Source organism: Arachis stenosperma, chromosome 1 (assembly GCF_014773155.1).
Source record: "Arachis stenosperma cultivar V10309 chromosome 1, arast.V10309.gnm1.PFL2, whole genome shotgun sequence".
NCBI lineage: Eukaryota > Viridiplantae > Streptophyta > Magnoliopsida > Fabales > Fabaceae > Arachis > Arachis stenosperma.
Window position 1 is genome coordinate 2,593,984 of NC_080377.1, and position 52,790 is coordinate 2,646,773.

The following is a 52,790-nucleotide window of genomic DNA, read 5'->3' on the forward strand; positions in this document are numbered from 1 at the left end:
CACGAAATGGACCAGCCACGAATTGGACCAACTTTAGGCTGACACACACGAAGTGGAGATCTTAATGACAGCGACTACGAAATGGCCCACTCTTGGACTAGCGCACACAAAATGGAGATGGTGCAGTAATGACAGCAAGTTCCAGTAGTGGCAATTTTCGTACGAGCATGCAGTGGAAGGTTTGAGAAGCAATGGCTTGGAGGGTTGTGGATGCATTAATATATAAGGGGTAAAAGGAAGAGGACCAATTCGGATGGTAAGAAAATAGGAAAGAAGAAGTGTGGTGTGTTTTTTTTTTTTCTGGTGTGGTAAAAAAAAATTATATTGAGGTGAAAAATTTTTATTATTTATTAAAATGAGTAGTAGTGAAATCAATGTAAAAAAAAATCTTAATAAGTTGGATGAATTTTTTATTTTTGCGTATTTACATTTGAAGGTTAGTTTTTTATTAATAAAAAATAATTGTTATACTTGAAAAAAGTATAAATTTAGGGTGTTATGTAAATGTTTTTTTGTTGAACAGTACTTTTGTTAGTGAAAAATTTATTTTTATTTTATCTTTGATATTTTATTTTGAATAATTGTGTTTCGATCCTTTTCTATTTCAGCTGGCTCTAATCCTATAATCCAAGCCATTATTGCCGAAGACGTGGCCAGATTTTCGCTATTGATTAACTCAAGGTAGTATGGCGAAAGCTATGAGCAGTATATTATTGTTTCTATCTTGTGCTATTCCCATCAATAATGTGCCCGTGTACTTAGCATACAAGTGTGTTCCGTCAACTAAAACCAGTGGCTTGCAGTGCTTGAATACTTCAGCACACGAAGGGAATGACCAGAATACTTGATGAAACATGACACTGTCACGGTCAAACGTATTTCCCACGTAGTATGGTCGGGTTTGTAGATCGACAATTGTACCTAACACGATTACGCTTAGTTATCAAAACAGAGTAACGAACACAAACAAGGTCAAAAACCGAATAATTTGATTGAAAATTTTTTTAAGAAAAGATACAATTATTAATTTTTTGTTTGTCAATTACATTTCTATTAAAATTAATAGTATCAAAAAATATTTCAAATTTAATATTATGAAGTAAAAATAAAAAAAAATTATATAAGGACTGATTTGATTAATTTTAAAATTTTAAGAATAAAATTGACTTACGTCTGGACTTTCAAAGACTATTTTGGTTATAAATAACTATTTTACATATCAAATAACATGTCGCCTACGTGTCCCTGACTTGACACGTCAACCAATCAACTTGTAACACGTGACACTTAACATGACACTTCATCATCCAACTGATTGTAGAACTAATTTGACTTATATTTTATCTTTCAGTGACTAATATGACTAAAAAAATAATTTGAGAACTAATTTGAAAAATGAGTGATCTTTTAGGACGAATTTGATTATTAACCCGAATAATAATATTAGCAAGATTTCTGATTTCATTGATAAAATTACCAGCAAATGCTGCAAATCGTCTGTTACATCTAGCGCCCAAGCACTATTTGCAGATGCAACAAGCTGCATCACAGTAAAATATATCAACTTAAAACATGATTTCTGGCTTTGAGCAATTATCATACATGTAAAGAAAGATGAAAACATGAAAAGCCAAACATCCACGAGAAATTAAGAAAACCCATTCGATAACTACCGTTATAACTAAGATTCATTTAATATCTTGTTTTGTAAAATTTTTACATGCACAACACTAACCTCATCTTCAGTCTTTTCCAATCAGGCCAACTAATAACGGATCACATCCAAAACTAAACTACTTAAAAACCAACAATAAGATAAATATGTAGATTTGTTCAACTCCGATAACAAATAACAAATATCTAGATCTTTTTAAAAGTAATATCTATATAAATGGTGACCAGCCAAAACTAAGAATTCCAAAATATTTTACTCCTCAAAAAGCCAGCCAAAACTAAGAATTCCAAAATATTTTACTCCTCAAAAAGCCACAAGTATTGCCTCACAGCATCTACTTTAAGTGACAATTTAAAAAACAAGATGACTGCAACGTATGCATTTTCAAAAGCCTCATGAAATTAAAGGAATTAGCACAATATACAATAGATTCCTCATATGCTATCAACCTATAAGTTGAATTGTTGCGCGAATGACCTTCTTAACTCTTCAATACTGAAAAAAAAAAGTTAAAATAAGTAAAAGAAAAAAAGGAAAAAAAAAGAATACAAATTAAACAATAAAATAATAAATTACTAACAATGAAGATGAAGAGTTTGAAGATGAAGATTTTGAAGATTTTGAAGATGAAGATTTTGAAGATGCCACAAAGTTAAGAACTTCAGTCGCGGTGCGTATGCTTGGTGGGAAAACATCATAATGCACCAGAAACAGCTTATGAATCTCAAAAGGACAGTTGACCTGCAAAAAATCATAAAAATAAATATATTAAAAAAATCAATCATACAACATATGAACAAAAATATCAGCCACCCATATAAACTATATGTTAGAATGCAAAATACAAATTAAAAATGATTTCAATGTACGACTTTTTTGGTGAGCATATAGTATCATAAATAAATATTTCCCATTTTAATTACCTGTCCGTTTCCACCGAAATCAGCATGGTGGATACAATTCCTATAAAATCTTATTAAATTATGTTTCTGACTATACTTTTGAGGCGTCACCGTACGATCTTGCTGTTCATGGAAATAGATGTATGTTCAACTAGCTATTCTAACTAATTCATAAGAATACTCGTTTTTTAAATGGAATATTCTGTTATCTTAAACGTTATCCTCACGGTAGGGACTTAATTGAAAAAAAAATTAACGTATAGGGACCTAATTAAAAGGAAAAAAGGGATAAGAACTTAATTGAAAATTTCGCGAAACTATAGAGACCAACAGAGTAATTAAACTTTAACAGAACATAGGATCATTCAGAATGCACTAAAGAGAGACGCACCACTTTTGTCATACACTGACTGTGTTTCTGAACGGTGTCTTGGCTAAAAGTTTTACCACAGTCAATGCATGATAACTGCAGAATATGAATGAATGAACAGTAAATGAAAAAGAAAGAAGTAAATGTGAAATTGTATTACTTTATGTCCGTTGATCCTTCTTCTGCTCTAATATGGTTTACTCTTTTGTGTAGGAGTGGAAGCTAGGGGGATTCATGTTTGGTATGCAATTGCATTGGTGATTGGTGCAAAATTTGTTCCTTTACATAAACCACGGAAGGTGCCAGGTATTAACTCTCTTTCTCAGTTAAAAAAGATTCTGGATATAGCTTCTGGTTGATTAACATACACAGACATAGCTTCTGGTTTCAGTCACCCTGCATATTTTATGCTGTCTCATTTTGTCTCTTGTTATGCCATAAGACAAAACTACAAGGCTTTTTTTTTTAATTCTATTTAAGGGGTTAAGTTTAGTGAAAATGGCACTTGGTAGACTAAATTCATCATATAGTTAGAGGCAAAATCTATTTATAGTTTAAGATTGTTCATTTTCAATGAATTATCCTTTTGAATAATTTTGCGAACCAATTTAATTTTTTAAGAGTATGAGTTAATTAATATTTTTTCCTTAGAATTGTTAAAGTTAAAATCTTTTATAACTAGAAATGCGGGCCTTACAAAAAAGCTTATAAGACCCAACGTTATTTGTATCTCCCTTTTTCTAACTCTTACTATAACTCTAAGATGGTGCACCATGACAAACTAAAGCACTTGTTTGGTGGCTGTGTGGTGCAGCCAAAGGAATGTGACTTGATTGAGAATTTTGGATCCAAAGGCAAAGGCAAATAAGTGTAGCCTTCGCCAAAGGCATCAAATTTGTCTGATGAAGATATAGATGCTGACTTTGAGATCATTCCGTGGACTAGATTTACTTATATTGTTTTATTTAAATTGAGAAAGTATTTGTTCTAGTGACTAGTTTATTTTCTATTTTTGCATCATTAGCTATGTTTAAGAATTGACATTTGGTTGTTATTAGTGTATTTGTGAAGACATGTTTTTGAATTTTAATTTTCTAAGCTTATTTTTTGTAATTTTATATTTATATTTAATTGTGACGTAGTCAACCAGTTCAACGAGTAACCCATCGGTTGAACAAGTGAACCAGTGACCTAGTCGTATGACCAGGTCGATTACCGGTTTGGTTATTCTAACTATCGTACAGATACATAGAATTTAGGTACATTGACTTGTAACCTTTTTTGTTGAACTTCTGCATGCATTTTGCTTTCCCTCATTCCCCTTGTACATCAATATTTTTGCCATTTATACTCAATTTTTCTAGAATTTCAATCTCTTCTATGTTAGTGTTTATTCGAGTCCTTGTTTTGGGCTGTGGGCTCCTACTCTTATTATAATTCTCTCTCTCTCTTTAGCTGAACGTTCTCTCTTGGATTTTTTCTTCTCTGGAGCTCCAATTAAGATTCCGAGACTGCTATTTGTTATTGGTGAGTATTCTTTCAATTTAATCGATTTAGTTTTTTAGATTAGTTAAATCTTTTTTAAACGGTGAGTGTCCGAATTATTTGTCATTTTGAGTTTGGTTCTAACAATTGTTCTTTGTTGCTGATTTTTGTTGGTTTTTAAAGGTGTTGGTTGCTGATTAATATGGCTTTAGGTCAGTATGTATTAAAATTTATTGTTTATTTTCATTAATCACTAATTGGAATTGAAAATAATAAATTAATATAAGTTAAATTAATATATAAACTAAAAGAATTTAATTTACGAACTATTGCATGTCTAGAATAGAGACAAATCTGCATATATATCAAAAGAAGAAAGATTAGATACATAAAACACAACTAAGACATAATACTTATCAATTAAATTAATCTTGTGTTACTTGAAAAAAAGTTAAGTTACAAACTTTAAAATTGCTTGTGTCTTAATTGTTGTAATATTCTTTATTCTTTTGATGTCACGTGTTTTAACTTATGTAGGATTGAGATCCCTGCTTAAAGCACGTGAACAAGGTCCATTCTTTTACCATTATGAGGGTGTGCAAGATGGGGATGGAAATATCAGGGCAAGAAGTGGTTTTTCAGATAGATATGAACCCTCCCCTCTTCCACATAGCGTGAGTGTTCGGCAATATTCTGGAGACTACGACTTAACTAAACTGACAAATTGGTACAACAGACAAGTCCTATTTAATTATTACGACGGTAATCTCTTTTTACGAATGCATTATTTGCATCTGTCAAAGAAAAGAGTGGTATCCGACAGTTTTGAATATGATTTGTCATCTTGGTTAATGCACAAAAAGGATACAGCTCCTTATTCAGACGCTAATACATGGTGGGCCGCCATAAGAAGAGAGTTTATCCTTATTTTTAAACCCGTTTTTGAGGGTTTAAAGATAATGCATTTAAGGGAAGAGTATCACGGAAATTTAGATCCAGAAAGTTGCATTAAAATTATATGTAAGAATGGAAATGTGACACGTGGAATTCTCACCAACATGGAGGAGAAAGTTGGATCTAAATCTACTCTTCGAGAGACAGATGCCCAACACTTGGGGGAAATCATCAAGAAAGTTATCACATTCCCATTTATAGGGACTTCTGAATCTGAATCATCTGAGAAAGTTTGTGAGTTGTGTTTATGGCAACTCGAGGCTTATTCGTGGTATTTTTCTTTCCTTTTACTTTTTGTTTTTTGTTTTTGTTTAAATGATGAGAAGTATTCTTAAGTTAAAATAACTTTAATTTAGGGAGACGGACCTAATGATCAAGTGGAGTCTTGATCCAGTCCTTTTTTGGGATACGAGGAGAAGGATACAAGACTCCACTTGATCATTAGGTCCGTCTCCCTAAATTAAAGTTATTTTAACTTAAGAATACTTCTCATCATTTAAACAAAAACAAAAAACAAAAAGTAAAAGGAAAGAAAAATACCACGAATAAGCCTCGAGTTGCCATAAACACAACTCACAAACTTTCTCAGATGATTCAGATTCAGAAGTCCCTATAAATGGGAATGTGATAACTTTCTTGATGATTTCCCCCAAGTGTTGGGCATCTGTCTCTCGAAGAGTAGATTTAGATCCAACTTTCTCCTCCATGTTGGTGAGAATTCCACGTGTCACATTTCCATTCTTACATATAATTTTAATGCAACTTTCTGAATCTAAATTTCCGTGATACTCTTCCCTTAAATGCATTATCTTTAAACCCTCAAAAACGGGTTTAAAAATAAGGATAAACTCTCTTCTTATGGCGGCCCACCATGTATTAGCGTCTGAATAAGGAGCTGTATCCTTTTTGTGCATTAGCCAAGATGACAAATCATATTCAAAACTGTCGGATACCACTCTTTTCTTTGACAGATGCAAATAATGCATTCGTAAAAAGAGATTACCGTCGTAATAATTAAATAGGACTTGTCTGTTGTACCAATTTGTCAGTTTAGTTAAGTCGTAGTCTCCAGAATATTGCCGAACACTCACGCTATGTGGAAGAGGGGAGGGTTCATATCTATCTGAAAAACCACTTCTTGCCCTGATATTTCCATCCCCATCTTGCACACCCTCATAATGGTAAAAGAATGGACCTTGTTCACGTGCTTTAAGCAGGGATCTCAATCCTACATAAGTTAAAACACGTGACATCAAAAGAATAAAGAATATTACAACAATTAAGACACAAGCAATTTTAAAGTTTGTAACTTAACTTTTTTTCAAGTAACACAAGATTAATTTAATTGATAAGTATTATGTCTTAGTTGTGTTTTATGTATCTAATCTTTCTTCTTTTGATATATATGCAGATTTGTCTCTATTCTAGACATGCAATAGTTCGTAAATTAAATTCTTTTAGTTTATATATTAATTTAACTTATATTAATTTATTATTTTCAATTCCAATTAGTGATTAATGAAAATAAACAATAAATTTTAATACATACTTACCTAAAGCCATATTAATTAGCAACCAACACCTTTAAAAACCAACAAAAATCAGCAACAAAGAACAATTGTTAGAACCAAACTCAAAATGACAAATAATTCGGACACTCACCGTTTAAAAAAGATTTAACTAATCTAAAAAACTAAATCGATTAAATTGAAAGAATACTCACCAATAACAAATAGCAGTCTCGGAATCTTAATTGGAGCTCCAGGGAAGAAAAAATCCAAGAGAGAACGTTCAGCTAAAGAGAGAGAGAGAATTATAATAAGAGTAGGAGCCCACAGCCCAAAACAAGGACTCGAATAAACACTAACATAGAAGAGATTGAAATTCTAGAAAAATTGAGTATAAATGGCAAAAATATTGATGTACAAGGGGAATGAGGGAAAGCAAAATGCATGCAGAAGTTCAACAAAAAAGGTTACAAGTCAATGTACCTAAATTCTATGTATCTGTACGATAGTTAGAATAACCAAACCGGTAATCGACCCGGTCATACGACTAGGTCACTGGTTCACTTGTTCAACCGATGGGTTACTCGTTGAACTGGTTGACTACGTCACAATTAAATATAAATATAAAATTACAAAAAATAAGCTTAGAAAATTAAAATTCAAAAACATGTCTTCACAAATACACTAATAACAACCAAATGTCAATTCTTAAACATAGCTAATGATGCAAAAATAGAAAATAAACTAGTCACTAGAACAAATACTTTCTCAATTTAAATAAAACAATATAAGTAAATCTAGTCCACGGAATGATCTCAAAGTCAGCATCTATATCTTCATCAGACAAATTTGATGCCTTTGGCGAAGGCTACACTTATTTGCCTTTGCCTTTGGATCCAAAATTCTCAATCAAGTCACATTCCTTTGGCTGCACCACACAGCCCCCAAACAAGTGCTTTAGTTTGTCATGGTGCACCATCTTAGAGTTATAGTAAGAGTTAGAAAAAGGGAGATACAAATAACGTTGGGTCTTATAAGCTTTTTTGTAAGGCCCGCATTTCTAGTTATAAAAGATTTTAACTTTAACAATTCTAAGGAAAAAATATTAATTAACTCATACTCTTAAAAAATTAAATTGGTTCGCAAAATTATTCAAAAGGATAATTCATTGAAAATGAACAATCTTAAACTATAAATAGATTTTGCTTCTAACTATATGATGAATTTAGTCTACCAAGTGCCATTTTCACTAAACTTAACCCCTTAAATAGAATTAAAAAAAAAAGCCTTGTAGTTTTGTCTTATGGCATAACAAGAGACAAAATGAGACAGCATAAAATATGCAGGGTGACTGAAACCAGAAGCTATGTCTGTGTATGTTAATCAACCAGAAGCTATATCCAGAATCTTTTTTAACTGAGAAAGAGAGTTAATACCTAGCACCTTCCGTGGTTTATGTAAAGGAACAAATTTTGCACCAATCACCAATGCAATTGCATACCAAACATGAATCCCCCTAGCTTCCACTCCTACACAAAAGAGTAAACCATATTAGAGCAGAAGAAGGATCAACGGACATAAAGTAATACAATTTCACATTTACTTCTTTCTTTTTCATTTACTGTTCATTCATTCATATTCTGCAGTTATCATGCATTGACTGTGGTAAAACTTTTAGCCAAGACACCGTTCAGAAACACAGTCAGTGTATGACAAAAGTGGTGCGTCTCTCTTTAGTGCATTCTGAATGATCCTATGTTCTGTTAAAGTTTAATTACTCTGTTGGTCTCTATAGTTTCGCGAAATTTTCAATTAAGTTCTTATCCCTTTTTTCCTTTTAATTAGGTCCCTATACGTTAATTTTTTTTTCAATTAAGTCCCTACCGTGAGGATAACGTTTAAGATAACAGAATATTCCATTTAAAAAACGAGTATTCTTATGAATTAGTTAGAATAGCTAGTTGAACATACATCTATTTTTTTAAAATACCAAAAGAACCCCTGATATTTTATCCCAAAGAAAAAAAAACCCTATCCAGCCCTAACTTGCTCTCTGAAGGTCGTGTGCACTGCGCTTTTTCTCCATCGGTCCGTAGTCTTCATCCATAGTCGTCGTCGTCCGTGGCGGAGGCTTGGTGGTCGTCCGTCTGTCGCATCCTTCTCCCTGCGCTGCTCTGTTCTGTGTTGCTCTGTTTTGTGGTCTTCTGTTTTGTGGTCTTCTGCGTTGTTTGCCCGTCGAAGCCCTCACTGTGCCTTGCCTCGCCTCACCGTGTCGCGCCTCACCGCGCTGCCTCGATTTGTCAAAACAGATGACATTAAAATTATTTTTTTAAAATTTTTTGGATGTTGATGAAATGTGTTTATGCATATGTCAATTTTTTCGAAGATGATTAAAATTGGTTTGCTCTAATTTTAGTGTTTGATATTCATATAGATTTTTTGTTTTGAAGTAACACTTTTTAGGATAATTCTTGCTTAGATCCTATCGTTCGTTTTTTACTTAAAGTGATTGGATCAAACCTAGTTGTTGTAGTAGTAATTATGACTTGTGAAGTTCGATTGGTGCAAATGCAATAAGGTTTAGTGATTAATTTTGAATACTGCACGTATACTCTTAAGTATTAATGTAAAGTTTATTATGCTATCATTACTCATTAGATTATATTATATCAAATGTATGTGTGATTGCCGAGACATGGATTCCAACAGTAAAACCTTCTTGATGAGTTGATATATAATTTGGTTATACTTAATTTACTTGGATAGTAACTACATTAAAATGTTTTGCAGGCACGAGCAAAACATGACATGACAAATACTGTTGTTGCTGGGTGTGTTACTGGAGGTTCAATATCAGCAAAAGGTAACCTTATTTGCATTCATTTATGCCATTGAAGCCGCACTAGATACGTAAACAAGACAGACTTGGATGCCTTGAAGTTCCAGTTTGCTTTTTATACTTTACCTTAAGAATTTAGAATATTTAGTTTCTTGACATTTTTGGTGCTTGGAAGAATGTGTTTATACACGAGAAGTGGCAACTGAAGCCTAAGGATTTTGCAGTCTTAGGTGGTAAGGTCCTAAACCTTTAGATAACCATTGAACAAAATTGTGGCTAGCCATTGATTTGAAGTCCTATCTCTAGTCTTATGCTTTTGTTTGGGAGATTGATAAACTTAGAAAGGTATTGATTTCAAGCTTTGCTCTACCTCTGACATAATCTGTAGTTGTGAACGTGTAAATTACCTTAAAAATTTAATACTAGAGTATGTTTGGTTGGAGGATAAAAATGGGTTGGAAATTTCCAGGATGATCTGAAGAACTATAATTACTTTGATCCTAAATGTGGCATGAATACACTGTTTTCAATTAAGATTTAAATGTTTCTTATTTAATTCAAAAATCTGTTCTCTACCTTTGTTTCAGAATGCTTTGGTGTTGCTTTGTGATTGTAGGTGGTCCAAAAGCAGCATGTGCTGGTTGTGCTGGTTTTGCGGCATTCTCAGTCATTATAGACAAATTCTTAGACAAGCATGAGTTAAATGTCTGATAATTAATTAGTAATTCTAATTGTTGCTACTACGGTAAATAATACTATTCTTATGTATGGACAGTCCAGGAACGAGACCTTCACCTAACCCTCAGAAGGTTGGCTCGTTGTTAACAAGCAAATGCGAAGGAAAAGGCTTCAATCTCACATTTCGATGTCACTGCTGAATGAATGTGGTTGCTTGAAAGGAAAATTTCACATATGGAAGAGATAGGATTCACTCACAGGAAGAAAGCGGCGAACTCCAGAGAGAGGGGAGGCGCCCTCAACCTCTTAATCAAGCCGGAAGTGAGGGGCCAGAAAGCATCGATTTCCAGGTCTATCTATTATACGTTATTTCACCGATGCAAGTGCCGAGTTGTTTCGAGTCTCAGAATCCGATCCTCGCTCAGCTCCAGCTGAAAATGTCTGATATGTAGTCCCATTTTCCGGTAGAAATGATGGGTTGAGTCGGTAAACTGTCATGTAAAGAAAGGAGAGACTCTCCAGTTGACAGAAGAGCGATTGCAAGAGATAGGGGAAAAAAGATAGATAGCGCGCATATTGACTTATAGCTGTCTATTTACTTCTGCTGCTGCCCGTTACTAAGGAAGGGAAGATAATGGATTAAGTCAGGACACGATCGATTGAGACAGAAGGGAGGGTTGCGAAGCAAGAGGATTGCATTAATCAAGCAATGTATACAGATAGAGATGAGCATTTGTGCATTGATACCAATACAAAAAGGGGATTCGCTAAGCTAGCAGCTTTAAAGTAATGACATCCTGTTGATTCCTAGCTGACTAATAAAAGTTCTAAAACTAGTCCCTTCGTACTCTATTTTCTATTCCCCATTCCTACGAATGCTGAATCGCTTAGATGTGTTCGCCCTGCCCATGTGTAGAAGAAATATATTATGTCCGATTTGCTGACTACCTTGCTATAGACATCGCGAGAAGTAACGACAAAGCAGGAGATCCTAAACAAACAAGATACAAACCAACAAACATACCTGATAGGGCAGCAGCTAAGAGCAAAAGTCATAGGGACAGCGGCGCTTCACTGGGTCCATATGACTATCATCAAAATACAGATGAAGATGCGTAGTCAACGGATCCCTAGTCTTAGAACTAGGAGTTTCACAGTGAGATAGACGTCTAAGATAAAGTGCAAGCCAGCAAGCATTCCTACTATAACATAGCCTCAGAGTCCACCAAAAGAAGATTTATAGAATCTAGGGGCACTAAGACTAGTGATAACGGGAACCCCAGACCTGTAACATAAATCCTACACTCGCTAAAAAGGAGGAGTCCAGAAAGTCTATTAGAATCCCTCGGGAACAAATCAGACTTCACAATCACTTAGGCGCTTATAGGCTTAGCAAGGACAAAGCAACTAAAGCCTTAGGGAAAGAAAAGAGATCTGTTATTGTCAGCCCTCTATCCTCTATATTAGGCTAAGGCGGCTATCAAGTAATCCTAATAGAATCTGCCCTTGAATTTTCGCGTTTGGTTTGCAACCGGCCAACCGTTGGAATTCCTGTCTTATTGGCCGCTCTTCGCGCTTTGCCATCAACTTCACCCAATTTTGCATTCATTAAGCATAGCATGGATTTTTCATAGTGATAATCTTTTGCTCATTTGCTAAAGGGCACACACAAAATTGTAGTATTTTATTTTACATCGATTATTGCTTATTTGTATACAATATCAATTGGTGGATGCATTCCTCCAATTCCAAACTAGATGAAAGTATGCTCTTAAGTATTAATGTAAAGTTTATTATCAAATGTGTGTGTGATTGATAAAGACACAAATTATATTCTATAAATCCACACAAATGTAAAATGTTACATTATCATAATGCATACTTGAAGGATGAAAACTGAATTTTATATATGCTTATTACTACTATTTCTATTTCATTTTATCCATTCTTTTTTTTAAGTTCTTAAGATAAGGTATTTTGAAAGTCAAAAAAAAAAGGAGAAAGTATTTTTGGTACAATTTGTATATAAATAAGCAAAAGAATGATAGTGACAAAATAAAAGGGATTATAGAAATATTTTTCATGTCTTAGAATCATTGAATAGGAATTATAAGAATATCTTTCATTGAATATTTATAGTTTCACTGAATTTTCAATTAAGTCCCTATATTTTTTTTTTTTCAATTAGGTCCCTAAGGGTATAAAAATAATTTTACAATTCACTAACATTTTTTTGACGTTTAACGTTAATAGGGACTAAATTAAAAAAAAATTAACGTATAGGGACCCAATTAAAAGGAAAAAAAGTATAAGGACCTAATTGAAAATTTCGCAAAACTATAGGGTCCAACAGAGTAATTAAACCTTATGTTAACTAATGAACTATGAGTATGGCAATCTGATATTCTCTGGCTCCTTGATTTATTTGCAGGAAAAGTATGGTCCAAAGGAGCAAGTCAAGAATGGTGCACCTGCAAAGCCTAACAAGGATGGCAACAAGCAAAAGCCTGTTGATATCAATGTCGGTTTGTCCGAATGCCCTCCATGGTTTTGTAGGTATATATACACCATTTCAGTACTTTCTAATATTATTGGAGTTGCTCATAGGCGCTTGTTTCACATTATAAAAGTGAAACTTACTGAATATTCTTCCTAGTATTTGTTAAAACTTAAAACACCTTATTCTTTGGTACCAAGATTTTCTAAAATAACTTAACTTGAAAACAGTACACAGGGGCGAAGCTAGGTGGTGGGAAAGGGGGGCGATGGCCCCCCTAATTTTAATTTTTTACATGTAAATTATATGTAAATTTTAGTTTAGCCCCCCCTTAAAATTTTATTTTAGTCTTAGTTTATTGGATAAATATTTTTGGCCCCCCTCTAATATTTTATCTAGCTCCGCCCCTGACAGTACATCTATTTCTACAGTTCTACATGTTACTTATTTTAATCAATATTTCCAACTGGCTAACTATTGCACATAATGAAATAATGAATTATAACAATTTGCTTTTCTTTCTCTCCTGGCTATTTGAATTGTTGTATTTTGCTTTGTCATGAATTGTGTAACTCTTTTTCGTTCCTATTCAAGGTTCTGAAAACCGGGCCGGTCATCAAACTATTCTAGTGACTAATTTATTAGTCCAACCGGTCAACTGTGGTTCAACCAAAATAACCGTTTTATAATTAAATAATAAATAAAATATAAATAAACACACTAAGATTAACAAAAATTAACTATATTTAACTAAGATTAACAAAATTTTCAAACATAATTTTAACAAGATCAGCACAATAATTAACGTGCTTTAACAAAAATTAACAGTGTTTCAAACCAATTTTAACAAGTTCAACACATCAAGGTCAATAAAATGAATCTATCTAGTAGGGGCTTAGTTCTATTAAAGATTAAGGCGAAGGAATAAACTCTGGGCCCCGAGGTAAGATATAGAGTGTGCAGCGACTGCCTTCTCCCCGTCCCCCCCTTCGTCGGGGGGTGCTTGTGTGGGGGGTGTGCCACCTGAACCTGAAATCGGGCTTGAAGCTCTCGCCTTACCAACGAGCCGACAGCTGATGGCTGTTGGCCAAAAAACTTGAGCGCCCCTACGCGAGCCTTATTGAAAAGGTCCCTTACTATAGAACAAAGCAAGGGATTGAGCTGCGCAAAAGCCTAAACTCCTTACTCTAACATCACCCCTATAGAAAAAAAAAGACACTGAATGAGCACTGTCAACTCTCTAATTGCTTAATAACCTCCTTTCCTTCCCAACACCTTCAAAGTAATCTCTAGCTCATCCCACAATAAGTTATATCAATTAGAAATTATCAACCCACATTCATTTTGTATGCAAAAACAGTTTTAACATGGAAAGCTTCATTGCAAGAATGCAAGAATTCAAGTCGGTGTGCAGGTCCTCGGACAGCAAATCAATACAAACATTCAAGAAAAAGAAAGACAACACAGCAACAACACAACAAAGAATCAAAGGAACATTTAAAAACACAGCAACAACACAACACCTATAAGAACATTTAAAACAAAGCAACAAAGAAAGAAATATCTAAGAATCAACATTGCTGAGAACAATAACTTGAACGTGTATGCTCAAAGAATCAAAGGCTAAGCTTCACTGGGAAAGTGAAGAACACCCAACTGAAGGAAACTTCAATCACAGCTTAAACAAAAATTCACAATCCCTTTAAATTGAAGCAGCAAGCAACTTGAGAACTAAAACAAGGTTAACAAGGTTAAGCAGTGAACTAAATCAGCGTAATTTTAACAAAGATTAACCGAACTAAATCAACTAATTATTGAATGATTCAATCCAAAACAAGAAAACAGTATAATACAGCACAGGAGTAAAGCTAATCAATGATTCAAATTTCAATCTGAGTAGCACTAACAATCCAAAAAAATCAATGTTCTAGGAGAATCTCAAAAAAATCATTGAATCAAAGTTCTGGGCAAAGATCGAACGAAAATTTTTTAAAAAATGAAGTCATTGCCTTCGTGAGTTCGAGGAAGACGCACCAATTGTTGAACGAGGAAGAAGCGCAGAGCCGCAGACGACCGGACGAAGACACAGTGGTGTATAAGCACAACGGACGGCAGCGTTAAGTGAGACCCTTGCGGCGGTGGGGGAGTAACCTAGGGTTTGTGTTTTGGGGGTGGGGGGCTGTATACCTGTATCTGAATGAGGAGGAGGAGAAGTGGGGAACCTGCGCGACGGAGGCTTCCACGTTCGCACGGTGGCTGCGCAATGGAAGAGAAGGTTGCGATGGCTGCGGCGCTATGGAGCCATGGAGGGGAAGTGAGGGAGCAGGCATTGGCTGTTCGAAGTTCCGACGGCGGCGGTAGCAGGCGGGGGCTGGACGGACGACCTGGAGATCGATGAGGGAGCCCTGGACTGAGTGTGAGAGAGGCACTGAGGCAGAGGCGCGTTCTGGATCTAGATTCGGTTCTGGAGTCTAGACAATGGAGTCTGGTCAGGGCTAGTTAGTGTGCAGCACAGTGAAATGACGACGTTTGGTTCCTTATTAAAAAAATCGGCCGGTCACGGTTTGGTACGACCGACCGGTCCCAACCGGTTTTTAAAACATTGGCAAAACCCTTGAAAAAGAAAAATATTTAGTTTGTGAATGGCGGGCGCTTGGTATAGAAAAACGTTGTGCACTAATACTAGGGGTGTTCACGGTGCAGTTTGGTTCGGTTTTTTAGAAAAAAGTCATCCAATCTAATTGTTTTATTAAACTGCGGTCAGTTTGGTTCGGTTTGGTTTGGTTCGGTTTGTTCGGTTTTTCAAATAATATATGTTAGATGTGTTTTGAATTTAGCAACTATGTGCAACTTTTCCCACTTCTTCATGAACATACTTCAATTAAAACAGTATATACAGTATCATTTCACCAAATTTCTATAACACTCAAAAACACAAATCTACTGCTTCCAGCTAGCAGGAAAAGAGTCTTTATTAAGAATATATGCACTTCTCTTTTCTACAGCATTATACAAGTTCAAAGTTCAAACAAAACTCAACAGTGAGCCAATTGCTAACTCACCAATATGAATCTAACTTCAGCATCTAAATTAGTCTCAATAAATTCTCACCAAAGCTATTTTGCAGTTTTTCATTCAAACAGCATGTGAACTTCTAAGTAACACAGATGGCCAGTAAAAAAGCATATTGATAGTTTATCTATGGAGAAAATTTGAGAACCACAAACCTATTGGCACATAGGTAAGACGCCTTATGTTCTTTTTGCATTTTGAAATCTTAGACATAGGTAAGGAAATTTTGAACATAAAACAAGCCATTTAACTTACAGCACACTCCAAACAGCTTTCTTTCCCAGTGAACACCTCTCTTTCATTGTCCTTCTCACATTTTCTGCTTCAAAAATCGGAAGCAAAAACACAACAACAAATACATTGAACATTGAACAATGAACGGTGAACAGCAATCAGAAGCAATTTTAGTAAATCAACAACAAATAAATTAAACAATGAACAATAATCAGAAGCAATTTCAGTAAATCAACAACAAATAAAAATGAGCAACAATCAGCAAATAATATACACTGAAACAGAAATTGAACAACAATGAACAATAATCAACAACAATGAATCAATGATTATTGAACAGAAATTGAATACCTAACTCGGAGGCTCCATATCTGACTTGATTCGGTGGCTGGGTGCTGTCCGCGAGGCCAGAAACGATGCTGTGGGTGGCTGGGTGATGCTGTCTCCGCGAAGCCAAAAACGGTGCTGTGGGTGGTGCTGTCTGCGACGGTGATGCTGGCTGCTAGGTGGTTCTGGGTGGTGCTGTCCGCGACGGTGGTGCTGGCTGGTGCTGTCCGCGAGGAGGTGCTGGGAGGAAGGGATCGGCGGCGCTGGGAGGAAGGGTTCGGCGGCACTGGGAGGTGGTGGGAGGAAGGGTTCGGCGGCACTGGGAGGTCGTGGGAGGAAGTGGGTTGGCGCGGGCTGGGAGTGGGAGGTGCTGGGAGTGGGTTTCGAGAGTAGAGTGCAGACTGCAGAGTGAGTGTTGCGGCTAGGTTTAGGTCACGTTTGGGTGGGGGTTTGGGAAGGGTTGGTTTTGTTAGGCTTTTGTGAACGGGTTCGGAACGGTTCGGTTAAGGTTTTCAGCGTCAGAACTAAAAATCAAACGGAACTGCAATAAAAATAATAAAATATGATTTTTTCGATTTTTTGGTTTTTAATTTTTTGGTTTTTGATTTGTTCGGTTTTCAGTTTTTTCAATTCAATTGGTCGAATTTGTTCGATTCGGATCTATTTTAAACATCCCTAATTAATAAAATCGATTTTTAATTTATTAATTTAACCATAAATTATGAATTGAATGGATAGAATCGATTCAACTTAAATAATTATATAAAATTTTATTTTTTTTATAAAAATATTTTTTATTTTATTTTTATATTAAACTAACTATTATTTTTTTAAATTTTAATAATTAACTGATTATTTTATATCTATTATATTATGTATTATATGTAATTATTAAAAAAATAATATTAATAAATATCATATAATTATAAAAAATTATATTATAATTAATAAAAATATTTGTTATTTTTTAGTAGGTGTTTAACAAAATTTATATTTATAATACTAATTATTCATAATTAAAAAATATAATTAATTTAAAAATAAATGACTATTATAAAATCTTAGTATCGTAATAAAATTTTAGCACAACCAAAAAACAATAAACAATTTAGTGGTTTTCAATAAAAAAATCTCAATAAATAATAAAATTAAAGTTTCAATAACCAAAAAAAATTCCATAAACAAAAATTTCAACACAGTAAATAATAAAATCAGTTTAACAATAAAATTAGTTTAACAACTATTACAATAAAATGTTTATACTCAATCTTCAATTATGAATAATAAAATAATTTTCATGCAAATAATTTCACTAAACTCTCTTTATAAAGAAATTACAGAGGTTGACTTATCGCAAAAAAAGTGACAAATGGCGAAAAGGCTGATGATGGCGATGAAAACTAATCTTGCTGAAGGCGGTGATGGAGACCGTACTGCAAGTTAACAGAGACCGAGCTGGAGCCTGGAGGCAGCGACGAAGATCCAGATGGAGGCTACACAATTCTTCTTGGGATTCTACCTCTACTTCTCCTCGCGACAAAGACAGCAACGATTCTGTCTCTGGCGCGATGATTTTGCCTCTAATAATTTTCTTCAAGTGTGCGACGACGACATTCTCCCCGGACACACAATGACGATTCTTAGTTGACTCGTGATACTTGCGAGTGAGAGGGAGAAACAGTAAGAGGAGGTAGCGATTAGAGAGGAGGTGCGTGGCGATGAGAGGGGAAGAGGGTGACGGATGGCGGTGAGAAGAGAGGTGAAGAAAATTTGTGAAATTTTGGGATTGAATTTTGAAAGTGAAAATGAGAAGAGTGATGACACAATCACAAAGAAAAAGGTTATGATTTCAAAACTAATATATATCAAGGACATTTTAGTCATTTTCTATATACAAATATATATGGGTACATATGAATAACAACATCTCTCTCCATTCTCGTTTATTTCACAAGTCCCCGTCCCCATAGGGAGAAAATCCTTCCTATATCACTATCCACTCTACCAAAAAAAATTGCCAAGCCTACTCTCTACCTAGCAATTAAAGCATCATATATTAGATAAATACATATACCAATAGCAAAAAAATTATTTCTTAAAAAATATTTCAATTCAATTTGTATTTAAAAATTAAAATAAGTTAAATAACAAGTTTCACCTTTTTTAAAAAGAAAATTATTATAATAAAACTATTTTTTTTGACAACTTATATTATGTGATACAATTCTACGAATTTACAAATATTTTTCTTAAGATCAATAATTCATATGAGTTTTTATAAAGAGTAAAGTATCGTTTTTATTCCTAACGTAAGAGATAATTTTGAGACTTATTCCAAACGTTAAGGACAAAAACGATACTTTACTCTTTTATAAATAAATTTAAATTACTTGTTTATATCTTTATTATTCCTAGTAGATAACATATATAAAAGATTTTATATTAAAATATATGTTTATAATTTTTATCCAATGAAAATAAAAAATATACATAAGAAAATTTACAACCAATTATGATTTATGTTTCACAAATTTAACCATGTATATACTCACCTCAATCAACTTGCACACTCATAAAATATGCAATTCTTTTAAGTCATGTTTTCTTCACTATTTTAGGCTATCAACACTTACATTGTTAAGAGACTAAGAAAATTTCCAATAACTAAGCAAGCTTTCTAATTACATCTTAAATTTGTTTCACAGTTTTCATTTATTTCGAAGAATGATATATAATAACGTGAAAAGCACATACTTTATAGTATCTAATTAAATATGCAAAATAATAACAAATATAGACAAATTCTTTGGTGCATTTTTTAGAAGAAATATGGTGTTATTTTAATGGTCTATCATAAACATTTAATTGTACACTCTTTTTATTATTTATAGTTACAAATTAACAGATAAAAATATATTATTTAAAAAAATACAATTTATTTTTTGTTACTTTTTTATTAGGTTTTCTAATTGAAATCACGTAATTAGGACCGTTAATGTTATAAAAAGTTAAAATCAAATACTGGACTTGTTAATTTTTTTTCTTACACTAGAGAGGATTCGTTCACGGCACAACGGTACCCTCCATTCTTTAATCCACATCACTTACCATTCTTCACAAACTTCCATTAAATATTAATATCACCGTGCACTACTTACAGTTGCACCCGTTATATCTATCTCCATTATTATAGAGAGTAAGTTATGTGTAAATAATCACAAACTCTCGCTCCCACCGATCCACATCATAATCTCTTTCTTATTATTTATTTAATCTATAATGTTAGGAAACATAAAAAAAAACAGTCAGAACTTATTTTATTTAATATTTATTAATTATCGCAATAATTAATAAAGACTAAACAAGGTAAGTTATGGATATTTTTGGTTTATTTTCTTTTGTTACCAAACATCTCTATTATCTAATAACAGTCATGCTACACATCTATGTAATTTTGTATCTAAGTCCATTCAAGTTGTCCTAACACAAAAAAAACTAATACTATTAAATGAAACGTGAAATACAAGCGCCCAACACACACGAAACGACCGCTCTTACCCAACGCTTTTTCTCTTCTTCTTCTATTCTCTCCCGCGCTTCTTCTTCTTCTTCTTCTTACGCTCGTTTACGCACGAACCGTCTTCTTCTTCTTCGCGTTCCTCCTCCTCCTCCTCATTCTCCTCCTTCTTTTTCGCGTTCCTTCTTCTTCACGTATTTTCTCCTTATCGTCATTCTTTTGTTGTTGTTGCTGTTGTATTTTTTGTCTTTTCCTCATTCTCTCTGGTGAAAAAGCAATAGAAGGCGAGGAAGAAGAGTTTTGAAGTGTGCAGAACAGAAATGAACCAAACATGTCATTATGATGAAACAATTGTATAGTACTGAGTGAACGAAACATAATACAATATATAAAATCAAATTCAAACAGCTTTTTGCATAATGAACCGAACCACGTACTCATGGTGGAACAATTGTATAGTACTGACTGAACGAAATATAATACATTATATAAAATCAAATTCAAACAACTTTCTGCATAATGAACCGAACACAGTACTCATGGTGAAACAATTGTATAGTAGTGAGTAAACGAAACGTAACCCATTATATAAATTCAAATTCAAACAGCTTTCTGCATAATGAACCAAAAACGTCATTATGGTGAAACAATTCTATTGTACTGAGTGAACAAAACATAATCCATTATATAAAATCAAATTCAAACAGTTTTCTGTATGATGAACTGAAACAGTACTGACGGTGAAACAATTGTGTAGTACTCAGTGAACGAAACATAATCCATTATACAAAATCAAATTCGAAACACCTCTGTCTACAATTTAGATATTATCAATTCAATTCATATTCATATTCATATTCAGAACACCTCCGTCCATTCAATTCAATTCAAATAAAATTAGCAATTGCATTCCATTGTATTCGATTCAAAATTGAATAATCCAAATCTCATCAAATTGATTCGTTTCGAAAGAATAATCCAAATTGCTCTCATTCAACTAATTTGAAGTTGATTCATTCATTGCTTCAATTCAGAAGTCCAGATCGAAGAAGAAAATGAAGAAGAAGAAGAACGATGAAGCTTATTACGTTGAAGTCAATCCAGATCCATAACGAAGAACGCGAGTAGAGAAGAAGAAGAACAAGAAAGAAAATACGAGCAGAGGAGAACGACGAAGCCTATAACACGAGGAAGAAGAAGAAGAAGAAGAAGAAGAAGAAGAAGAAGAAGAAGAAGAAGAAGAAGAAGAAGAAGAAGAAGAAGAAGAAGAAGAAGGTTTAGGTTGCAGTAGAAAGTTTACATTGAGTAAAGAATAGGGTTTAGGCTGCAACAGATGATTTACGTTGAGCAAAGGTCATAGAAGGTTTACGTTATATGTAATGCGTGAATCACAAACGATTTGGAGATTGGAGGAGGCGTCTATAGCAAAAAAGAATTGGATAACATCCATGTATTTTTTACATGGATGTGGAGCATTATTGATTTAATAATTATCTGCATGGATACATGTTCCTTAAGCATTGACATGTATTCATGGCTAGCCCTTGGTCATCAAACTCCATTCCTCTACCTATGTAACAAGTTAGCCAAAAGAGGCCACATAATCACATTATTTGCGCACAAAACAGCACCATCCAAGTTAGTCCATTTCAATCTTTATCCAAATCTCATCAAATTCGTCGCCGTCGCGGTTCCCCACGTGGACAACCTTCCACCGAACGCAGAAACCACTTCAGACGTTCCATACCCTCTGCACCCACTCATCATGACAGCAATGGACTTAACCCAAGGCGACATAGAAAGTGTAAGTATAATACCCACATTTAATTGGCTCTAGGATCACTCACTCATATAAATGACGTTATCATATTTTTCATCTCTTAAACTCACTAACACTCATAATAATAAGGAGAGAATTTTTCGAAACAAACACTAAGTATTTTGGTTCATAGAGAGATCGATAACAACATACATATGAAGCTTTTATATAAGCAATGCTTCCTACTAAAATAATAATTTATGAATTACAACTCAATTTTGTAATGATCACTATTTTATGAGTTGGCTTCATGAATCTTCTTTCAGCTTGTATTCATGTAGTTTTCATAATCTTCTAATTTGCTTGACTTCCAATTTCAATTCAATTTGATTTTGAATTTCTTCAATGTTGTAGAATTTGTAGTTGTACTACTCTCTTGAATGTTCTTCAAAAATTTCAAGCTTCCAACATCTTCTAGTAAATAGATGATTATTGTTTTCAACTCAAACTTTGTTTCTTCAATTCTTTAACCATGTTTCATGAAAATTCTAATCCATGCAAGTTGATAGATAGCACAAGAAGTTTGTAGAATCTTGGTGATGAACCATGAACTTGTAACCACTTTGAATTCAAATTGAATTTTGCCTTTGACTTTTCTAAACATTTGTTACTTGCATACCACTTGATTTAATTTTCTAACATTGCCTCCCTTAAATCAAGCTGTAGAGTTTATCATTCCAAGCATCCTTTTCAATTTGTAAAATGACTCGGTCTTCAGCGGTTTTGTAAAGATATCTACAACTTGATCTTCAGTGGGACAGTACTCAATAAAAACTTCTTTCTCATTTACCAATTCTCTAATTTTATGAACTCGAATATCAATATGCTTTGTTCTTCCATGAAATACTGGATTTTTGCAAAGTGCAATAGCTGACTTGTTATCACAAAATATTGTTGTTGGAGTACTTTGTTTCTCATTCAATTCATCAAGAATTCTTTTTAGCCAAACTGCTTGCGTTGCACAATTTGCTGCTGCTATATATTATGCTTCTGCTGTAGAGAGTGCTACTACTGGTTACTTCTTTGATGACCATGAAATTGCACCAGAATCAAGATAAAATACAAATCCTGAAGGACTTTTTCTTGTTTCTATATCTCCAGCCTAATCACTGTCAGTGTAACCGACAAGATTCACTTCATTAGTATTTTCATAATAAATACTATCATTTAAAGTACCTTTGATATATCGAAGAATCCTTTTTGCCGCTTGCAAATGGTTGGTACAAGGTTCCTCCATGAATATGCTAAGTAAACTAACCCCAAACACAACATCTGGTCTAGTCGAAGTCAAGTACCTTAGACTTCCAATCAAGCTTTTGTAGTATGTGGGATTTACTACTCTTCCTTTATCTTCTCTTAGTAACTTGAACTTTTCTTCGACTGGAGTAGGAACTGGCTTTGAATGTTCCATTTGAAATTTCTTCAAAATATCATTTACATATTTCTTTTGAGAAATGAAAATACCATTATCTCTTTGAACCACTTCAATGCCAAGAAAGTAAGATATCAAGTCCATAACTGTCATTTCAAAGTGCTTTATCATAGCCTCCCTGAATTTTGCAATTATCTTCAAATTGTTCCCAATAAAGATCAAATCATTAACATAAATATACACGATCAAGATATCTCCAGGTTCAACGAACTTGATATAAAGAGTATGCTCAAACGGACATCTTCTGAAACCATTCTCAATGAAATAAGAATCAATCTTCTTGTACTATGCTCTTGGTGCTTGCTTTAACCTGTACAAAGCTTTCTTCAATTTGTAAGCTTTATCTTCTTTTCCAATAACTCCATATCCTATAGGTTGCTCAACATATACTTCTTCTTCTAAAGTGCCATTTAGAAATGCAGACTTAACATCCATTTGGTGTATCTTCCACTTATTTTGAGACGAGAGTGGAATAATCATACGAATAGTGTCTAATCTAGCAACAGGAGCAAATACTTCAAAACAATCGATACTTGGCTTTTGTTTGTATCCCTTAGCAACTAATCTTGCTTTAAAACGATCAACTTCACCACTGGGTTTGTACTTAGTCTTGTAAACTGTAACACCCTACCATACAGAGTCTTATGCTTAAGTCATAATTCAGAGATGGCAAGGTATTACGACCTCTAAAATAAAAATTTAGTACGTATAGTAGTATGAATGATTGATTATAACTAGGAGCCTTTGTAGAAAAAGGGGTAAACAAAAAAAACGCAACTCAAAAGCGCAACACTCCGATCGATAACGTAACGAGCAAAGTTAAACCAACGCGAGATTATATATATACAAAAGAGTGTCAAAAACAGGAATATCAAGACTCAAGATCCGGCTGCGAAGATAACCGGTCCGAGTATAACAATATATACATATGATAAAATAAGGAAAACCCCAAGGAAACCCAAAGGGACACAAATACAGAAAACCTATTCTCCAAAATCTCCCATAAGAGGAGTCATCACAGTTTGTATTATTTAGTGGAGATAAAAGTATCTAAGCAAAGCATATAAACCAAAAACATAGTCCCCAAGAACAAAGGATCTTCGCAAAGCTAGAAGTCTCCAGCATGCCTCAGCGGGAAACCTCACGTCCTGCATTTGAAAACCACAAAATCCGCATGGGTGAGAACCAGAGGTCCCCAGCATGGTAACAGCTTCCACATATATAATACATAATAATAGAGGAAAGCCGAAGGCAATCCTAGAACTTCCTCCAGATAATATCAAAGCTTATAAACAAGCTAAACCGTATAAGGGCATCTGACTAAAGATTCTTCAGTCTAACTAATACTTCCCTTTCCAATTCCTTCGAACCTCCCAACCACCAGCAGGAGTATATTATAGCAAACACAGATATCAGACAAAGAATATACAATTAGGAGCAGTTAAGACATTTAGACAATTAGCAAGTAATATGCAGTCAAATAGGCAATCTCAAACAATTCACATAGTATGCATATGATGAATGCCTGTCCCTAGTGGCTGATGATATCATCTTGTCGGTTATAGAGCCAACCCGACAAGTCCTGGTCGCTAACCATTGGACTGTCCCTCTGTCGTGCATCCCCAAACTCGAGTTATACTCGTTATAAACTTGATCATAAACATGATCCATATTCATCACCCTCACTGGTGAATATTTACGGGGGTTCGAGCTCATCCGGGCCTTTCACAGTGCCCGGCCACACTTACAACATAGGGTTAACAGAGCTTCGAGTCTCAACCTGGAGCACGTGGTGGCTAGCCACTGCTACTACCCAAGGAAACTCGTACTCAGATAGTGGAAGTGCAATTTCACAATTATCAATAATTCAGCATCAACATGCATGAATTCTCATCCATGGATTAACATCCATACCAGCCATTCCGGCTCACGGTTCAATCCAGAACCAGCCAATATTCATAGCATACACAGCTAATCCGGCTCATGGTTAAATCCATAACCAGCCATTTCATAAACAATTACAGCCTTTCGGCCCATGGCATAACAAACACTTCCACCACCATCCTCCGCATCTCACATAATCATCTTGATCCTCATTGATCATACATTTTTCCCTTGCTTCACTCGCAAGTTATCACATTCACTAGCCCCTTTCTAATAGCTAGGCATATTATGATGATTTAAGACATGAATGGTGAGATCGGAGGCTTAGAAGTGTGAGATTTGACTTTTAAAACTCAAAAATCAACTTTGGGATGAAGACAGGGCCACGCGTACGCGCACTCCACGCTCACGCGTGGATGGCCTCAAAAACTCGTCGACGCGCAAGCGTCATGCACGCTAACGCGTGGATTCCAAACTTGCCCATCGACGCGCACGCGTCAACCTCGCGTACGCGCGGGTGTTCTCGTGCCCCAGGCACAACACCGGCACAGTTCTGGCATAACTCTCGGGAAAATGGCTGGGCATTGGGTGCAGCACAATCGGCGCGCCCGCGCACATCACGTGTACGCGTGGATGGCACTTTTCGGAAGATCGGCGCGCACGCGCCAGGTGCGCCCACGCGCAAGGGTCATTCTGCTAAAAATTTTCTAAGTTAAAAACTGCAGAATTCACAGACTTACACCCCAATCTTCCAACGGACATAACTTCCTCATTTTAAATCGTTTTTCGCCCGTTCTTCGAACGGCATGGACATCCCGGATCCAATTTCATTTCTAAACAGATTTGGTACAAAATGGGGATCCGTAGTTCAAGTTATGTCCCGTCAAAGTATGCCCAAAAACCATATTTTCATACAAAACCACAATATGCCATTTTCAAAACAAACCATTTTAACTCTTTCCAAAATCAATCAAAACATGCCAATTTCATCCCTTTTCTTTGAAATCAATCAAAATGTATCAAACTCAACATCAAGCCTCCTCAACTCACACATTGACACATTACCACAATATATACAATCACTATCTCATCATTTTAGCCCACTTCACCCAAGTGGCTCAAACTCAAACATATTGACATATCATATACTATTCCTCATGCCAATCCTCAACAACACCAATTCCAATAAATCATCATGGTACACAAACACATCATACTCACCATCAACATGGTTCAACCCACAATTCAACCATAACCAATAATCAAGCATATACCACAACATGCATATTTCCCATACATCATACTATCAAGGCATCAATACTCATCATCACATATATGACCACATCATATATCTCAATCATTCAACAACATCAACCATTCAATGCCTATCTTAGGGCCTCTAGCCTAAGTATTTCCTACCACATTACATATTAGATACGGGAAACCGAAACCATACCTTAGCCGAATTTCCCAAGCTCAACCGGAGCACTTCCAAACCACTTATCCACAAGCTCTCAAGGTCTCAACACCTCCAAGAGCAGATTTTTCACCACCAAGCCCTTTCCAAGCTTGTTCAAAATCACCAATCAAGCTCCAATATTCACATGTACACAACCACACTCAAGGTCCAAGGAGACAAGATTAACCTTCTCCTTCAAGAGAGTTTGGTCCTCAAGATTGATGGTATGGGTTTTGTAGAGCTCTCCGCGGTGAACGCGTGGCCGCAAACGGGGCGGCAATCGGAGCTCTAGATCAAAAGTTATGGTGGTTTGAAGATCAAGTGAGAGAAAGAACTTGAGAGAGAGTTCTCCCCTCCATGGCCTCCATTTCAGCGTTTTTTGAGTGATAAGTGAGGAGAGAGAGTGCTGAAAACTAGGGTTTTGGTTTAGTTATGTTGGGCCAAGGGCCCACTTTGGGTCCGGTTGGCCCGGTTTGGCCCGTTTGGTCCAATCTTGGTCCGAATTCTATAAAATTGGTACCAAAATTCTCGTCTCAGTCTCCTCTATCACATTTAGCCATAAAAATCACATTTTAGGCTTTCCAGAATAAATTCTCATTTATGGGTTAATTAGCCGTTAATTAACCGGGTTTTACATTCTACCCACCTAATTGGGAATTTTGCCCACAAAATTCAAATGCAATTACCTGAGAATAAATGCGGATAATCCGTTCGCATCTCCGACTCAAGTTCCCAAGTGTGTTCCTCAACACCGCCTCGACTCCATGCCACTTTGACTAATGAAACATCTTTTCCACGCAACCGTTTAATACTAGTATCATCAATTCTGACTGGAGCCACTGGAAGCGTCAAATCTTCCCTTAACTGAACCGACTCAGGTTCTAACACATGGCTAGCATCAGGAGTGTACTTCCGAAGCTGCGACACGTGAAACACGTCGTGCAGGTTCGAAAGATGAGGTGGTAGAGCCATCCGATACGCCACCGGTCCAATCCTCTCCAGGATTTGAAATGGACCAATGTATCGAGGATTCAACTTCTTTGCCTTAATCGCCCTACCTACTCCCGTGGTCGGAGTAACCTTAAGGAAAACATGGTCTCCTTCCTCAAATTCTAAGGGCTTTCGCCTCTGATCGGCGTAGCTCTTTTGACGTCTCTGCGCCGTGAGCATCCTATCTCGGATTTTCTTGACTTGTTCAGTAGTCTCAGCTATCCTTTCCGGTCCCAACAAGCTTTTCTCTCCAGCTTCATACCAACACAGCGGAGATTGACGTTTCCTCCCATACAAGGCCTCACACGGAGCCATTCCAATGCTCGCATGATAACTATTATTATATGCAAACTCCACTAATGGCATATACCGATCCCAACTCGCCGGTTGGTCCAAAACACAAGCTCTCAACATATCCTCTAGGGTTTGGATCGTCCTCTCAGATTGACCATCTGTTTGAGGATGGTAAGCCGTGCTCAAGCTTAATCGGGTTCCAAAGCTTTCTGAAATGCACCCCAAAACCTTGAGGTGAAACGAGGATCTCTATCAGAGATTATAGTAGCAGGTACACCATGAAGTCTCACAATCTCCTTTATGTATAACCGTGCTAGCTCCTCAAGGGTGTAAGTCATCCGAATGGGCAAAAAGTGAGCTGACTTCGTCAATCGGTCCACAATCACCCAAATAGCATCAAAACCAGCCCTAGTCCTTGGCAATCCTGACACAAAGTCCATTGCAATACTTTCCCACTTCCATTGTGGAATCTCTAAAGGTTGTAACATACCGGCGGGCTTTTGATGTTCAATCTTTACCTTTTGACAAGTTAAGCACTTTGAAACATATTCCGCCACATCATTCTTCATACCCGGCCACCAAAACATCGCCTTTAAATCATGGTACATCTTAATACTTCCCGGGTGAATGGAGAATCCGCTTTTGTGTGCCTCCTTTAAGATATCTTGCCTCAAAGTGCCAACATCCGGCACAATGATTCTACCCTTGAATCTCCATAACCCATTTTTTTCTTCCGACACTCTCCACTGTTTTCCTTGCTCAATGGCCGGTAACACTTTCCATAATGCTTCATCATTTTGATGAGCCTTCAGGAGTTCGGACTTAAAGTCACTTGAGATTTCTAATCGGCTCAAACACAAGGTTCCGGATACTTCTTGAGCACCAATATTCAGACTCTCGAATCCCTTGAGCAACTTCTCCTCTTGAAGCATCATCCAAGCCGCATATAACGACTTCCGACTTAACGCATCTGCCACTACGTTTGCCTTTCCCGGATGGTAATGCAACTCAAAGTCGTAGTCCTTCAACAATTCCATCCACCTTCTCTGCCTCATATTAAGCTCTTTCTGATCAAAGAGATACTTCAAGCTCTTATGATCAGAGAAGACTTGGAACTTAACCCCATAGAGATAATGCCTCCACACCTTCAAGGCAAACACAACCGCAGCGAGTTCCAAATCGTGCGTAGGGTAACTAACCTCATGAGGTCTCAACTGTCGTGAGGCATACGCCACCACATTACGATGCTGCATCAGCACGCACCCTAAACCCTTCAATGAGGCATCACAATACACCTCAAAAGGCTCGTTCGGCTCGGGTAACACTAACACAGGTGCAGTAGTCAACTTTTTCTTCAATGTCTGAAAGCTCTCCTCGCATTCAGGAGTCCAAACAAACGGAGTGTCTTTTCGGGTTAACTTCGTCATTGGCAAAGCTATCTGTGAAAAGCCCTTGATAAACCTTCGGTAATAGCCAGCTAAACCCAGAAAACTCCTTATCTCTGTTACAGTGGTTGGTTGTTTCCAATCCATCACCGCCTCCACCTTAGTTGGATCTACTGCTATTCCCTTCTTACTCACCACATGACCCAAAAACTTCACCTCACTCTTCCAAAACTCACACTTAGACAGTTTTGCATAAAGTTTCTTCTCCTTTAGAATCTGCAACACGGTCCTTAAGTGTTCCGCATGCTCTTCTTCAGTCTTGGAATAAATCAGTATGTCATCAATGAAGACAACAACGAATTTATCCAGAAACGGACGGAAGACTCTATTCATGTAATCCATGAATATCGCAGGAGCGTTCGTCAACCCAAAAGACATCACAGTGTACTCATAATGACCATAACGAGTCCTAAAAGCGGTCTTAGGGATATCCTCACCCCTCACCCTTATCTGGTGATAACCGGATCGCAAATCAATCTTGGAGAAAACTCCAGCTCCTTGTAACTGATCCATGAGATCATCAATTCTCGGCAATGGGTACTTATTCTTTATTGTAACCTTGTTCAGTTGCCTGTAATCCACACAGAGCCGCATACTCCCATCCTTCTTCTTCACCAGTAACACTGGAGCACCCCACGGAGAGACACTTGGCCGTATAAAATTCTTTCCCAACAAATCCTCTAACTGAGACTTTAACTCGTTCATCTCTAACGGTGACATTCTATAAGGAGCACTTGAGATTGGTCCCGCCCCGGGCACCAACTCAATAGCAAACTCAACCTCTCGGTTAGGTGGAAACTCATCAATATTATCGGGAAACACTTCCGAAAACTCACACACAACCGGAATCTGCTCCAACCTTTGATCATCTCCCGAAACGCCCGCGGTTAACAACATGATACCCTGACATTCGGTTCCAGAACAGTTCACCATCATCGAATTCAAGTAAGAATTGTTCACCACGACCGTCCCTTCTGTATCCTCCGGCATAAAGTGCACCGACTTTGTAGAACAATCAAGCAGAACATGGTTCTTAGATAACCAATCCAATCCCAAGATAAGGTCAAGACCGATCATCGGCAAGCAGACTAAATTATGAACAAAATCACGCTGCTTGAACCTAAAGGAAACTTCCGGGCATCCTAGCCTAGTTACCGTGGCTTCATGGGTAGCATTGTACACCCTTAGATCATAACCTAAAGTTACAATCTTCAACCCTAACTCATGGGCTTTCTCAAATGCAATAAATGAATGCGATGCTCCCGAATCAAATAAAGCATTTAAAGTCTGAACAGCTATTTCACAGTTACCTCGAATGAGTGTTTCGGATCCCTCTGCACCCACAGCTGAGGTGGTGAACACCCGACCAGTTTGTTGTGCTTTCCCAGCACCTTGCTTCTGCCGCTCCGGACACCATGGGAGCTTATGTCCTGCCTTTCCACAATGGTAGCACAAACCCCATCCGGCCTTGCATGGTGTTCCCGGATGGTGACTTCCACACCTAGTACAAACTTGATCATTCTGAGGTTGCTTTCCAAACCTTTGTCCTTGGGAGTTGTTGTTGTTGGGTCTCCTAAAAGAGCCTCCCCGCTTGAAAGGCGGACCTCTAGGTGCAAAGCTCTTCCCTCGGTTCTGTGGGAATGATCCCTTGTGACTTCCCTTCTTAGCGGCTGCCCTCTTCACACACTCTTCAGCAACCCCACACTTGTTCACCAACACAACGAAAGTTCTAATCTCCATTGGTCCCTGAGCTCCATTTCTGTCGTTGCCATGGTTGTTCATCTGTTGACCAAGGGCCTCAGCAGTGGCTTGCATAGCAGCAGCCATGTTCTCCAACGCAGTCGTAAGGTTCACCGGGTCATTAGGGTTATTCTCCGGTGCACGAGCATTCGTACGACCTCTCGCACTACCTCTACCGCGTCCACGAGGCGCCATCTGGTTCCTATACACACCAAACAATCGATATTAAGTTGATCAGGCTCAATATCGGAAGTCTAGTGCTTCAAAGTCCCAAATGCATGCTCATGAACGTTTATGCCAATTACATCAAGCAGATATACTATCAGCACATAACACACACACAGAGAATGCACAGAAGCATAGTCAGTCCATCCCTCAGGCTCTACAGGAACGAACTGCTCTGATACCATAATGTAACACCCTACCATACAGAGTCTTATGCTTAAGTCATAATTCAGAGATGGCAAGGTATTACGACCTCTAAAATAAAAATTTAGTACGTATAGTAGTATGAATGATTGATTATAACTAGGAGCCTTTGTAGAAAAAGGGGTAAACAAAAAAAACGCAACTCAAAAGCGCAACACTCCGATCGATAACGTAACGAGCAAAGTTAAACCAACGCGAGATTATATATATACAAAAGAGTGTCAAAAACAGGAATATCAAGACTCAAGATCCGGCTGCGAAGATAACCGGTCCGAGTATAACAATATATACATATGATAAAATAAGGAAAACCCCAAGGAAACCCAAAGGGACACAAATACAGAAAACCTATTCTCCAAAATCTCCCATAAGAGGAGTCATCACAGTTTGTATTATTTAGTGGAGATAAAAGTATCTAAGCAAAGCATATAAACCAAAAACATAGTCCCCAAGAACAAAGGATCTTCGCAAAGCTAGAAGTCTCCAGCATGCCTCAGCGGGAAACCTCACGTCCTGCATTTGAAAACCACAAAATCCGCATGGGTGAGAACCAGAGGTCCCCAGCATGGTAACAGCTTCCACATATATAATACATAATAATAGAGGAAAGCCGAAGGCAATCCTAGAACTTCCTCCAGATAATATCAAAGCTTATAAACAAGCTAAACCGTATAAGGGCATCTGACTAAAGATTCTTCAGTCTAACTAATACTTCCCTTTCCAATTCCTTCGAACCTCCCAACCACCAGCAGGAGTATATTATAGCAAACACAGATATCAGACAAAGAATATACAATTAGGAGCAGTTAAGACATTTAGACAATTAGCAAGTAATATGCAGTCAAATAGGCAATCTCAAACAATTCACATAGTATGCATATGATGAATGCCTGTCCCTAGTGGCTGATGATATCATCTTGTCGGTTATAGAGCCAACCCGACAAGTCCTGGTCGCTAACCATTGGACTGTCCCTCTGTCGTGCATCCCCAAACTCGAGTTATACTCGTTATAAACTTGATCATAAACATGATCCATATTCATCACCCTCACTGGTGAATATTTACGGGGGTTCGAGCTCATCCGGGCCTTTCACAGTGCCCGGCCACACTTACAACATAGGGTTAACAGAGCTTCGAGTCTCAACCTGGAGCACGTGGTGGCTAGCCACTGCTACTACCCAAGGAAACTCGTACTCAGATAGTGGAAGTGCAATTTCACAATTATCAATAATTCAGCATCAACATGCATGAATTCTCATCCATGGATCAACATCCATACCAGCCATTCCGGCTCACGGTTCAATCCAGAACCAGCCAATATTCATAGCATACACAGCTAATCCGGCTCATGGTTAAATCCATAACCAGTCATTTCATAAACAATTACAGCCTTTCGGCCCATGGCATAACAAACACTTCCACCACCATCCTCCGCATCTCACATAATCATCTTGATCCTCATTGATCATACATTTTTCCCTTGCTTCACTCGCAAGTTATCACATTCACTAGCCCCTTTCTAATAGCTAGGCATATTATGATGATTTAAGACATGAATGGTGAGATCGGAGGCTTAGAAGTGTGAGATTTGACTTTTAAAACTCAAAAATCAACTTTGGGATGAAGACAGGGCCACGCGTACGCGCACTCCACGCTCACGCGTGGATGGCCTCAAAAACTCGTCGACGCGCAAGCGTCATGCACGCTAACGCGTGGATTCCAAACTTGCCCATCGACGCGCACGCGTCAACCTCGCGTACGCGCGGGTGTTCTCGTGCCCCAGGCACAACACCGGCACAGTTCTGGCATAACTCTCGGGAAAATGGCTGGGCATTGGGTGCAGCACAATCGGCGCGCCCGCGCACATCACGTGTACGCGTGGATGGCACTTTTCGGAAGATCGGCGCGCACGCGCCAGGTGCGCCCACGCGCAAGGGGTCATTCTGCTAAAAATTTTCTAAGTTAAAAACTGCAGAATTCACAGACTTACACCCCAATCTTCCAACGGACATAACTTCCTCATTTTAAATCGTTTTTCGCCCGTTCTTCGAACGGCATGGACATCCCGGATCCAATTTCATTTCTAAACAGATTTGGTACAAAACGGGGATCCGTAGTTCAAGTTATGTCCCGTCAAAGTATGCCCAAAAACCATATTTTCATACAAAACCACAATATGCCATTTTCAAAACAAACCATTTTTAACTCTTTCCAAAATCAATCAAAACATGCCAATTTCATCCCTTTTCTTTGAAATCAATCAAAATGTATCAAACTCAACATCAAGCCTCCTCAACTCACACATTGACACATTACCACAATATATACAATCACTATCTCATCATTTTAGCCCACTTCACCCAAGTGGCTCAAACTCAAACATATTGACATATCATATACTATTCCTCATGCCAATCCTCAACAACACCAATTCCAATAAATCATCATGGTACACAAACAACATCATACTCACCATCAACATGGTTCAACCCACAATTCAACCATAACCAATAATCAAGCATATACCACAACATGCATATTTCCCATACATCATACTATCAAGGCATCAATACTCATCATCACATATATGACCACATCATATATCTCAATCATTCAACAACATCAACCATTCAATGCCTATCTTAGGGCCTCTAGCCTAAGTATTTCCTACCACATTACATATTAGATACGGGAAACCGAAACCATACCTTAGCCGAATTTCCCAAGCTCAACCGGAGCACTTCCAAACCACTTATCCACAAGCTCTCAAGGTCTCAACACCTCCAAGAGCAGATTTTTCACCACCAAGCCCTTTCCAAGCTTGTTCAAAATCACCAATCAAGCTCCAATATTCACATGTACACAACCACACTCAAGGTCCAAGGAGACAAGATTAACCTTCTCCTTCAAGAGAGTTTGGTCCTCAAGATTGATGATATGGGTTTTGTAGAGCTCTCCGCGGTGAACGCGTGGCCGCAAACGGGGCGGCAATCGGAGCTCTAGATCAAAAGTTATGGTGGTTTGAAGATCAAGTGAGAGAAAGAACTTGAGAGAGAGTTCTCCCCTCCATGGCCTCCATTTCAGCGTTTTTTGAGTGATAAGTGAGGAGAGAGAGTGCTGAAAACTAGGGTTTTGGTTTAGTTATGTTGGGCCAAGGGCCCACTTTGGGTCCGGTTGGCCCGGTTTGGCCCGTTCGGTCCAATCTTGGTCCGAATTCTATAAAATTGGTACCAAAATTCTCGTCTCAGTCTCCTCTATCACATTTAGCCATAAAAATCACATTTTAGGCTTTCCAGAATAAATTCTCATTTATGGGTTAATTAGCCGTTAATTAACCGGGTTTTACATAAACCCACTTTACTCCAATCGGCTTCTTATCTGCTGGTAAATCTGTCAGATCCCATGTGTCATTCTTTCCAATGGCATGAATCTCCTCATCCATTGCTTTCTTCCAATTGTTATCTTTAGAGGCTTCTTCAAAGTTCAACGGCTCACAATCTGAAAATAGAGCAAAATTTATGATTTCTTCATCGGACAGATCGTTGTCATTGCCTACTTCATAATCTGCTAATCTAGCAGGTAGTCTCCGCTCTCTTTGAGATCTTCTAGATGATTCTAGTTGTTTGGTTGTGTCAGGTTGCCTTTCTTCTACTTTATCACATGTATTTGGAATTATAGTCAGCTACTTTTCTGTCTTTGTGTTCTAGTCCCACTTGTCTTTCTCGTCAAACGTCACATCTCTGCTGATGATCACTTTCTTTGATTCTGGATTATACAACTTGTATGCTTTTGAGTCTGTGCAATAGCCGATAAAGATACACTTCTCGCCTTTGTCATCTAACTTCTTCCTTAATTGATCTGGTACGTGGGCATAAGCTATACACCCAAAGACTCTGAAATGATGGATGAAAGGTCGCTTTTCACTCCAAGCTTCCTCTGGAGTTTTATCACGAACACTCTTTCTTGGACACCTATTTAAAATATGAACTGCTGTTGCAATTGCTTTTGCCCAAAATTCTTTAGTCATTTGTTTTGATTTGAGCATGCATCTGACAATATCCATTATGGTTCTATTCTTTCTTTCAGCAACTCTATTTTGTTGAGGAGTATATCTAGTTGTTAGTTGGTGTTGAATTCTGTGTTGTTTAAAGTAGTCTAAACATGCAAGATATTTTGTTCCTCTGTCTGTTCTGAGAATTTCGATTTTATAGCCACTTTGTTTTTCGACAAACGCCTTGAATGTCTTAAAGACATCACATGCTTCTGATTTCTGCTTTAGAAAGTATACCCATGTATATCTACTAAGAGCATCAATAAAAGTGATAAAGTACTTGCTACCACCGTTGCTTGAAATTTTTACAGAACAGAGATCTGAATGTACAATTTCAAGTAATCTTCTAGCTCTCTATGACTTTTCTGTAGGAAATGGATCTCTATGCTTTTTTCTCAGTTGACAAATCTCACAAACACAATTGGGAATATGAATCCGTGGTAGACCAGAAATAAGTCCTTTTCTTGACAGGTAGTTTAGGCCAGAAAAATGAAAATACCCAAACCACATATGCCACAACCAGTTATCATCAAGTATCACAGAACTCATGCAAGAGGGATTAACATATTGAATTTTTAATGGAAATATTCTGTTTGAAGTCATCTTTGCTTTATCTATGAACCTTCCGTTGTTGTTAAACACAGTGCAACATCTATGATAAGTTATCATCTTATATCCCTTTTCAGATAATTGCCCCATACTCAGTAAATTGTAATCAAGCTCAGGAGCATAGAAAACATCAGAAATATAACTCAGAGAACCATCCTTCAATCTATTTGGTATGTGCCCTTTTCCTTCAATAGGGATCTTTGTACTATTACTGAACTTTAATAATAGTTTAACTGAATCATCTAATGAAGAAAATAACTCCTTTCTACCAGACATACGATTACTACAAGCATTATCCAAGTACTATATATTTTCATCTCCAGCACATGAATTACTTGTAAAAAATGAAGTTTGAGTACCCGGATTATCATCAGTATTTTGATGCTGATTTTCTGCAACGTGTGCTGGATTGTTATTCACCATTTTGAAATTGCAATCTGCTGCTTTGTGTCCAGACTTTCTACAATGAAAGCAGTTGAAATTGGTTCTTTCTTGATTAAAATTGCCTTAACCTCTTCCTCGGTTGACAGGCCTGAAATTCGTTCCACCTCTTCCTTGATTAGGTGGTGAAAAATTATTGTAACTTCCTTGGTTGTAATTGCCATGACCTCTACCTCTGAAACTTTCTCTACCTCTACTTTGAAAATTAAAACCACGACCTCGTCCTTCTTGTGTATGACTTGATGCTGCAACATTGTTTAAATTCACTCAGCTTTTCAGGGCTTCCTCGGTTGATTTTTCTGATTTCTCCAGTATTCTACTGATGTTGCTTTCCATGGTTCCTTGCAACTCTGCAATCGTCATGGTATCCATATCGTGGGACTCTAGTATCGTAGTCACCACATGGTCATACTTCATCGGCATGGTGCGAAGAATTTTCTCCACCACTTTGCTATCGGGCATATCTTCTCCATAGACTCTCATTTTATTGACAAGATCTGTAACACGAGTAAAATATTGCTCAACAGTTTCTGAGCTAGACATCTCGTACCTTCCATATTCTCTTCTCAAAGACTGTAACTTTACTTTCTGAGCTTTATCTACGCCTTTGTATGACAGCTTCAACGTGTTCCATGCTTTCTTTGCACTTTTGGCATTTGCTATTTTGCCAAACACCGTATAATGTACTCCTTGATGAATTTGAGATAGCGCTAATTGATCTCTCCTTTGTTGGGCAGCATCTGCTCCTTCTTCCAAACCCGGTTCAATAAAATTCCGCAGGTTCTGGGCCTTTAAATGGGTAGACATCAAAGTCTCCCAATAACTATAATCAAGTTTCCCATCTAACTTGGGACTGGACCACACAATATTAAAAGTGTTTGCCATATCGACTCTTTGAATAAACAACTATATGAGAACTCTCTCACAACTCACAAACTCTCAAACACCAAGCGCTGGGTTAACCAACTCTGATACCAAAATGTAAGTATAATACCCACACTTAATTGGCCCTAGGATCACTCACTCATATAAATGACGCTATCATATTTTTCATCTCTCAAACTCACTAACACTCATAATAATAAGGAGAGAATTTTTTGAAACAAATACTAAGTATTTTGGTTCATCGAGAGATCGATAACAACATACATATGAAGCTTTTATATAGACAATGCTTCCTACTAAAATAATAATTTATGAATCACAACTCAATTTTGTAATGACCACTATTTTATGAGTTGGCTTCATGAATCTTCTTTCAACTTGTATTCATGTAGTTTCCATAATCGTCTAATTTGCTTGACTTCCAATTTCAATTGAATTTGATTTTGAATTTCTTCAATATTGTAGAATATTGTAGCTGTACTACTCTCTTGAATGTTCTTCAAAAATCTTCAAGCTTCCAACATCTTCTAGTAAATAGATGATTATTGTTTTCAACTCAAACTTTATTTCTTCAATTCTTTAACCATATTTCATGAAAATTCTAATCCATGCAAGTTGATAAATAGCACAAGAAGTTTGTAGAATCTTGGTGATGAACCATAAACTTGTAACCACTTTGAATTCAAATTGAATTTTGCCTTTGACTTTTCTAAACTTTTGTTACTTGCATACCACTTGATTTAATTTTCTAACAGAAACTTATCTTTGCCAGCTTAAAGTTGATCTTGTTTTCTATGATTTCACTCATTGGATGCCATCATTGGCAAGGCGTTTAAGACTCAAGGCCATTGACTTTTGTATTGTCAGTTCTGCCATGATAGGGTACAGTGTTGTACCTTCAAGATTCTAAAAAGGGGACGACCAAACAATGAATGATCTCATGAAACCTCCTCTAAGGTACCCTGATTTATCTATCACATTTCACGTCCATGAGGCACGAGCGTACGCTAACAAGCAGAAACATGTGTTTGGGAGCAATGTTCTTTTCTATGATTGTATGTTCATTTAATTTCCATGAGTGAAGCCGATGCAATAGCGTTCAGAACTTGCAGCGGAATTGAAAGGCCTCACCTTGATTTTGTAGAGAAACAGTTCAAGAAGCTTGTGCTTCCTACAGGACCAGTGATACTAGAGAAACCAAACTCTGCATTGGATGAGAAATGGGCTTCTTGGCTTGGAGAATTCAAACAAGGCTCAATGGTTTATTGTTGTCTTGGAAGTGAGTGCAGGTTGAGGCCAAACCTGTTTCAAGAATTGTTGTTGGGTCTTGAACTAATTGGCATGCCTTTTCTTGTAGCTTTGAAACCCCCAATTGGGTTTGATTCAGTTGGAGACGCGCTACCAGAAGGGTTCAAAGAGAGGGTTAAAGGAAGAGGGATTGTGTATGGAGGGTGGATCCAGCATCAATTGATATTGGAACACCCTTCTGTTGGATGCTTCATTACACATTGCGGGTCAGGTTCTTTGTCAGAGGCATTGCTCAATGAGTGCCAGTTGGTGTTGCTTCCAAATGTTGGTGACCAGTTTCTGAATGCAAGACTGATGAGTAAGAATTTGCAAGTTGGTGTGGAAGTGGAGAAAGGGGAAGACGATGGATTGTACACTAAGGAAAGTGTGTGCAAAGCAGTTAGTATTGTAATGGATGATGAGAATGAGACAAGCAGAATAGTCAAAAGTAACCATGATAAGATTAAGGAGGTGTTGCTTAATAAAGATTAAGTCTACTTATATTGATGCTTTCTGTAAGAAGCTTCAAGAGATACTTCGAAGGTTTTTTCATCTTTCTTATTTTAATATGTATTTTGAGGTTCTAATGTGTTGTATTGTGAATGTGTGCTATAATGTAGGTGTAATATTGAGAATTTGATGTACACCAGATTAGTATCTGATTATCGTTTTATCTTAAATTTCTTCTAGCTTCTATTACTTTCTCTAATGATAATTACTTGAGTTAAATTACACACTTTTCTTCTTAACTTTTTATCATTACTGATACTCATTTAAGGAAAAATCATAATTAACAGTGAAGCTACTACCAAAGTTGATTCCGGTAGTATGTGCTCATTTTTTTCTTTAGCAAGTCTTGGGTTCAAAATTATACTCTTGAACAAAATTGACTTTTGTAAATGATATCCATATTTTGCAGTGAATCCAATATTTATCCAATATTTTATAGTAAAGTTGAAGCTAGTAAAATATACACCAATTAATTTACAGCTAATACTTAAATCAATATAAAGAACAACGAGAATGGAGGAAATCACAAACAGACTAAGAAGGTGAATGAATTTAATTTTCAACTTGTTATATGATCCAAGTAATGTTAGAAGCAAGTGAACTCGTAGTTTTTATCTTGACTCAGAAAGCTGGTACAGAATCGTAGTTTGTAAAATTCTGAGATAGAACATAAACAATACTCATAAATTATAAAGAAATATAAAAAACAATTATAGCTTCATTTTATGCCATTCCACAATCACTCAAACTTATTAAACCACTCTTCTACCTTAGCCCATGACAACAATAAAGACGTCTCACGGCCCACAAATTCAGCCCAACAAAATACACAAATTTAATTGTAATTTTAGTCTTTATCTTTATCTTATCTTATCTTTATCTTTATCTTATCTTTATTGTTGTCATGGGTTAAGGTGGAAGAGTAGTTTAATAAAACTAAAATTTGAAGAATTCAAGGAGATTAGAACAGAGCATAACATAGTAAATTAGAAAAATAACATAGTTGAATGCCTGAATCATATGTTAATATTATGTGCTATAGCAGAGCAGATTCAAAACTTAACAAAGCAGATTAAAAGATAAGAAAGCAAATTCAAAGCAGATTTAAGCATGACAAACAAAGCAGTGAAAGCACAAGCACAAGAGAACAGATAGTAGAGGGAGAAGAGAGGAGACTTAATTATCTTTGTTTAAATGCATGGGGTTAATATGTTTTGTTTTTAACCCTTCATCACTTTGTTTAAATCATCTGAGGATGGAAGAACAGCACTTAATTATCTTTCCAATCTTGTGTTTGTGAATCCGTGAGACTCATTTAGTCATAGTCACTTGTGCAAATTAATTAGATTTCAAAGCAAGGAAATAACAAAGATCAATTAGTGAGTGAGTGACGATAAGAATGAAACCACCAATTAATTTGCCCATGCATTATAATATAACATGATCAGTACAATTTTTTTCCTCAACTATACATAACAATATATTAAGAAGAACAATATCACTATAACAATGAGGCATATCTGTATTCTAACTTCATATTAATTTATAAATTTCGCTAAAGATAATACAGTATGCTTTGTCTTTATAGTACTTGTTTAGATGTCATTAAGTTGATAAATTTTTTTTTTATTTTTTAGCGTATTTGGTAAATTTTCTAGTAATAAAAATAAAAACACTAAAAAAATAAAAAACATCTTTTTAAAAAGCTATAATTTATATTTTTTTAAAAGATCTTTTTTTCTTAAAAAAGATATTTTTCACATAATAAATAAGCAAAAAGTACTTTTATATTGTTATGTCCAAACATACTGTTATGCAGATTTTTAGCAAATCGTGGTTGGTTCGATATCTAATATCTGGGTACGAAATCTACTCTCTTTTTGTGAGTACCGATTTTTAAACGTGCACCAAAGATTTCGTTCTTGGATGAAAAGATAAAGAAAAACTTGAAAAGTAAAAAGAATTTAAACAACTTGAAATAAAAAACACAAGAAGTAAAGTAAATGACCTTTAAAATTAAAGAAAAGCAATAAAATATCTTCAACAGGGTCGAAGAACTTTGAATTCAAATACAATGCAGAAATGTTAAAAGAAGAAAAGAAAAGGTTTGCCAAAGGAAAGTAAATTGCAGAAAAGGTAATAAATTGCAAGAAACTTAAAAGAAATGTAAAGACATAGAAGGAATCTTACAGAAAATAAAACTCTTTGCAAACTCAGAAAGTCTCTAGGAATGTGAGTGTGCGAGAGTGTTTTCTGAAACCGAATTCTAACATTTGTTCCTTCCAAACTTTATCTATTTATAGATTTTTTTCAACCAATCAAATTTCATTATATGCTCCATATGTGAGAAATCTGAGTGTAACCATTCCCGCCACTTAATGATGGATAATCGTCTTCAACTAACTTGATTATTAACCCTATTATTACTTCAATTGCTTAATCTGTTTCGACAAGCTTCATCGATCAAACCTATTTTGCTTATCGATAACCCTCCTTTGATGAACCCTAAACCCACTGATAGGATCCAAACAAGTAAAAAGTAACACCTTCGATTTTGACTAACTAAATTAATGACTTTATCTTTTCGACTAACTCAAGTACATCACGTCCTTTGAGGTCGATTCTCTTTCTTTCGATCTATACACTTTACCGATCTACCAAAATATTCAACCAACAATTTGCCCCCTTAAATCGACAACTTCCAACTAATCAAAAATAAAAAGTTAGTCGATTCGAAAAAGTTTAAATCTAAAAAATGTTTGAAGCCCATAACTGACACCAACTTGGGAAATCGCTACACTCATCATATCCATTACATGCACGTCCCATGATGCACACTTCCCATTGATTCTGGACGTTCAACTTCCTACTAGCTTTATCTTTTCAGCCTCCCTCTATAAATATCCCATTTCATTAATCTTTTAAACTTTTTCTAGAAACTTCTTCATAACGCTTTCCTTTCTGTCACAACACCGTTATACCCCCCTTTATAAACCTCATAAATTTCCTATATTGCTCTTGCAAGCAAAAAACCTCTTTCTTTTCTCAAAATTTTTGCACTGCTCTGAGGATTCAACTTCGTTAACTCTTCTTCTCCAAGGTATTTTCATTCATTATATATGTTTATGTATATATATATTTTACCAGAAAGTACTCTTCTCTTTTGCTTCACTCATATTATTACTGTGATTTTCTAGAATCGCCATGGCCACAAGTAGCAACTCTTCTCCTTTCAATAAAAGAAAAAAAAAAACACTGGAAGAAACTCCATATGCGAACCTTCAAATTTTAGCTCAAGACCACGATGTTATCATTGAAGACCCAGTTGATGCTGCTAATGCACAAAAAATTCTCTTTCCGTTTGCCGTTAACAACCAAATGCATTATTTCTTGAGCCCTCTACTTTCTCCATCTAAAATTAATAAAGTTCTTTTTTCCCTTTTTCTTCTTGATCAAGAACTATTGATAAAAAGAGACATGTATATGGCTCCCTTTGATGACCATACCAAGGGATTTCAAAATAACCCAAAAACTTCATCCAAAAGTATTAATTACCTGGCCTGGTTCAAAAGAATCAAACAAAAGAAAAAGGATTTCTGGGCTTGGCGTGGTATATATGATCGGCTTCAATTGTCTCAATACCAACTCACCACCCACCATTGAATGATTGGAGCCATTCTGTACTTTTAGAGTCAATCGACTAACAATCTGTATTTACCATGTAGGATGGTTGGTCCGACTCTATTCGATGTGGCAGCTATCACAAGACTACCTCCTTCAAGGATCAATATTTCCCCCGACATGTAACTCATCTTATAAAGAATTCATAAAAAAAACAACATGGGACAAGGTGACAATCCCATTTATGATGATAAACATGTAGCTTTTTATGCTTTTGCCTGAATGTCGTTGTCTTCTGCTCATGTAGTGTCACTATGCAAAAACTTTATCAACCTCTTACTACTTTGATCCATGAAAGTTCATTAGTTTTGTGCCTTTTCAAATTACTCTTAGGCAATTTATACGATGAGCTCGGCTACATGGTCACAAAGTCTCCGCAATCGAACTCCTCTTAGTGTAGGAGGACCACTTTGGCTCCTCCAATTGTGGTTGAATTCAATTTTTGAAAAATTTATGGAAGTTGATGGCATCTGACTCTCAGCTTTGAAACCAACCTTTCCTGGTCCCAAAGTTGGAGATCTTTTCTGGGCATTTTTCACCAAATTCTACCACGCAACTTCTTTTCAGAATGAAGATCTCAACTTTGCACCTTTTGTTGATTGCAAATGTGGTCCAACATGGTTTCAAGCTTCGAGGATCTCCAAGACTAATGAAAAAGTACGATGCATAGCTGGAAAAAACTGGAGTAATTACACAACCATCCAAGTCTTTACTACTGGCATCCCCATGTACAAAGAAGATCAATATCAAGTTCCTCTACTTGCTCCTCATTTTGTGGCTCGACAAATGGGATTCTCTTAAGCTTTACCAGCTTCTTTTGGTTCAAAATTGTAAAGCCAACTTGGCCAGAAAATTTACAATTTCATGTCACTTATAACTCAAGAACTAAAGCATAACAAGGGTCCTCGATCTAAATATGAAGCAGTTGATTTTATTCCTAGTCATTATGTGACAAAATCCTTCCTTGCTTCGTGGCAAAAAATACTATTCACAGTACAACCGCAGTCTTGAAGAAACCCTCCAAGGTATGCTAAGAGTTTGCCCGACCATGGGTGAAAAACCTGCCAGTATAGCCATCTCAAAACGAAAAGCAGAGTCTTCGAAAGCTCCAAGAAAGAAATTGAAAGCTTCAAATGCTTCTTCTACAGCCTCAAGTTTAGCAGAGGTATCACAACAAATCTAAATACTTCCACACACTTTATACATATTAAATACTAATGTTATTTAAATAAATACTTCTCTTTTTAGGCCAAACAACAACACACAAAAAAGTCTGTCAATTCTCCATCGAAATATTCAGGTACCAGGAATTCTCCACCATACACTAAAGATTTCGAAACTGATCCTGAAGGCATCTCCTCTAGCTTTTACAATATAGCGGATTCTAAAGCTACCAAGGTATTTACGCTTCCTTTTTGTGTTTTAAAAGTAATTACTAAAATAGTTTCACCCTTATTAAAAGAATTTATAGGTAGGAGGCAATACCTTCTCCAAAAAAAAAAAATTGAAACTGGACCTACCATCCATCAACTATCCTTTACATCTTCAAGTACCAATTCAACTTCAACACCAATGCTGAAAAAGAAAGGACAACAAATGATGATCTCAATTTTTTGTAAATTGAGAACATCGTTAATCCACCACCAACTAAATATGACATCATTATGATTACTTCAGCCAACAAAGCCGAGCTCACACTCTTTGCACAAGATCCAATTTCTCATTTGCTTCAAACTGGGATTGCAGAAATCAATAACCAAAGAGAAGAACCAATCGATCTCAATCAAGATGATGATATCCTAAGTGAACTTCTTGGGGCCATCTCAAAAATCTTCAAAAGCAAAGAGACTGGGTTATCAAGTTTTGAAAAGAAATCGATTCATCTGGATCAAAGCCCACAAATTTCTAATCCCCTTGAAAACACAAAGAATCAAGGTTTGACAAAAACTTCCGTCAATCCTGATATATTTGGGCTTCTTCAAAAACTAAAAATACTGCTTTCTAATCCCGTCGAAGCATGGTTCTCGCAAGATGGTCTAGATGCTGCACTTAACCAAATTTTAAGCTCTAATATTTTTACCCAGAATCCCTCTGATCATGCAAACCACTTGTGTCTTTCATCGATAATACCAAAAAGCTTTTTTCATGTCAGGATAAACTTGAATTCCATAAAAAAAAGAATAAAAGAAATCAAAGATCAAAGCATCAAAGTTGAAGTCCCCTTAGTTGACAAGAAAAGGTATCAGCTTATGAAGCCACTTGACTATGGCTTCTGTTGAATTGGATCAGCTAATTAAGAGAGAAGACGAACTCAAAAAAGAACTTACTAAAATTAGACACAACAAATCTCTTCTTCAAAATCCTCTTGAAAAGCTCCGAAGTAGGAAAATATTGCTCGACAAAGAAGTCCTTTCTTTATCAAAAGAAAAGAGCGATATGGACAATCAAACTTCACAACATCATGCTATAGAAAATGAGCAACTTTAAGAGCTTCAATTACTTGCACAAGATCGTACAAAGATAACAGAGCAATCGGACCAACTCTTATAACTCTATGAAGATTGAAGGCTTGGCATGCCAAGTTTTTTGTAACTAAACAATTTCTTTTAAATTCATAATACTTTGAATTTGCCTTTAGACTTTTAGCTTCGATCTTAATTACTATCTTCAAAACATCGATACTATTTAATTTTCCATTTATCAATTTGATTTCAATTCCAGTATCAATATGCATTTCTTGAATACAAGTTGATTACTTGAAAAGGCCCTCCCAATTAGGGGACCACTTTCCATAAACTCTTGATTTCTTATCAATTAGCAAAATAACTTTTAACACTAATTCACCGATGCCAAAAACTTTTTCTTGTACTCGTCGATTATAGATACGAGCTATATTCTCTTTTTGATGAATAAGATTATCAAGTGCTAAAATGTTCTCATTATCTAAGTTATTTAATTTATCAAACATTGCATTCTAGTAATCTTTAACTAGCAATTCATCTTGTCTCATAACTTTTATGGTATTAAGATTGATTTCTAAAGGTAAAATTACAACATGGCCATAAACTAATTTATAAGGAGATGTATTTATTGAATCTCTTGGTGAATTTCGATAAGCCTATAACACTTGACTTAATGTTTCATGCCAAGTACGAGGTCTTTGACCAATTTGCTTCTTAATCAAATTAATTAAAATTTTATTTGCAGTCTCAACTTGACCATTTGCTTGCGCATAATATGGGTCGAAGTTACCATAATTATACTCCTCGATGCTGCAAAATTCTTAATACATTGTCCAGTAAACATAATACCTTGATCAGTACTTATGAGAAAATCCAAATCGATGGATTATATGTTCCTCTATGAAATCGATAATTTCATTTTGGCCAACATCTATTAAAGAAAAAGCCTCAACCCATTTTATAAAATAATCAATCACCACTAAGATAAACTTGTGATTTTTAGACGATGGAGGATGAATCATTCCAATTAAATCCAAAGTCCAACCTCTAAATGACCAAGGTTTTATAATTGAATGTAATTCAGAAGCAAGAATTTGTTGTATTATACCATGCTTCTGACATCCTTGACATGCTTTAGCATACTTAATGCAATCTTTGACCATTAACGGCCAATACACTCGATCACGTCGAAGTACCCATTTCATTCTCTCACCAGCTTGATGAGCACCGTATACACTTATGGACTAGAGCAATTATTTTTTTAGACTAACTCAAACACCTCATAAGACTTCCTTCAATGCGTTTTTTATACAATTCATCACCTATCACCACAAAATTCATTGATTTTAATTTGATCTTTCAATAAACTTGAATATTAGGACCCTTTGAATATTCTGCAATTGGTTTTCTCCAATCATCATCATCCCACTCGTCGATGACCAAGATTTTCCTTTCTTCGATAGGCACAAGAATTTGTTGGATTTCTACCAACTTTCCTAAAGTTTCAGGAAGGACCTTGTACTTCAATGCAATTTAAGCCAACTCATTAGCAATTCATTTCAAATTCTTGGAATATGAACCAATGATACTTTTTGAAAAGATACTAATAACTCACATGCTGTCGACAAATATTTTTGTAATTTTTCATTATTACACTTGAATTCTTTCGACTGCTGTTTTAAAACCAATTGAGAGTCTCCTAAAATTTGGACATCCGATGTCCCCTTGTCGATTAAAATTTCCAATCCTAATATCAAAGCCTCATATTTAGCTATATTATTCAAACATGGATACTTTAATTCAAACAAAAATTCCGATGGAATCCCCTTTGGGGATATGATTAAAATGCCGACACCAGCACCATCTTTGTGTTTCGACCCATCAAAATATAACTTCCAGGGTTTGACTACGATATGAACGATATTTGCCCCCTGATCATTGAGATTATTCGGTCGATCAACCAGAAAATCTGCAATGACTTGACCTTTAACAGCCTTGGCTGGGACATATTGTAAATCAAACTCCATCAAGGCAAGCATCCATTTTTCTAATCGACCTCTTAATATTGGATAAGATAACATATATTTTACCAAATCAGTTTGTGCAATTACTTTTATGATTTTCGCAACCATGTAACACTTTAACTTTGTACACGCATAATAAAGAGAAAGGCATAACTTCTCAATAGGAGATTATCTTGTCTTAATATCAGACAACACTCAACTTAGATAATACATTGCTCTTTCTCATCCCTCTTTATCATCTTGAGCCAACATACACCCAATTGTATTTGTCAAAGCTGCAACGTACAATTTCAAAGGCTCGAAAGGACGGACTGTTGCCATTACTGGTACTTTCGACAAGTAATTCTTGACCAAATGAAATGGTTTTTGATGTTCATTCATCCACACATATTAGGACTCATCTTTAAGATTAACTAAAGGTGAGAAAACATGGGTTCAACCAGACAATTTAGAAATAAATCATTGTAAGCAAGGATGGCAAAACTCCCTGGAGCATGGGGATCCCTGTGGGACTTCCCCTAAATGGGGACCCGAAGATAGGGAATTTTCTCCGCATGGATGGGAACGGGGCCAACATTTCTCCGAGGCAGACGTGGGGACCCAAGCGGGGATTCCCGTTAGAGTATTTTGATAACCTTTTGTCACATTTAACCTATGAATTAGCATGGTTTTGTTATCTCTCCCATATTTATGCTTAAGTGTAAAAACATGCTTTTTAAGCCTTATTTTGATGAATTCTAATTTCTCCTTGATTCCATAAGATGCCTTGATGTGTTTGCTAGTAATTCCAGGATTGAAATAGGATAGGCATGGATCAAAGGAAGCAAGGAAGGAAGCATACAAGTGGAGAGAAGCATAAAAAGTCAAAGAAGCAGAGTCAGCCAAGCACGCGCACGCGCACAAGGCGCTCGCGCGCACATTGCAGAATCGGCCAGGGACGCGCACGCGTACCGTGCGCGCACGCGTCGATGACCGCACATGACTTCATTAATGCAACACGTGCCTGGCAATTTGAGAGGGTTTCTGAACCCATTTTTGGCGCCAATTGCTAGGAGAAAGGAATAAAAGGATGAAGGATTAAGGGGAAGGCAATAATCAATCAATCTTGGAAGCATATAGCATAATTAGGATTAGTTTAGAGTTAGTTTTAGAGAGAGAAACTCTCACTTCTCTCTAGAATTAGGATTAGGTTTAGGTTAATCTCTCTTCTTAAATCTAGGTTTAATTCATGCTTTGATTCACTTTTCCTTTGCCAATTCTTAATCTTCCCCCCTTCCTCTTTCTAGTTATGTGCTTTAATAATTGTAATTCTTCATTTTGTTTTGGATAGATTGTTGTTCTTTTATTTCCTCTTTCAATAATGCAATTTGAGGTAATTCATGATAATTGTGATTTCCTTGATTGTTGTTGTTAATTCTTTGCAATAATTGTTGTTAGATTCTATTCTTGTTCTCAAATTACCATGCTTTTCTTTTGTGCCTTCCAATTGTTTGATGAAATGCTTGGTTGGATTTTAGTGTAGGTTTTGTTCCTCTTGGCCTAGGTAGAGTAATTAGTAACTCTTGAGTTATCTAATTCCTTTGTTGATTGATAATTAGAAGTTGCTAATTGGTTTGAATGCCTCTAAAGCTAGTCTTTCCTTTAGGAGTTGATTAGAACTTGAGGAATCAAATTAATTCATCCACTTGACTTTCCTCCATGGTTAGAGGTTAACTAAGTGGGAGCAATGAACAATTCTCATCACAATTGAGGAGGATAACTAGGATAGGACTTCTAATTTTCATACCTTGCCAAGAGCCTTTTATAGCTGTTAGTTTATTTTCATTGCCATTTACTTTTCATGCTTCTTATAAAAACCCCAAAATAACTCACAACCAATAACAAGACACTTTATTGTAATTCCTAGGGAGAACGACCCGAGGTTTAAATACTTCGGTTTATAGATTTTAGGGGTTTGTACTTGTGACAAACAAATTTTTGTATGAAAGGATTATTGTTTGGTTTAGAAACTATACTTTACAACGAGATTTCATTAGTGAAATTCTAAACCGTCAAAAATCTAATCATCAGTCCCGTCTCCGCTAATCCTTCGAATTATTAAATTTACTTAAATACCCTTAATAATTTATTTCTAATATAAATTTTTTAGTCATTTTACATACCATATATATATTGAAAAATCTAACCCTAGTTTCAAAAGTGTCTTCCCTTCTCTCCATAACACTAACACTGTGTCGTCCCACTCCCCAGTCACCCCAGAAGGCCAAAACTCGCAAATCCCAATCTCCTATAGCGTCAGAACCTTATACCTAGCCACTCCTACTCAGTGCTCATCGTGTCCTCACCCCCTCGTCGCCTTATTGTCTCTGATCGCGGCGTTGTTTCCCCTTTTCAACACTGCATGACTATGTCTTTGTATGTTGTAATAATATTTTTTTTATTTTTCATTAGAACTTTCATATAAATGATCAATACAGGAAGATTGGGAATAGGACCCCACAGAAAATGGGGATGGGGGACAATATTCCCCTACAGTGGGGATTGGGGCGAGGACAAAGAGCAAATCTAGGGGGCGAGAACGGGGAGCGAGAAGGTTTTCCCCACCCCTGCCCTGCCCCGTTGCCATCCCTAGTCGTAAGAAGTTAGCTTTTCCTAGAAACGATTGAACTTCTTTTTTCGACATAGGGCATGGCAACTCTAAAATTACTTTAGCTTTATTCTAATCAATAGCAATTCTTTTCTTTTGTACCACAAATCCTAAAATATTTTCTGCCGAAACCCCAAATGCACATTTCAAAGAATTCATCTTTAAACCTTTCTGTCGCATCGTTTTAATTGCTTGGCTTAAATAATCAAGATGTTGGTCCATCAGATTTGACTTTACCATCACATCGTCGATATATGTTTCCAAAATTTTATATGCTTTTTGACATTATTTTTATATAGTTTTTAGTATGTTTTATTTAGTTTTTATTAAGTTTTTATAGGTTTTAGTGTTAAATTCACATTTTTGGATCCTACTATGAGTTTTTGTATTTTTGTACAATTTCAGGTTTTTTTCTGGCTGAAATTGAGGAGTTGGAGCAGAAGTCTGATTCAGAGACAGAGAAAGCACTGCAGATGCTGTCCGGATCTGACCTCCTTGCATTCGGAAGAGATTTTCTGGAGCAACAGAAGTCCAAATGGAGCGCTCTTAACGGCTATGGAAATTTGACTTCCAGAGCTTTCCAGCAATATATAATAGTCCGTATTTTGCTTCGGATTAGAAGGCCCAAAACTGGTGTCTAACGCTAGCTGCGCCCAAAGAGCAGAGCCCAGCGTCCAAACACCCAGAGACCTTATAGCACGTGGATCTTTTAATCTCTTTAATTTTGAGATTGATTTCAAGAGCAAAACATCGAGGTGCTTGTTTTACTAGTCACGAGAATGGCTTCAATGCCAATCGATGTTCCACTAAAGAACAAAAGAGACCAGGCATTTCATCAGAATCCTAAGCAAAACAATCTTTGTACTCAATCAAGAGACTAATCAAATTCGCTCGAATTGCTCGTTAATGTGTTTGCAAATATAAGTAGGTCTGAAATCTCAATCAGATCCTAAATTAATTTCTTCAAGTGGATCTTGAGATTCAAAACCCTTTTTGATATGATCATCATTAACTGTAGTTTTTTTAAAACCCAAAGATTTTAGATCATAAATACAATCGAAAGAAAGATCAACTGAATCATATGAAGAAAAACAAACTTTATTATCAACCGAATCGGGAATCGAGTTACTTACAAAGCAAGCTTGGGATACATCGACGCAAGATTGGTCAACAACATTAGTCCTAAGAATGGAAATACATGAAGAATCTGAACTACAACCAAATTTGATTTTAGAAATCGAAACTATACTAGGAATTGAAAATGTTGAATTGAAATCCATATCTCATTCAACTTCATTATCTTATCTTTCGAAATTTTTAATTAAAAATTCAGATTTCAATTTTAAATTTTTATCTTATCATATCTTAGTTTCAAAATTCAAAAATCAAATCTTTTCAAAATTAAAAATCTCATCTTTTTCAAAAATCTTATCTTTTCTTATCTTTTTCAAAATTTAAAAATCTTATCTTATCTTTTTCAAATTTCAAATTTTAAAAATCAAATCTTTTTCAAAATCAAATTTCAAAATCTTATCTTTTTAAAATCTTTTTTAAATCTTTATAATTTCTTATCTTATCTTTTCTAACTACAAATTTTAAAATTCAATCTTTTTCAAATCTTTTTAGTTTCTTATCTTATCTTTTTTCTAATTTCAAATTTTAATTTCAAATCTTTTCTGATCTTATTTCTTTTTTTTATTTTAAATTCAAATCTTTTCTTAATTAATATCTTATCTTCTCTCTCTTCTTTTTCAAAACTTCCTAACTAACTCTCTTCTCTCTTAATTTTTGAAAACTTCTTCTTCTTCTCTCTCTTTTATTTTTAAAAATATAACATTTAAATTTTAAATCTTTTTAAATTAATTAACTTAATTTTAAAAAATAATTAATAAATAAAATAAAAACAAAAATATAGCAGAACCAAATGCAACAAACACAATTATTACAAACAGAGAAATCATAAATAGGATTCAAATATAGCAGATAATTAAGTAGCACTTAGTTATGCAATCACTTAGGCAATCCAAACAAGACATATAGATGCATATGATGCATGCCTGTCCTAGTGGCTGATGAGTCTCATCTGTCAGTTATAAAGCCAACCCGACAAGTCCTGGTAGCTAACCATTGGGCCGTCCCTCTGTCGTGCATCCCTAACTCAAGTAATTCTCAATCATAAACATAATCATAATCATACAACACTCACACTGGTGTTTATCCACGGGGGCGAGCTCATCCAGAACTTTCACAGTATCCGGCCATACTTACTACATAGGGCCAGTAGAGTATCGAGTCTCAACCTGGAGCACGTGGTGGCTAGCCACTGCTTTCACACAGGGAAACTTGTATCTCAGATAGTCATTTAATATTCATTCATAACATTCCATAATCATTCATTATGACCATATCATCACCTAGACATCACATAATTGCACATTTTATACATCACTCATCATAACCCAGGGCAAGTGGGGCGAAACCACAACCCTTGCGTCCACCCGGGGAGCCTCATTGAAAACTCTGAGATTTATTGTATCCTTCTCTTTTTTTTATTGTCTGGGGACAAGCAATATTTTACGTTTGGTGTTATGATAAGCGAATATTTTATATGCTTTTTGGCATCATTTTCATATAGTTTTCATT

General features: G+C 36.2%; 1 pseudogene; it reads left to right on the forward strand.

The window, feature by feature from the left end:
- The first annotated feature begins 21,556 nt into the window (after positions 1-21,556).
- Positions 21,557-39,463, forward strand: LOC130965513 (UDP-glycosyltransferase 79B30-like; annotated as a pseudogene).
- The last annotated feature ends 13,327 nt before the right edge of the window (positions 39,464-52,790 follow it).